The 72,089-nt window shown below is 39.4% G+C and overlaps 2 protein-coding genes and 1 pseudogene across 2 annotated transcripts; 1 reads left to right on the forward strand and 2 right to left on the reverse strand.

The window, feature by feature from the left end:
* Window positions 1-20,716: 20,716 nt before the first annotated feature.
* Window positions 20,717-21,854, reverse strand: LOC139182993 (olfactory receptor 6C4-like). The gene has a single exon (XM_070788715.1). The coding sequence runs from the start codon at window positions 21,706-21,708 to the stop codon at window positions 20,785-20,787; it is 924 nt and encodes a 307-aa protein (XP_070644816.1). The 5' UTR covers window positions 21,709-21,854; the 3' UTR covers window positions 20,717-20,784.
* Window positions 21,855-32,536: 10,682 nt separating this feature from the next.
* On the reverse strand, window positions 32,537-33,480 carry LOC109558421 (olfactory receptor 2AP1). The gene is given in 2 exon segments (XM_019959847.2): window positions 32,537-32,667; window positions 32,670-33,480. Coding segments are annotated over 2 exon segments (942 nt in total).
* A 30,163-nt stretch (window positions 33,481-63,643) lies between these two features.
* LOC109558731 (olfactory receptor 6C2-like) lies at window positions 63,644-64,976 on the forward strand (annotated as a pseudogene).
* Window positions 64,977-72,089: the final 7,113 nt, after the last annotated feature.

Genomic DNA, 72,089 nt, shown 5'->3' on the forward strand with positions numbered 1-72,089 from the left:
TAAATTGCTGCTGAGAATGTGAATTGGTGCAACCACTCTGGAAAATGGTTTTGGGGTTCCTCAAAAGACTAAAAATAGAACTGTCATATGATCTAGCAGTTCCACTCCTGGGTACTTATCTGAAGAAAATTAAAACATTAATTTGAAAAGATACTTGCATGCCAATATTTATGGAACATTATTTACAACTGCCAAGATATGGATGCAACCTAAGTGTTTATCAACAGATGAAAAGATAAAGAAGATGTTGTACATATATGCATATAATAGACTAGTATTCAACCATAAAATAAAGAGATGTTGTTTTTGAAATACTAGCATTCCTATACAATCTAGAAAATGAAAACAAAAGATATTCTAATCCCTTTTCTCTGAACAAATTTTAATGTCCAAGAGGAAGGGATGAGGGTGGAAGGAGGTGGTAATGAGTTACACTATTCTTGTTTAGGTTTTATTTTTTCCAGCTTTATTGAGATATAACTGACATATACAATTTTATAAATTAAGTTGTACAATATGTTGATTTCACACTTGTATATTGCAAAACGATTACCACCATAGAATGAACTAACAACACCATCACATTACATAGTTACCGTTTCCTTTTTTGAGGTGAAATCATATAAGATCTACTTTCTTAGCAACTTTCTTGTATATAATACAGTATTATTAACTATAATCACAATGCTATACATTACATCCTCAGAATTTATTTGTTTTATTACTGAAAGTTTGTACTCTTTGACCCAACATCTGCTTATCTTTGCAAGAACATATAATGGAGAAAAGACAGTCTCTCCAATAAGTGGTTCTGGGAAAACTGGACATATACATCCAAAAGAATGAAATTAGAACACTCCTTAACACCATACCATGATCAAAATGGACTGAAGACCTAGATGTAAGGTCAGACACTATGAAACTCTTAGAGGAAATCAGAAGCAGAACACTCTTTGATATATATCACAGCAAGATCTTTTTTGACCCATCTCCTCGAATAGTACAAGTTACAATAAAGCAAAAATAAATAAACGGGATCTAATGAAACTTAAAATCCTTTACACAACAATGGAAACCATAAACAAAACAAAAAGACAAAACTCAGAAATGGAGAAAATATTTGGAAACAAAGCAACTGAAAAGGAATTAATCCCCAAAATATACAAGTAGTGCATGCAGCACCTTACCAGAAAAACAAAACAAAACAAAACAAACAAAAAACAAGAACAAACATCCCAGTCAAAAAATGGCCAAAAGAACTAAATAGACATTTCTTCAATGAAGAGATACAGAAGGCCAACAAACACATGAAAATATGCTCACCATCACTTAAGTATTCAGTTCAGTTCATTCACTCAGTCGTGTCTGACTCTTTGCTACCCCATGAACCACAGCAGGCCAGGCCTCTCTGTCCATCACCAACTCCCAGAGTTCACCCAGACCCATGTTCATTGAGTTGGTGATGCCATCCAACCATCTCATCTTCTGTCATCCCCTTCTCCTCCTGCCCCCAATCCCTCCCAGCATCAGGGTCTTTTCCAATGAGTCAACTCTTTGCATGAAGTGGCCAAAGTACTGGAGTTTCAGCTTCAGCATCTGTCCTACCAATGAACACCCAGGACTGATCTCTTTTAAGATGAACTGGGTTGGATCTCTTTGCAGTCCAAGGGACTCTCAAGAGTCTTCTCCAATACTGCAGTTCAAAAGTATCAATTCTTTGGCTCTCAGCTTTCTTTATAGTCCAACTTTCACATCCATACATGACCACTGGAAAAACCATAGCCTTGACTAGATGGACCTTTTTTGACAAAGTAATGTCTCTGCTTTTTAATATGCTGTCTAGGTTGGTCATAACTTTCCTTCCAAGGAGTAAGCGTCTTTTAATTTCATGGCTGCAGTCACCATCTGCAGTGATTTTGGAGCCCAGAAAAATAAAGTCAGCCACTGTTTCCCCATCTATTTCCCATGAAGTGATGGGACCAGATGCCATGATCTTAGTTTTCTGAATGTTGAGCTCTAAACCAACTTTTTCACTCTCCTTTTTCACTTTCATCAAGAGGCTCTTTAGTTCTTCTTCACTTTCTGCCATAAGGGTGGTGTCATCTGCATATCTGAGGTTTTTGATATTTCTCCTGGCAATCTTGATTCCAGCTTGTGTTTCCTCAAGCCCAGCATTTCCCATGATGTACTCTGCATATAAGTTAAATAGGCAGGGTGACAATATATAGCCTTGACATACACCTTTTCCTATTTGGAACCAGTCTGTTTTATTAGAGAAATGCAAACAAAACTACAGTGAGGTATCACCTCATGCCAGTTAGAATGCCCACAATAAAAACATTCTACAAACCTTATATGCTGGAGAGAGTGTGGAGAAAACAGAATGCTCCTACACTATTGGTGGGAATGTAAATTGATACAGTCACTATGGAGAACAATATGAAGTTTTCTCAAAAAACTAAAAATAAAACTAACATATGGCCCAGCATTCCCACTCCTGGGGATATACTTGGAGAAAATAATAATTAAAGAAGATATGTGCACTTGAATGTTCATTGCAGCACTATTTACAATAACCAGGGCATGGAAGTAACCCAAATGTCCATCCAGAGAGGAATGGAAAAAGAAGATTTGGTATATATATACAATGGAATATCAGCCCAAAAAGGAAAGAAACAGTGCCATTTGCAAAGACATAGATGGACCTAGAGACTGTTATATAAAGTGAAGTATGTCAGAAAGAGAAAAACCAATATCATTTAATATCACTTACATGTGGAATCTAGAAAATATTACAGATGAACTTATTCTCAAAGCAAAAATAGAGACACAGATGTAGAACACAAATGTATAGTCCTACCATGGGGTGGGGGAAGGTATGATGAGTGAATTAAGATATTGGGATCAACATGTATACACATTATGTATAATATAGATGAGTAATGAGTACCTAGTGTATAGCACAGGAAAACTCTATTCAATGACAGGAGTATGGTGTTAAAAGATGAGTAACACTTATTCTTAAATATGAACTAATATTGATAACAAAAAGAAAGCATTACCATTCAACATAAGACACTGTCAATAGTATCCTTCAATTTAGTTCAAAACAAGAAAAAGAAAGTAAAAAATCAGTTTGAGTTAGAGCTTTGTTTGGAACTATTCTCTGGATGTCAATTACTTGTGGACATGAAAAGAAAAACCAATATTGAATATGTGTGTTAACCTATTATGGGTAATGCACAGCAATAAAAATGTACTTAATACTCCTTTAAATAAGCTGAGATAGTAAATTTTATTTTATATGCATTTAGTCAAAATTATAAAAAAAATAAAATGAGAAAGCATAAAAAAACCCAAATATATATTGAGGGTAATCACAGAATAAAAAAAAATACAGGTCAATTCTCTTCACAAGATGTCAAAAAGAATGAGCAATTTTGAAAACCATGAAAATTAAAAATAAAATATTTAACTGTAAAAGTGAGGTCGCTCAGTTGTGTCTGACTCTTTGTGACCCCATGGGCTGTAGCCTGCCAGGCTCCTCCGTCCATGGGATTTTTCAGGCAAGAGTACTGGAGTGAGTGGGTTGCCACTTCCTTTTCCAGAGGATCTTCCGGACACAGGGATTGACGCTGGGTCTACCTGCATTATAGACAGACGCTTTACCATCTGAGCCACCAGGCAAGATCACTACTTAATTGTACTACTAAACAAATATAGATTGTAAAATATAATATCATCTCATTTAAAAGTATAAAGTATGAAAAATGTCATAATAAGAAAAATATGAATTCTTTATGAAATGTAACTTGAGATTATATTTCAGGAAAATCCACAAACAAGCTGAAGACGAGTAAAAAACTGGGGGAAATAGTCACAACCCACATAACAGTCAATATGTCAATATACTCAGAAATAATAACAATAATGCTCACTTTTTTTGTGGCATCTTTGTCTGGTATCAGGGTGACGGTGGGCTCATAGAATGAGTTTGGGTGTTTACCTTCCTCTGCAATTTTCTGGAAAAGTTTGAGGAAGATAGCTGTTAGTTATTCTCTAAATTTTTGGTAGAATTTACCTGTGAAGCCATCTGGTCCTGGACTTTTGTTTGTTGGAAGATTTTTAAAATTATGACCTCGATTTCCATGTTTGTGATGAGTCTGTTAAGACTTTCTATTTCTTCCGGGTTCAGTTTTAGAAGGTTATATTTTTCTAAGAATTTTTCCATTTCTTCTAAGTTTTCCATTTTATTGACATATAATTGCTCATAGTCTCTTTTGTATTTCTGTGTTGTCTGTTGTGATTTCTCCATTTTCATTTCTAATTTGATTGATTTGATTCTTCCTTTTTATTCTTGATGAGTCTGGCTAACAGTTTATCCATTTATCTTCTCAATGAGCTTTTAGCTTGGTTGATCTTTGCTATAGTCACCCTTGTTTCTTTTTCATTTATTTCTGCTCTGATTTTTATGATTTCTTTCCTTCTACTAACTTTGGGGTTCTTCTGTTCTTCTTCTAGTTACTTTAGGTGTAAAGTTAGGTGGTTTGTTTGATGTTTCTCTTATTTTTTGAGGTAGGCTTGTATTGCTATGAGTTAACAAGGCCCAGGGATGGGGGAGCCTAGTGGGATGCTGTCTATGGGGTCACACCAGAGTTGGACACTACTGAAGTGACTTAGCAGCAGCAGCAGCAGAAGCAGCAGGAGATGGGAGAAAGGGAAGGACTTTCAAAGCTTGGTATAAACAATGGATAGGAGGCACAGCGAGGATTTGTAGTTCTGGAGGGAAATAGGTCAAATATTAGAAGGTAATGATTTATAAAATCTATATGATGGAAGGATTGAAGATATTGGTAAAGACAAGGTCTAGCTTAAAGCCAGGCCAGTGAGAGCTCAAATAGTTAGAAGTTATACCCAATGGAATATTACTCAGCTATTAAAAAAAAAAACAAAAAAACAAAGACATTTGAGTCAGTGTTAATGGGGTGGATGAAATTGGAACCGATTACACAGAGTGGAGTAAGTCAGAAAGAAACACCAATATGGTATATTAACTCGTATATATGAGACTTAGAAAGATGGTAATGATGATCCTATGTGCAAGGCAGCAAAAGAGACACATGTAAAGAACAGACACTTGGACTGTGGGAGAAGGCGAGGATGGGATGATTTGAGAGAATAGCATTGAGACATGTATATTACCATATGAAAAATAGATGACCAGTGCAAGTTTGATGAATGAAGCAGGGCACACAAAGTTGGTGCTCTGGGGTAATCCAGAGGGATGGAGTCGGGAGGGAGAAGGGATGGTGGTTCATGATTGAGGTATATGTGTGGACCTGTGGCTGATTCATGTCGATGTATGGCAATAATGTTGGTGGGTCTTATGCTGTAAAGAGTAATACTGCATAGGCACCTGAAACGCTAGGTCCATGAATCAAGGCAAATTGGAGGTGGTCAAACAGGAGACGGCAAGAGTGAACATCAACGTTTTAGTAATCAATGAACTAAAATGGACTGGAATGTGTGAATTTAACTCATTTGACCATTATATCTACTACTGTGGGCCAGAATTCCTTAGAAGAAATGGAGTAGCCATCATAGTCAACAAAAGAGTCTGAAATGCAGTGCTTGGATGCAATCTCAAAAACGACAGAATGATCTCTGTTCGTTTTCAAGGCAACCTGTTCAACATCACAGTAATCCAAATCTATGCCCCCACCAGTAATGCTGAAAAAGCTGAAGTTGAATGGTTCTATGAAGACCTATGAGACCTTCTAGAACTAATACACAAAAAAGATGTCCTTTTCATTATAGGGGACTGGAATGCAAAAGTAGGAAGCCAAGAGATACTTGGAGTAACAGGCAAATTTGGCCTTGGAGTACAAAATGAAGCAGGGCAAAGGCTGACAGAGCTTTGCCAAGAGAACGCACTCATCAAAGCAAATGCCCTCTTCCAACAACACAAGAAAAGACTCTACATATGGACAATACCAGATGGTCAAGTATGAAGTCAGATTGATTACATTCTTTGCAGCCAACGATGGAAAAGCTCTATACAGTCAGCAAAAACAAAACCAGAAGCTGACTGTGGCTCAGATCATAAGCTCCTTATTGCCAAATTAAGACTGAAATTGAAGAAAGTAGGGTAAACAACCAAACCATTCAGATATGACCTAAATCAAATCCCGTACAATTATACAGTAGAAGGGACAAATAGATTCAAGGGATTAGATCTGATAGAGTGCCTAAATAACTATGGATAGAGGTTTAGGACATTGTACAGGAGGCAGAGATCAAGACCATCCCCAAGAAAAAGAAATGTAAAAAGGCAAAATGGTTACCATAGGAGGCTCTACAAATAGCTGAGAAAAGAGAAGCAAAGGTCAAAGGTGAAAAGGAAAGGTATACCCGTTTGAATGGAGAGTTCCAAAGAATAGCAAGGAGAGATAAGAAAGCCTTCCTCAGTGATCAATACAAAGAAATAGAGGAAAACAATAGAATGGGAAAGACTAGAGATCTCTTCAAGAAAATTAGAAATACCAAGGGAACATCCATACAAAGATGGGCACAATAAAGGACAGAAATGGTACAGACCTAACAGAAGCAGAAGATATTAAGAAGAGGTGGTAAGAATACACAGAACTATACAAAAAGATCTTCATGACCCAGAAAACGATAATGGTGTGATCACTCACCTAGAGCCAGACATCCTAGAATGTGAAGTCAAGTGGGCCTTAGGAAGAATCACTATGAACAAAGCTAGTAAAAGTGACAGAATTCCAGTTGAGCTCTTTCAAATCCTAAAGATGATGCTGTGAAAATGCTGCACTCAATATGCCAACCAATTTGGAAAACTCAGCAGTGGCCACAGGACTGGAAAAGGTCAGTTTTCATTCCAATCCCACAGAAAGTCAATGCCAAAGAATGTTCAAACTACTGCACAATTGCACACATGTCACACACTAGTAAAGTAATGCTCAAAATTCTCCAAGCCAGGCTTCAACAGTATGTGAACCATGAACTTCCAGATGTTCAAGCTGGATTTAGAAAAGGCAGAGGAACCAGAGATCAAATTGCCAACATCCATTGGATCATCAAAAAAGCAAGAGAGTTCAGAAAAACATCTATTTCTGTTGTATTGAGTGTGTGGACCACAGCAAACTGTGGAAAATTCTGAAAGAGATGGGAATACCACACCACCTGACCTGCCTCCTGAGAAATCTGTATGCAGGTCAAGAAGCAACAGTTAGAACTGGACATGGAACAACAGACTGGTTCCAAATTGGGAAAGGAGTATGTCAAGGCTGTATATTACCCTGCTTACTTAACTTATATGTAGTATACATCATGTGAAATGAAGCACAAGCTGGAATCAAGATTGCTGGGAGAACTATCGATAACCTCAGATATTCAGACTACATCACCCTTATGGTAGAAAGCAAAGAACTAAAGAGCCTCTTGATGAAAGTGAAAGAGGAGTGTGAAAAAACTGGCTTAAAACTCAACATTCAGAAAACTATGATCATGGCATCCCATCTCATCACTTCATGGCAAATAGATGGTGACAAAATGGAAACAGTGAGAGAATTTATCTTTTTGGGGTCCAAAATCACTGCAGATAGTAATTGCAGCCATGAAATTAAAAGACACCTACTCCTTGGAAGAAAAGCGGTAACCAACCTAGATCAGTTGGTCAATCTAATACCTAGATCAATTTAATATCTCAGCATATTAAAAAGCAGAGATATTACTTTGCCAACAAATGTCCATGTAGTCAAAGCTATGGTTTTTCCAGTAGTCATGTATGGATGTGAGAGTTGGAGTATAAAGAAAACGGAGTGCTAAAGAATTGATGCTTTTGAACTGTGGTGTTGGAGAAAACTCTTGAGAGTCCCTTGGACTGCAAGGAAATCCAACCAGTCAAACCTAAAGTAAATCATTCCTAAATATTCATTGGAAGGACTGATGTTGAAGTTGAGGCTCCAATACTTTGGCCACCTGATGCGAAGAACTGACTCACTTGAAGAGACCCTAATGCTGGGAAAGATTGAAGATGGGAGAAGAAGGGGATGACAGAGGATGAGATGGTTGGATGGCTTTACCGACTCAATGGACATGAGTCTGAGTAAGCTCTGGGAGTTGGTGATGGACAGGGAAGCCTAGTAAGACATGAGTGAGCAACTGAACTGACTGAACAGAACTATAGGGAGGGCTTCCCTGGTAGCTCAGCTGGTAAAAATCAGCCTGCAATGCAGGAATTCACAGTTTAAATTCTTGGGTTGGGAAGATCCCCTGCAGAAGAAATAGGCCTACCCATTCCTCCTTCATTCTTTGTGGATTTGTTTTCTCCGCTGATCTCCCATAGCCTATTGGGGACCTACCGATCTGGGGAGTTCATCTTTCAGTGTCCTATCTTTTTGCCTTTTCATAATGTTCATGCAGTTCTCATGGCAAGAATACTGAAGTGGTTTGCCATTCCCTTTTCCAGTGGACCACATTTTGTCAGAACTCTCCACTATGACCCGTCCGTCTTGGCTGGCCCTACACAGCATGGCTCATAGTTTCACTGAGTTAGACAAGGCTGTGGTCCATGTGATCAGACTGGTTAGTTTTCTGTGATTGTGGTTTTCATTCTGTCTGCCCTCTGATGGAGAAGGATAAGAGGCTTATGGAATTTTCCTGATGGGAGAGATTGACTGAGGGGGAAACTGGGTCTTGGTTTGATGGGCAGGCCATGCTCAATAAATCTCGAATCCAATTTTCTGTTGATGGGCAGGGCTGTGTTCCCTCCCTGTTGTTTGACCTGAGACCAAACTATGGTGGAGGTAATGAAGATAATGGTGATCTCCTTCAAAAGGTCCCATGCGTGCACTCCTGCACTCAGTGTCCCTGACCCTGCAGCAGGCCTCGACTGATGCATGCCTCTGCTGAAGACTGATGGACACTCACGGGCAAGTCTGGGTCAGTCTCTTTTGGCTCACTGCTCCTTTCTTCTGGGTCCTGGCTCACACAAGATTTTGTTTGAGCTCTCCACGAGTCTGTTTCCCTAGTCCTGTGTATGTTTTGGCAGCTCTATGTAGGGTTAATGGCGGCCTCCTCCAAGAGGGCTTATGCCATACCCAGGTCTTCTGCACCCAGAGCCCATGCCCTGAGGCAGACCACTGCTGACCCTTACCTCCACAGGAGACATTCAAACACAGTTCTGGCTCAGTCTCTGTGGGGGCTCTGGGTCTTGGTGTGTCCAAGGTTTGTTTGCGCCCTCCGAGCATCTCTGGCGGGTATGGCATTTGATTCTAAATGCTATTTTGCCCCTTCTACCATCTTGCTTGGGCTTTTCCTTTGCCTTTCTATGTGGGTATCTATTTTTGGTAGGATCCTACACTGTCCTATTGAAGGTTGTTCAGCGGCAAGTTTTAATTTTGAAGTTCTCACAGGAGATGAGCACGAGAGATGATTATTTTATGGCCCTATAGTTATTAAAGTCAAAAATTACAAAAGTGTAATTGTGGGAAACTGGAGAAATAAAAGTTAAAATATGTAAAATATTGCCAGTTGGAAAAATGTGGATAAATGAAAGTCAAAGTAAGTATACTATTGCTATCAAGTGGCATAAATAGGATTCTAAACTATTTTTATTGATTCAAAATGGAACTCTTTGTCTAAGTAAGTGTGTCTGCAGACGCACCAATAGTATTTCAAGGAATAACCCAAGGAATACCACCTGGTTTTAAAATTGAGCAAGATATATGTCATATACAAAGTACAAAAATAAAAGCAAAATATAATTCATTATAAACATATATATACATATAAACATGGTATTGATAAATGTTATCAATTATAATTTTATAAAATACTAAAAATATGAAATTAAATAAAAAATTAGTGTACTGATATATGAAATAAAGAGGAAGCAAAAATTTAAAAAGAAGTACAAGCAATAGATCTTCAATCTCATTGAGAAAAGCCTGCCTACAGGCACTCTTCTTGTTACTAATCATCTTGTTTTGATGTATGTCAAAGAGGACTGCCTATATTTTCCTCTAAGAGCTTTATAGTTTCTGGCCTTACATTTAAATCTTTACTCCATTTTGAGTTTATTTTTGTGTATTTGGTTAGAAAGTGTTCTTGTTTCATTCTTTTACATGTTGCTATCTAGTTTTCCCAGCACCACTTATTGAAGAAGCTGTCTTTTCTCCATTGTATATACTTGCCTGCTTTGTCAAAAATATGTGCCTATAGGTGCATTGTTGGGAGCCATGTTAGGCATTACTGACAAAATGGAAGCATGGCCCCAACCCCCTGTCCTCATTCCGCAGGCACGGCCCCGGAATGAAGGAGTTAGGTCTTGTGATTCTGACTTGTTCTTTCCTTTCTTCAGTTGAGTTGGCTGGAAAGACAATTAAGGTGCTTATTGTTCTTGGGAGAAGCATGAGAACGCACAAAGCCTTCTGCAGTTGTGCTCAGAAAATAATCTATAAAGTAACCATTGACATTTGTTCAAGGATCTTTACAAAGAATGTTTCCAGGATGAGCATGTGGGCAGAAGCTTGAGGCTATGGGAAGGATTGTTATCAGAGACCTGTTTGTGAGGGGAATGTTTATGGCAAAAAAAATTTGCTGAGCTTCAGTTCAGTTCAGTTGCTCAGTTGTGTCCGACTCTTTGAGACCCCATGAATCACAGCACGCCAGGCCTCCCTGTCCATCACCAACTCCCAGAGTTCACTCAGACTCACGTCCATTGAGTCCGTGATGCCATCCAGCCATCTCATCCTCTGTTGTCCCCTTCTCCTCCTGCCCCCTATCCCTCCCAGCATCAGAGTCTTTTCCAATGAGTCAATTCTTTGCATGAGGGGGCCAAAGTACTGGAGTTTCAGCTTTAGCATCATTCCTTCCAAAGTAATCCCAGGGCTGATCTGCTTCAGAATGGACTTGTTGGATTTCCTTGCAGACCAAGGGACTCTCAAGAGTCTTCTCCAACACCACAGTTCAAAGGCATCAATTCTTAGGCGCTTAGACTTCTTCACAGTCCAACTCTCACATCCATACATGACCACAGGAAAAACCATAGCCTTGACTAGACGGACCTTTGTTGGCAAAGTAATGTCTCTGGTTTTGAATATGCTATCTAGGTTGGACATAACTTTCCTTCCAAGGAGTAAGCATCTTTTAATTTCATGTCTGCAGTCACCATCTGCAGTGATTTTCGAGCCCAGAAAAATAAAGTCTGACACTGTTTCCACTGTTTCCCCATCTTTTCCCCATGAAGTGATGGGACCAGATGCCATGATCTTAGTTTTCTGAATGTTGAGCGTTAAGGCAACTTTTTCACTCTTCACTTTCACTTTCATCAAGAGGATTTTTAGTTCCTCTTCACTTTCTTCCATAAGGGTGGTGTCATCTGCATATCTGAGGTTATTGATATTTCTCCCAACAATCTTGATTCCAGCTTGTGTTTCTTCCAGTCCAGCGTTTCTCATGATGTACTCTGCATATAAGTTAAATAAACAGGGTGACAATATACAGCCTTGACGTACTCCTTTTCCTATTTGGAACCAGTCTGTTGTTCCATGTCCATTTCTAGCTGTTGCTTCCTGACCTGCATATAGATTTCTCAAGAACCAGGTCAGGTGGTCTGGTATTCCCATCTCTTGAAGAATTTTCCACAGTTTATTGTGATCCACACAGTCAAAGGCTTTGGCATATTCAATAAAGCAGAAACAGATGTTTTTCTGGAACTCTCTTGCTTTTTCCATGATCCAGCGGATGTTGGCAATTTGATATCTGGTTTCTCTGCCTTTTTGAAAACCAGCTTGAACATCAGGAAGTTCACGGTTCACATATTGCTGAAGCCTGGCTTGGAGAATTTTGAGCATTACTTTACTAGCGTGTGAGATGAGTGCAATTTTGCGATAATTTGAGCATTCTTTGGCATTGCCTTTCTTTGGGATTGGAAGGCAAACTGACCTCTTCCAGTCCTGTAGCCACTGCTGAGTTTTCCAAATTTTCTGGCATATTGAGTGCAGCACTTGCACCGCATCATCTTTCAGGACTTGAAATAGCTCAACTGGAATTCCATCACCTCCTCTAGCTTTGTTGTAGTGATACTTTCTCAGGTGCACTTGACTTCACATTTCAGGATGTCTGGCTCTAGGTGAGTGATCACACCATCGTCATTATCTGGGTCATGAAGATCTTTTTTGTACAGTTCTTCTGGGTATTCTTTCCACCTCTTCTTAATATCTTCTGCTTCTGTTAGGTCCATACCATTTCTGTCCTTTATCGAGCCCATCTTTGCATGAAAGGTTCCCTTGGTATCTCTAATTTTCTTGAAGAGATCCCTAGTCTTTCCCATTCTGTTGTTTTCCTCTATTTCTTTGCATTGATCACTGAAGAAGTCTTTCTTATCTCTTCTTGCTATTCTTTGGAACTCTGCATTCAGATGCTTATATCTTTCCTTTTCTCCTTTGCTTTTCGCTTCTCTTCTTTTCACAGCTATTTGTAAGGCCTCCCCAGACAGCCATTTTGCTTTTTTGCATTTCTTTTCCACGGGATGGTCTTGATCCCTGTCTCCTGTACAATGTCATGAATCTCATTCCATAGTTCATCAGGCACTCTATCTATCAGATCTAGGCCCTTAAATCTATTTCTCACTTCCACTGTATAATCATAAAGGGATTTGATTTAGGACATATCTGAATGGTCTAGTGGTTTTCCCTACTTTCTTCAATTTCAGTTTGAATTTGGCAATAAGGAGTTCATGATCTGAGCCACAGTCAGCTCCCGGTCTTGTTTTTGCTGACTGTGTAGAGCTTCTCCATCCTTGGCTGCAAAGAATATAATCAATCTGATTTTGGTGTTGACCATCTGGTGATGTCCATGTGTAGAGTCTTCTCTTGCGTTGTTGGAAGAGGGTATTTGTTATGATCAGTGCATTTTCTTGGCAAAACTCTATTAGTCTTTGCCCTGCTTCATTCTGTATCCAAGGCCAAATTTGCCTGTTACTCCAGGTGTTTCTTGACTTCCTACTTTTGCTTTCTAGTCCCCCATAATGAAAAGGGCATCTTTTTTGGGTGTTAGTTCTAAAAGGTCTTGTAGGTCTTCATAGAACCATTCAACTTCAGCTTCTTCAGCGTTACTGGTTGGGGCATAGACTTGGATTACTGTGATATTGAATGGTTTGCCTTGGAAACGAACAGTGATCATTCTGTCGTTTTTGAGGTTGCATCCAAGTACTGCATTTCAGACTCTTTTTTTGACCATGATGGCTATTCCATTTCTTCTGAGGGATTCCTGCCCGCAGTAGTAGATATAATGGTCATCTGAGTTAAATTCACCCATTCCAGTCCATTTCAGTTCGCTAATTCCTAGACTGTTGACATTCACTCTTGCCATCTCTTGCTTGACCACTTCCAATTTGCCTTGATTCATGGACCTGACATTCCAGGTTCCTATGCAATATTGGTGTTTACAGCATTGGACATTACTTCTATCACCAGTCACATCCACAGCTGGGTATTGTTTTTGCTTTGGCTCCATCCCTTCACTCGTTCTGGAGTTATTTCTCCACTGATCTCCAGTAGCATATTGGGCACCTACTGACCTGGGGAGTTCCTTTTTCAGTATCCTATCATTTTGCCTTTTTGTACTGTTCATGGGGTTCTCAAGGCAAGAATACTGAAGTGGTTTGCCATTCCCTTCTCCAGTGGACAACATTCTGTCAGATCTCTCCACCATGACCCGCCCATCTTGGGTAGCCCCACGGGCATTGCTTAGTTTCATTGAGTTAGACGAGGCTGTGGTCCTAGTTCTGAAGGAGATCAGCCCTGGGATTTCTTTGGAAGGAATGATGCTAAAGCTGAAACTCCAGTACTTTGGCCACCTCATGCAAAGAGTTGACTCATTGGAAAAGAGTCTGACACTGGGAGGGATTGGGGGCAAGTGGAGAAGGGGACAACAGAGGATGAGATGGCTGGATGGCATCACTGACTCGATGGACGTGAGTCTGAGTGAACTCTGGGAGTTGGTGATGGACAGGGAGGCCTGGCGTGCTGTGATTCATGGGGTCACAAAGAGTCGGACACGACTGAGCGACTGATCTGATCTGTGGTCCTAGTGAGATTAGATTGACTAGTTTTCTGTGAGTATGGTTTCATTGTGTCTGCCCTCTGATGCCCTCTTGTAACATCTACTGTCTTACTTGGGTTTCTCTTACCTTGGGCATGGGATATCTCTTCACGCCTACTCCAGCAAAGCCTAGCCGCTGCTCATTATCTTGGACGAGGGATATCTCCTCACCACCACCCTTCCTGACCTTCAACTTGGGATAGCTCCTCTAGGGCCTCCTGCGCCCATGCAGCCATGGCTCCTTGGACGTGGGGTGGCTCCTCCCGGCCACTGCCCCTGGCCTGGGTGTGGGGGCGTGCGGTACCTCCTCCTGGCCGCTGCCCCTGACCTCGGACGCGGGGTAACTCCTCTAGTTGCCGCCCCTGACCTCGGACACAGGGTAGCTCCTCTTGGCCATTCCTGCGCTGTTGCAGCCTGGCACTCTCGGCTGCTGCCCCTGAGCTCGGACGTGGGGTAGCTCCTCTCGGCCATGCTTAGTGTGCTTAGTGCACTGGTCGTGGCAGCCGCCTGTGCTTAGTGCGCCGGTCGTTGCGGCCACCTGCGTTTAGTGTGCTTGGGTCCTTACTTCTGCACAATCTGCCTATAATACTGAGGGAAGTAAGATCTGAGAAGATGATAAAATGTTTTATAATAGTTGTTTAGAAAAGCAAAACAATGAATTTTATATGTACCTTCTTTTACTCAGTAATGAGCATTTTAAACTAATTCATGCTGTTAGCTCTTTTGATGTATCACTTGATAGGTTAGAAAGTTGGCTTTCAAATATTTCTGATCAAAAAATATGGTGAGATATACATTTTATCTTGTAGTTCACTGTACATGCACACACATGCATACACAAATATATATATTTTCATGTATTTACAAGAATTTCAATAATAACTAACTCTTAGCTGCCCTGCTTTTTGTTGTTTTCTATATAGTATATAAAAATATTCATCACAATGCTGGATATGTAAAGTTAACATAATGCTGTAAATCAACTATACTTCAATTTTTAAAATAAATACAAATGTGATCATCTCAGTTTTATAATCTGCCTAATGGTCATAACCTGTATTAAAAAAAATTCATGTTTTAGGGATTCTTTAAATAACATTATCCAAGTAATATGCCCTTTTCATAACTTTTAAAAATATACACTATTCTGTTAATTTATACTTTGGAATAGATTTTTTTTTCATAGCACTCTTGTACCCTAGGAGCATTAATGTCATGAACTTTGGGATATTTCTTTTCCTAAGAACTTTTCCCATATCAATAACTGAAAATTTGCATAGTTTAATTATCTGCTTGAAGGTTTTTGTCCCTGGATAAGTTGAGAAAAGTTGAGGACGCTGTTCCATTGCCATGAGTGAATCTATACTTACTCTACAAAAGACAGTTCCTGTATTAAAAATTCCTTTCCCAGGTCTTGCCCATGACTTTCTGCAATTGTTTATGCCTTTACATGGCTGTCACTGATTTCCCACTGTGGTGAAAAACATAGAGAGCATTTGACGTTTATGGAATTCACTATGTGAAAGAATGTTTTATAACAGCTGAAGAATATTATTTTTGTGTGCTCAGTCACAAAGTAGTGTCTGACTCTGTGACTGCCTGGACTGTAGTCCACTAGGCTCCCCTGTCCATGGAATTTTACAGGCAAGAATACTGGAGTGGGTTGCCATTTCCTACTCCGGGGTATCTCCCTGACCCAGGGGTCAAACCTGTGTCTCTTGTGTCTCCTGCATTGGCATGTAGATTCTTTACCACCAAGCCACCTGGGAAGTCTTGTTTATCTTTCAATCTGATATGTATTTGTATGATACAATCTGACACTTTTTTAGCAAGTCATTGATGTTATAGTCAGCTCTATAAGTATGAAATGTTTTCTCCAGTCTGACTTCTATCCTTAGCTTCTAATAATTGTCTCTAGCTCCAGACTTCCAACATAATCCACAACTACTTCTGGGGCATTTAACATTGTCCCGGAGGTCTCTGAGATTGTCCTCATTTCTTTTAATTCATTTTTCTTTTTTCCTCTCTGATTCATTTGTTTCTACTATTATATCTTCTACTTCACTAATCCTATCTTCTGCCTCCATTATTCTACTATTTGTTCCCTCCAGAGTGTTTTTGATCTCATTTATTGCATTATTCATTATATATTGACTCTTTTTTATTTCTTCTAGGCCCTTGTTAAACCTTTCTTGCATCTTCTCAATCCTTGTCTCCAGGCTATTTATCTATAACTCCATTTTGCTTTCATCATTTTGGATCATTTTCACTATCATTATTCAGAATTCTTTATCAGGTAGATTCCCTATCTCTCCCTGTTTTGTTTGGTTTGGTGGGTATTTATCCTGTTCCTTTACCTGCTGGGTATTCCTGTGTCTCTTCATCCTGTTTATATTGCTGTGTTTTGGGTGGCCTTTCTGTATTCTGGCAGTTTGTGGAGTTCTCTTTATTGTGGAGTTTCCTCACTGTGGGTGGGGTTGTACTGGTAGTTTGTCAAGGTTTCTTGGTTAGGGAAGTTTGTGTTGGTGTTCTGGTAGGTGGAGCTGGATTTCTTCTCTCTGGAGTGCAATGAAGTGTCCAGTAATGAGTTATAAGATGTCAATGGGTTTGGAGTGACTTTGGGCAGCCTGTATATTGAAGCTCAGGGCTGTGTTCCTTTGTTGCTGGAGAATTTTCATGGTATGTCTTGCTCTGGAACTTGTTGGCCCTTGGGTGGTGCTTGGTTTCAGGGAAGGTATGGAGGCATTTGATGAGCTCCTGTTGATTAATGTTCCCTGGAATCAGGAGTTCTCTGGTGTTCTCAGGATTTGGACTTAAGCCTCCTTCTTCTGGTTTTCAGTCTTACTTTTACAGTAGTCTCAAGACTTCTCCTTCTATTCAGCACCATTGATAAAACATCTAGGTTAAAGATGAAAAGTTTCTCCACAGAGAGGGACACCCAGAGAGGTTCACAGAGTTACATGGAGAAGAGAAGAGGGAGGAGGGAGTTAGAGGTGACCCGAATGAGAGGAGGTGGAATCAAAAGAGGAGAGAGCAAGCTAGCCAGTAATCATTTCCTTATGTGCAGTCCACAGTCTGGACTGCTCAGAGATGTTCACGGAGTTATACAGAGAAAAGAAGAGGGAGGAAGGAGACAGAGGTGGCCAGGAGGACAAAGCCGGGGGTGGGGTGGGGGGAATCAAAAGGAGAGAGACAGATCCAGCCAGTAATCAGTTCCCTGAGTGTTCTCCACCGTGTGGAACACACAATGAGATTCACAGAGTTGGGTAGAGAAGAGACAGGGGAGGGAGGAGATAGAGGTGACCTGGTGGAGAAAAAGGAGAGTCCAACGGGGGAGAGAGCAGTCAAGCCAGTAATCTTGCTCCCAAGTAAAAATGGGTACTGATTTTGGATTCTTAAAGGTACAAAATTGGTAACAAATACCAAAAAGCAAAGATTAAAAATCTAGAGTAGAGGTTGGATTTTCAAAAAAACAATATTAAAGAAAAGAAAAAAAGGGGAAAAAAAAAAACAAAGCCACAAAAATTACAAAAAATATATATATGAAGTTTGATTTAAAAAATAGGGTTTCTCTCTCTTTTTTTTGCAAAATAATAGTAGGTTTTAAAAATAAAAATTAAAGGAGTAATAGAGGACTTAAAATTTTAAAAAAAATGATAGTAAAAATATATCTAGGACTTTCTCTGGTGTTGTGGGCAGTGTGGGGTCAGTTCATTTCCGGATAGTTCCTTGGTCCGGCTTATATTTCTCAAGATCTATAGGCCCCTTCCTATGTAGTCGGTATTAACTACAGGGTTTTAATCTATTGCACCTGTCACATCCAAGACGGTTCCCTTTGTTTTAGCTTCTTCTGTTTGCTGGTCTCTTCAGTGTCTGATTTCCGCCCTGACACAAGGGGGTGGTGGTGGACGGTTTTTCAGGCTTACTTGTTCAGTCGTGCTGTGGGGAGGGAGGGACGCTGCAAACAAATAACCCTGGAGTGTGCTTGCAGTGTCCCAGCCACACTGGGCCTGCCCCCACTCACAGTGCATGTGCCCTCCCTGCCCACAGTGCTCAGGCTCTAGGTTGCTCCGCCAGGAACCATCCGAGGCCGGCCCTGGGCTGCACGCACCTCCCAGGTCTAAGCCACTCAGGTTCAGGCACTTGGGTAGTCCTCAGAGGTGCAGATTCGGTTGGGCCTGCGTTTTGTGCCCTTCCCAGGTCCAAGCAGCTCAGGTGATGAGGTGTTTGGCGAACGCAGTCACTGCGACTTATCGCCTCCCTCATCCCTGACACTCGATTTTCTGGGTGTACAACCGGCGCGCCTTCTCAGGCGGATGTTGACCGTCCAGAACACTCAGAAGCCTTAGTTGGCAAAGAAGCCAGCTTGCAGTTAGGTGGATAATGTCTCTCTGGGGCTGCAATTGCCCCCTTCCGGCTCTGGCTGCCTGTCACGGGAGGGGGATGGTCTGCAGCTGGCTAGCTCTGTTCAGTTCTTTGTTCTGTGAGCAGGCCTGATGGTGTCTTAGGTTAGGCCTTTTGACGTGGTAGCTATCCCACAGTCTGGTTTGCTAGCCCAAGTTAGTTCCCTCAGATTGCACTCAGTGCATTCAGGCTCTGTCCTTACTCTAAGCAATGTAGCCTGCGCCTCCCTGCCCAGCCCCCATTGCTAGTGGCAGGTGCAGGCGTCTGCGCTGCTTCTCCGCTGGGGGAGTTACTGTTGGACACGTAATCTGTGGGTTTTAATTATTTACTTATTTTTCCTTCCAGTTATGTTGCCCTTTGTGGTTCCAAGGCTCGCCACAGACTCGGAAGTGAGAGTGTTTCCTGGTGTTTGGAAACTTCTCTCTTTTTAAGACTCCCTTCCCAGGATGGACCTCTATCCTTACCTCTTTTGTCTCTTTTTTGTCTTTTATATTTTTTCCTACCTCCTTTTGAAGACAATGGGCTGCTTTTCTGTGTGCCTGATGTCCTCTGCCGGCATTCAGAAGTTGTTTTGTGGAATTTACTCAATGTTTAAATGTTCTTTTGATGAATTTGTGGGGGAGAAAGTGGTCTCCCCGTCCTATTCCTCTGCCATCTTAGGACGGCCTCTCTCAACTACTCCTGATATGGTGTCTGAAGATACCACTCTACTAAAATGACATTTGACAATTTTAGCTGTTGTTTCTGTAAGTTTCAATGAAATGTGGCCCATTTTGCTTGCACTTTTTGTTGTATCTGGCACTGTCAATCACTCCCTCTTCTTATGTTGTTCTAGACACATTGTTTGTACAATATCTAGACTCCTGGTTTTTGTTCTGCCCTTCTTGTTTCTGCTTCATTAGAATTTCTTCTCCTATTCATCTATGATAACACTGATATTTCTCACTTCACCTGTACATCATCTTCTCTGCTTATTTTGCATTTTCTTTGGAAATTGATAAAACCATGATGTCAATTTATCATTTAAAATTTGATAATTATCCAAAATTGTATATTTGATATGATCTCTTTCAAGTTTAAATATTTTCACCTGATAATTTCACACTCCCTGAAAGCACACACGTTCGCAATGGAATGCCTCCTCAACCTTGCTTTACTTCCTGTTTGCTGTACTAAAACAAAAATCCAACATAGATTGCCCTATATTAGTAACTGAGATCAAGCTAGAGTTTTCTCAGAAAAACACTAACTTGAAACTCTTTGACTCTGCAGGTATTTTCACTTAATTCTGCTGTTTCCCTGAATCAAACACAGGAAGTTCTGTTTGTTTGGCAGCTTTCAGTGATGGAGAGTGACTCTAGAAACACACCATAGTGAGAGTCAGGTATTGTTGTCATCTTATGTAGACTACCTGTTTGGAAAGTGGTTTTATCTAACCATTTATGGTTTCCCCCTCCTCATGACTCCATCTGTTTGCTCCTTCTGACCTATATCTGGCATTTAGTGACTTGTTCCTCTGTTTTCTGTTCAGGTTCTTTCAAGGAATCTCCCAACCTCTCAAACCACAGTAAGACCTAGGTGTTTGATGCATGCTATGCTTACACTCTGATGAACTATGGAATGAGGTTCGTGACAATGTACAGGAGACAGGGATCAAGACCATCCCCATGGAAAAGAAACGCAAAAAAGCAAAATGGCTGTCTGGGGAGGCCTTACAAATAGCTGTGAAAAGAAGAGAAGTGAAAAGAAAAGGAGAAAAAGATAAAAGGAGAAGGCGGCGGTAGAAGATGAGATCATTTAGATAGCATCACTGAATCAGTGGACCTGAATTTGAGCAAACACTGGGAGATAGTGGAGGACAGAGAAGTCTGGCATGCTGCAGTCCATGGGCTCACAAAGAGTTGGCCATGACTTAGCGACTGAACAACAACTAAAATACTTTACTGAGATGTGGCAGTTCAGATGGGTACCCCTGCATGATGTGATTGTGGTATGTTGTTAATACAGAATCAGGAACCTCAGAGTCTAGTTCTAGTTCGAGTCTCAGTTGTGGCATGTGAGAAGTAGTTCCCTGACCAGAAATTGAACCCAAGCCCCCTGCTTTGGGAGTGTGGAGTCTTAGCCGGTGGACCACCAGGGAAGTCCCTTGAGATACTGCTTTAATAAGAAGAGGGTTGAAGAAGTTATCCTTGAGAAGAACTTCATAAATATTATTCAGATTCTGTTTTAAGTTTGAGGTCTTTACATTCACTAAAGACTCACAATCTTTCTGGCCACATTTTTGAAGGCTTGTTTTACTTGTTCATTCCTCAGAGTATAAATGAATGGGTTCAATAAAGGGGCGATTGAGGTATTGAGCACAGCCACTCCCTTATTGAAGGCAACTCCATCTTTTGCTGAGGGTTTTATGTACATGAAGATGCAGCTGCCATAAGAGAGGGAGATGACAATCATGTGGGATGAGCATGTGGAAAAGGCTTTCTTCCTTTGCTGAACAGAGGGGATCTTCAGAACAGTCTGGATGGTGTTTGTGTAGGACAGAATCAGCAGCATCAGGGTGAGCACCAATGTCACAACTGCTAAGATGAAGTCAACCAGCTCCAGGAGTCTTGTGTCTGAGCAAGATATTTCTATGAGGTGTCCATAGTCACAATAATTCAGCATGTTGGAGGCACAGAAGTCCAGTTGACTGGTCAGGATGATTGGGGATAAAATGATGAGAAATCCACCTAGCCAGGAGCAGAGGATTAGCTGGATGCAGACGTTGCTGTTCATGATGGTCGTGTAATGTAGGGGTTTGCATATGGCCACATAGCAGTCATAGGACATGGCAGCCAGAAGGTAAAACTCTGTGGCCCCCAGGAATATGGCAAAGAAATACTGAGTGAAGCAGCCAGCAAAGCTGATGCTCTTGTTTCCAGTTGATATGCTGAACAGTAGTCTAGGAGTAAAAGTGGTTGTAAAGGAAATTTCTAAGAGGGAGAAGTTCCAGAGGAAGAAATACATGGGCGTGTGGAGGTGGGAGTCCAGTAGTGTGAGGGTGATGATCGTCAGGTTTCCAATAATGCTGAATACATAGGTGAGGAAGAGAAGTGTGAAGATTACAGATTGAAGCTCTGGGATGTCTGTTAGTCCCAGCAGAATGAATTCTGTTATATAAGTTTGGTTTTTCATTGCTACCCTTTGCTGCCTACAAAGGAAAGAAATCAGTGATGAGAATGGAAGAGGAGCTCAGAAACCTTTGGGAGAGCCTAAGCTTTTCTTGTTGAATTGGCTCAAACGCCTTTTTTTTTTTTTTTCTTTTCTGTCATTTTGACTTAAATGAATTTTTCTATTGGACAGAAGTTGACTCTTCACAAGAATTCCTGTTTTTAAAAAATCAATTTATTGGTTTTTGTTTTGTTTTGTTTTACTTTGCTGTTGAGTTGTGTGAGTTCCTTATGGTTTATTAACTCTTTGATGCATGGTTTCCAAATATTATCTACCATTCTGGTTGGTTGCCTTTCATTTCATTCATGGTTTCTTGAATGAAAGCTGGGGATAAGCTTTTAATTTTAACTAATTTATTAACTTATTAATTAATAATAGTTCCCTAATGAAGGATGGAACCCTTGCCCCCTGCAGTAGATGTGCAGAGTCTTAACCACTGGACTGCCAGGGAAGTCCCAAGGATTATTTTCTTAAATTTCCATGTATGAGGGTTTTCTCCATGGTCCTTTTCAACGTGTCATGTACTTCCCTAGCCTACCTTCTAAACCAATGCCTAAGTTATCGTTTTCTGTATTTCCTATTTTATTTTCATTTTCAGTGTTAACTTTACTTTTGATCTTTCTTTATTTCTGCTAATTTGGCAGTGAAATTTCACTTCCATAACTTTCTTGGTCTCAGTGTGAGAAGAAATGCTAACTTGTTAGCTATAGTTGAGGAGTCTTTAGAATAGAATCAGCAATGCCCTTATAACTATGGTAAACCAAGATGCTCCAACTTTTCTTTGATGTTTTAAATTTGTGGACCATTGTAACTAATGTCACCAGTCTCACAATCTTTGCTGCTGGTGTCAGCTTTCCCTCAGGTCCCAGTTATCCTATTTTAGGTGGTGTTAGCAGAGGAGCAGATGGTATCTCTCCAATCAGATACCTGCTATCATTTCCTTCCATATCCATGTTTATTAATAAGCATGTAATTTTACTCTGGCTAGAAAAATATATCTGAAATAAAAAGTTGTGAACCTTATTGAGAAATATGATTTTTTTCTTCTAGTATCTTTATTTTATTTTTTTAAATTTCTGCCTTTAACTAGTGGTTTCTCCCTAATTTTTCCTCCTTTCTTCAGACACTAATGATGTCTCTCTCACTTTGGCACTTCTTTCTCCCAAACACACATTCAGGTGGTTAGCTTGCTTTAGTTTCCACATGAGTGAAATGGTACTGTCTTATGCCTGTCTCATGCTACCCCTCAAGTGGATATTTGTAGGCCTGAATTGTTACTTCATTTTCATCTCCATATCATTAGCTTTAACATATTTCTTTTAGATATTCTCCCCTCTAACTAAACTTAATATGTTAAAATTATATCAGCATATTTCTACCTTGTGATTAAAATTTCTTTAAATTTCCAAGCTCTTTGATAGAGTTTTTTTTTGGTTTGGTGTTTTAAGATATTTACTTTAGAAATAAGTGTTGGTTCTCTTGCCTTTCCTCTGCTCTTAAGGAACTTACATTCAGTGTTTGGAGAGATGTAATGTACACATGAAATAGATAATGGTTGGGACTTCTCTGGTGGTCCAGGGGTTAAGCATCCACCTACCAGTGTGAGGGACACAGGTTTGATCCCTGATCCAGGAGGATTCCACATGCCGTAGGGCGACTAGGCCTGTAGGCCGCAACCACTGAGCTTGTGTGCCCAAGAGCCTGTGATCTGCAACAAGAGAAGTCATTACAATGAGAAGCCTGTGCACTGCAACTAGAGAGAAGCCTCTGCTTGCTGAAACTAGAGAAAACCCATGCATAGCAATGAAGATCCAATGCAGCCAAAAACAAAAATAAATTAAAAAAATAGAAAATGGTTAATGACTGAATAGAATACATTAATTCCTATCTTAAAAATATTATTTTATACAAAGTGGCAGTTTTATAACTTCATGTTTTCTGTTAGAAGTCAGTTGAGAAAACTGTGTTTATAGACCACTGTTGTTTAGTAGCTAAGTCGTGTCCGACTCTTTGCAACCCCATGGACTGTAGCCTGCCAGGCTCCTCTGTCCATGGGATTTCCCAGGCAAGGATACTGGAGTGGGTTGCCACTTCTTTCCCCAGGATAAACCACTGACCTAAGTTTAATTTTCTGATTATGTAGCCACTCACATTCAAAAGGAAAATTAGTCCTTGCATTGACCCTGGCAATATATGGCTTAAGCAAATAGTTTCTCTGTGTTTCTGTAGCCATAAGGCTATAGAAGTTATAGGCCTCTGTGAGAGCTGGCCTCTTCCTTCTCTTCCAGTAGATCTCCTGTGCAAATGGGTAGGAAAATCAGTGAGTTAAGTCCAGTTGCTAAGTACGTTATCTGACTAAGATAGTCTGTGAAAAGTGTAATTAGCATTTGTGAGATGTTTTATGGAATTTTAGAAAATTGTGGTCAAAAACACAATATAAAATTTACCATCTTAACCATTTTTTTCTTTTTTAAAAATATATTCATTTTTTAATTGAAGGATAATTGCTTTACAGAATTTTGTTGCTTTCTGCCAAGCATCAACACGAATCAGCCAAAGTGTGGAGTTCGATGTTAAACATATCCACATTGTTGTGCAACAGATCTCCAGAACGTTTTCATTTTGTAAAGCTGAAATGCTATGCCTGTTGAACAACTCTCCCTAATCCTGCTCAACTGCTGCTCCTGGCAGCCACCATTCTACTTTCTATTTTTTTGATTTTGACTACTTTAGACATCTCATGTAAGTGGAATCATACACTGTGTATGTATGTATGTATTTTTGTGACTGGTTTATTTCACTTAGTGTAATGTTCTCAAGGTTAATAATCCATGTGACAGGATTTCCTTCCTTTTAAAGATTGAATAATATTCCATTGTATGTATATGTCACATTTTATCTATCCATTCATCTGCTGATGGGTTGCTTCCATTTCTTGATTATTATGAATAAAGCTGCTATAATCATGGGTGTCCAAATATATCTTCAAGATTCTAGTTTCATTTCTTTTGGATATATATCCAGAAGATATTTTGCTGGATCATATTATAATTCTATTTTTAGTTTTGTTAGAAATAACCATACTGCTTTCCATGGGGACCACATTCTATGTGGAAATTTTGTATCAAAATGAATATCTGAATGTCTGTGGCACAGGATAAATACAGAGAGCTGTCTGATTCTAAGATAAGAATTAACATAAATGATGCATTCTATTTGGGCATTATCCATTCTCTGTTTTATGGGTATATGTCACCTTTCCAAAAACAGATTGTAAGTTCCTTAAGAGCAGAGGAAGAACAGGAGAACCAACACTTATTGAATGATTGTAGTGTTGGTATTAAAGTAGGCTCTTTCATAAATAATATTCTTCTTCTTTTTTGGTATTCTTTTACCCCCCAATAACACTGGCTAAAGCACACAGCATAATAAATACATAATTGTTAAATAAATGAAAAAAAATAGTGCCTTTTCTCTCTACTCTTTATTTTGCTCTTCATTTAGCCTTTTATCTTTGGCAATTTGCTATATAAATGGTAAATTTTTCCTAGCTTTTTTTAATCTAACAACAAATAGGAGAATTTAAGAGTCAGTCTAAGGTAAAGTCTCTTGAGCCTATAAATGGACTTTACTGTTTCCTGTCTCTCTTTCACTGATGAAAGCCAAGGAGTCATGTGTGTTATCTGGTCTTTGCTCTAAGAGCTGAGAGCCCAGCCTTTATCAGCAAGGTTGTATTTTGAAATTTTCCTTGTTCACACTTGGTGCTTTTTCTACCACCAAATAATAAAAAATCTATATTTCTCTTATTTGTTATTGTGGGTGAGGGGAGTATAATAATTTTAAAATGTATATAAGGACTTCCCAGGTGACATAGTGGTAAAGAATCCACCTGCCAATGCAGGAGACACAGAGGCACTCTGTTTCAATCCCTGGGTTGGGAAGATCCCCTGGAGTAGAAAATGGCAACCCACTCCAGTATTCTTGTCTGGGAGATACCATGGACAGAGAAGCCTGGGGGCTACAGTCCATGGGGTCACAGAGTCAGACCTGACTTAGCAACAATAACAAATGTATATATAGTTCGTTTGGACTCTCTCTCTTGCTTAGTTTTCATAATACTGAGTTGTCAGCGATGGAAAGGCAAATCTCAGACACCAAATAACTTCAGGAGGGGCTTTCAGGAACTAATTAAATTCTTACCATCAACACTTGGTGGTGGTGGTTTAGTCACTAAATCATGTCCGACTCTTGTGACTCCATGTACTGTAATTCACCAGGCTCCTCTGACAACTGACACTAAGGGAGTGGTGTTCCTTTGCACTCAGACTCTTCCATCCTACGCCCTCTAAGCCTCCTAGATGGGCTGAGTCACTTCATTTGGAATACGGGTATAGCTTTAACACAGAACCAGGAAAGGGACTACCAGATTATTTGGTCATAATATACTTTTACAAAAGCTCAGCATTTGTCCTAAGAAAGAAGCCTCAAATTTCTAGAATCCTTTAGGCATCTTCCTGTTCTGATCTTTTAAGGTCCCTGAAACAGAGAAATCCTAAGCCCACCTCCCTATATCCCTGGCCTCTCTGGATCACCAGGGAGCCATCTCTGCCATTGTCCCTAAGAATATCCTAATCACAAGGATGTATGGAACATGGCCACGTCATCCAGTGCCTGAACGTTCAGGCTCTTGAACTTCCTGGTCATTAATTTTTGGTCTTTGGTGAACAAACTGTGTGTTATCATTCAAATCTTTATATTCATATTCCACACAAATTCTATAATAATTCTGCTTCCATAATTTTACAAAGCTATTCATTACAACCTTGTCTGTAAACATAAAAACTTGGAAACAATGAAAATTTCCATCAATAGGAAAGTGACTAAGTAATTTTGGTGCCTCCAAACTATAAAATGCATTAAATAAAGAAAATAAATAGCAAAGATTTATGTGAACTCACTTGGAAGGACATATCTGGTATATTGTTACATGAATAAAGGAAGCTGTTGAATAATTGTGTATTATATTATTCCATTTGGTCAAAAAATATATATCTTCTGCTCTAAAATTATATTTTTATGTGCATGGTCATACAGATCTGGAAAAATTGCTATCAGTATTATTTTTATGGAGTTAGATGAAGAAGTGGGGACATAATGGGAGCTGTGTCTTTTTATTTTATACTTATCTACATTATATGAATGCAACAAAGCAAGCATAAGTTGCTTTTTAATTAAAAAAAATCACAGTAATATGATTTCATGCTCTATAGTCACAAACAAGGAACATGGATATAAGTATAAGCTGAGAATATACTTACACTTGACTTTCAGGGTGGTCCTGTAGGATTTTACCCATACATGTCCATGCGATGAATCACAATTTAGAAGTCAGATGTAGAGGAAAGGTAGAATAAAACTGAACTTGTTTCACTTCCCACAACTACTTATTCACCTAATTATTCACAAAAATTCACACACCTATGAAAATTTCATAGGAAAAATGCTATTTCTTTTCTATATATCAGTTTAGCTGTCATTCACTACTTTTTATTTCCACATTAGTTTAAAATGCACCCTGGCCGGCAAGTAATCCTTTGAGATGTGATTTATTTAAGTAAACACATTTATCGTAGTGATAGTAGAAAGCACCCTCCTTTCAAAGTCTGATTTCCTCTGTTCTGACCCTTCTGAGCCTGAATATGTGCTGTCTCTGACTTTATACTAGATAGAAGCATATTTTAAATGTTCTATTCAGGGGAGGCCTCAGAACAATCAGTTGAAGAAAGAAAAGTTCCCAGGAGGCCCACATTCAGAGAATGCTAATGAACCCTGTTTTTTGAGAACTCTGGAACTGAGCTTTTAATAAGGGATTGGGGAAGAAGCCCAAAGAGACCGAGGAACATGTTTTTTGAGCCATTTACCACATGCTGGGCATAATTCTAAACATATCTTCATTACATTATGCATAATGCTAGACAATATACCTTAATAACTTGCTTAATGTTCATAACACCATGTCATATATCTCCTGAGGAACAAAATGGTAGCAGAGCACCTGCCTTCTGTTGTTGTGGTGATCTTACCTTTGTCAAGTAACATGAATCCTGTGCAGGGCTTAGCGTTTTCCCCATTAGTTTCTTTCCCTTCCCTTCAGTCTTCTGTGTCCTGAAAACTATTCTCAGAAGGAAGACTGGAGGCCCTGTGTCCTTCTTCTCTTTCTTCTATAGGGCTTGAAAACCCCTCCTCCACGTATTTACTGACGCTCTCAATTTTTAAACCTTTACACAGATATGATAATTGTCATGTGGCTCCCTAAGGGCTTAAAATTCAAATTTCCTTTATAAAAGGATTTTCAGATTGGATTGGTCAAAGGAATAAGATCAACAATTTGCTTTGGCCAAAATCTGCTATATAATATTAATTTTCCACTTGTGCTCAGTGTGAGGAATGTTTCTCACTGGGGTTGCTCCTTGACAGATGAAAGTTACCTTAGCTACTTGTGGGAGCAACTTCTCCCCCTGTTCCCAGTTTGGCTTTTGATGGAGAGATGGAATGGGTGAGTGTGGCATATATGTATTTCTGAGAATGCTAATGAGATACAGCATTACAGCAAGTAGAGCTCTTTAGGAAAGACAAACATAGGCCTCAGAGACTATCAGAGGGCAATAACCATAACAGTAGGTATATAAGGAAAAGGCAAAAGAGGTGGAGTAGCAGAACCTTAACATTAAGATTTGCAGAAGGGATTAACGCAATCTAGCCTAGAACTTCAAGGGAAAGGACATTTATTTGTGGATAATCCGTGATGTCACAGACTAGACAAAGAGATAATTTTATGATAGTTATGATAGACTTTATTTTTCTCCCAGTCCACACCTCCTTTTGAGAGAACTTGGCCAGAGGAGAATGACCTAGGTATAGACATGAGCTAATTACATTCTCCTTTTTGAAATTTGGAGTTAGGTACAGAGACTATGTTGATAAATTATGGGTGATCAAGCTAGAAGGTAATACATATAAATAAATAAATATTTCTTCTTAAAAAATTTTTTTTTATTTTTAAAATTTTTATTGGCATACAGTTAATTTATACAATGTTGTGTTAGTTTCAGGTGTACAGCAAAGTGAATCAGTTACACACATATTGACTCTTTTTTTGATCCTTTTCCCATATAGGCCATTGCAGAGTATTGAATAGAATTCCCTGTGCTATATAGTAGGTCCTTATTACTTATCTATTTTATATAGAGTAGTGTGTATATATCAATCCCTTCTCTATGTTTATAAGAGACATCATGGGATAACATTATGGTAAATAAAACACATAATTTGGATGGATGAAAATGCTGAACTGGGAAAAGAAATTCATATCCTGAATGAAATTTTATTCTAGTGAAGACAACTGCTGCTCCCCACTGTAACAGAATAGATCCTGTACAATTATCTGACTAGTGAGTGGTTGATGGCATATGGTGCCATGCCACAGGAGATTAGATGCAGCACAGACAGTGGTCAGATCAGTCTTGGTGAGGAAAGGCTCGTGCATAATTCACAGTGTGTAAAGTAATTAGCCTCCAATTAAAATAAATATATTAATTTTTAAAAAGAAGGAAAAAAAAGTCATGTTTATTTAAAGTAGAATTTACATTCAGTAAAACTCCAAAACTTGGCAAATGCAGTCATCATCATAGTCAAAGTGTAGAACAGTTCTTCGATTGCTCCACCCCGAAACCCTGTGCAACAAACTCTTCCCCAATTCTTAAGAAACCACTGATCTGTTTTCTATCAAGGGGGTCAAATTTAGTCATTAAATGCTCTAGTATAGAAAAAATTGCAAGCATAAAACCCCCAATTTTTAAAAAATTTTATTTTATTTTTAAACTTTACAATATTGTATTAGTTTTGCCAAATATCGAAATGAATCTGCCACAGGTATACCTGTGTTCCCCATCCTGAACCCTCCTCCCTCCTCCCTTCCCATACCCTCCCTCTAGGTCGCCCTAGTACAGCATACTTTGAAACATACATTTAGAATATTCTTTTGAATATTCTTTTAGAATGAGATTTGAAAATAACTTTTGTCAATTAAAGTAGCTGACAAGTTGTCTTAAGATAGTTGTAGAAAAGCTAGTTTAGTTACTGGGGCTGGGGCTAGTTGATAGAAAACCCATTTTAAATAATGGAATTGAATTCTTTCTTTTCCCAAACTTTATTTTATTTTATTTTGTATTGGGGTATAGCAAACTGGAATGGAATTCTAAAGAAGTTCTCTAAAAGCAGATATATGTGCTTTTTTGTTTGTTTGTTTTTAGCTATGCCATGTGGCTTGCACAATCTTCATTCCCCAAACAGGGATTGAACCCTGGGCTATGGCAGTGAGATTGTCAAGCCCTAACCTCTGGACCATCATGGAATTCCTGAGATAGCTGTTCTTACAGATATCAGTATTTGATATCTTTTTGTAAGTTCACTCCTGCTACCATCATGAAAGGCACAAAGACAGCAAAACCTCTATTTTGTATATATCAATTGTCACATGTTCAAATACACCTTATTTCCATGAAAAGCTGCTTTCAAGCACCACAATTCTGTCTTTTAAACATCAGCTCTGAAGTTTTTCAGCATCTTGAACTGAACTGAGTTGCACTCTGGATGAAAAGCTGATCCCTCTTAAAGAGGATAATAGAAGATTCATGTTGTTCAGAAGAGATATGGATGTGGAAAGGAGAAGCTTCTTTAGAGAGGTCAGGAGCCATAGGTGGGATAATATAGGCTTTTGCAAGCTTTCAACTTCCTAAAGAGATTCACCTCCTAAAGGCTTATAATGAAAGCTTGTTGAAAGCTTGGAGAAAGCCGAAATTCAAGGCTACTTAAAATACTTAGAAACACTTAGAAGAGTGGACTTTAGTTAGAGTGGGTGGAAGGTTGTACTACTCAGAAGTTCAGCAAGTGTACTCTGGCATCAGACATATTTAGTATTTAATTCTAATGCAGGCACTCAGCTGTGTGACCCTGCACAACTTATTTCACCTCTTTTCTCTTCCATTCCCTCATTTGTAAAATAGGAATTTCCAGGCAGATCTAAGTCATCCATATGAGGCATGCCTTGCTAATTCATTGCTCTCAGTACATAAATTCTCAAAGGTTGGAGGTTCTTCACTGAAAAAGATTCAGTTCTGGGCTCCCTCATTCATTTGTTCACTCAGCCACCCATCTACTCATCCATTATTCATTTATCCATTCAACAATGAATTACTGAACACCTATCACTGGTCGATATTGTAGATGGAACTGTGATCAAAGATATTAGCTTTGAATTTGCAATCTTACAGACAAGAAGAGAACATAGTTTCATATAACCATTTTTATGATATATACTGTGATATACTGTGTACTGTGAAAGCATAGATACTAGTAGTGAGAAATGATAGGGAACACAACTTGGAGGTTGTTTTATTTTCATTTCTCCATTCTTGACATTCCATTTTACAATTCCTAAATTTTTAGCTTTTACCCACCAGTATCCCACAACAGTCAGACTTCTTCCTGTCCCATCCTCAAATTCTGCGTTTTTGAAGATGGTTATGATCAATAAGAACACCCTAATTGTCATAATGTCTTTCTTCATATTAATTGGTTTCTGCAGCATTTCACATTGCCAACTATCTATTTTTCTTGAAACATTCTCTTCCCATGAATTCCACAGATATATTGACTTCTTTTTTTTATTTAAAAATTTTATTTTTGGCTGTGCTGGGTCCTTGTTGCTGCTCAGGCTTTTTCTAGTTGCTGAAAGCGGGGCTACCCTTCATTGTGGTGGCTTCTTCTGTTGCAGAGCACTGGCTCTAGGCAAGTGGGCTCAGTAGTTGCGGTACATGGGTTTAGTTGCTCAGTGGCATGTGGGATATTCCTGGCCCAGGGGTTGAAACTTTGTCCCCTGCATTGGCAGGTGGATTCTTAACCACTGGACCACCAGGGAACTCCTCTATTGACTTCTTAGCACCTTCTCTGCCTCTTCTGCTCACCCTCTTTTATTCATGACACCCTCAATTTTCACATCAATTTCTATTTCAATAGCTATGGATTGCTAAACCCATAAAAAATAGAAGTAAAAGTGTTAGTCTCTTAGTCATGTACAACTCTTTGTGATCCCATGGACTATAACCTGCCAGGTTCCTCTGTTCATGGAATTCTTCAGGCAAGAATACTGGAGTGGGTAGCTCTTCCCTTCCCCAGGGGATCTTCCTGACCCAGGGAAGATCTTCCTGAACTCCTGTCTCCCACATTGCAGTGAATACTTTACCATCTGAGCGAAAATCTTGTCCCAAATCCAAATGACTTGACATTATGAGCACTTAATTTATTTAAAATGGGATTTAACTTAATTCAAAACTGAAATATATTATTTCCTCAACTCTCTCCTTCTCCTTTTTATTTCACTGAAATGAATGACAACGTTTACTCAATCTTGTAGGACTTAAATTTGGTATTCATACCAGCAATATTCTTTCTACTCAAGTTTCTTCCTCTTGTTTTTACTTGCTTGACCTATTCCTACTTGTTAAGACTGAGTTCAAAATGGCACTCCCTCTGAAAACATTTATCGACTCACTAATTCAGGTGGAACTGCTTTTTCATTGATAAAGCCTAATCGTTTCTTTATATGAACACTTACAGGTTATAATTTATTTATTTTCCAGTCTTTCTCACTGGCCTGAAGTTTAACTGTATATTGGAAGCCTAGTAATTGGCAGAGAGTTTGGTACATAGTAAGGACTCATCCATTAAGGCTTTAATTCTGAAATTCTTTAAGATTCACGAGCTTCTGGACTGTATCCTTGAAGGCTTGTTTTACCTGTTGATTCCTTAGGGTGTAAATGAAGGGGTTCAGCAAAGATGCAGCTGAGGTACTGAGCAGAGCTCAGTATTGTTGAATGTGTCCACTTCTTTTGCTGTGGGCTTAACATAAATGAAGAAGCAGCTTCCATAAGAGAGAGAAATGACAACCAAGTGGGAAGAACAGGTGGAAAAGGCTTTTGTCCTTTGATGGGCAGAGGGGAGTTTCAGAATAGTCCTGATAATGGACGTGTAGGAGAGAATGACTAGCACCAGCATGACCACCAGGGTCACCGACGCCACAAGAAAGGCCACCTTCTGTATGAGGTTTGTGTCTGAACAGGAGAGCTCTCGAAGGGGCTCATAGTCACAGAAATAATGATTCAGCCAATTGGATTCACAGAAGTCCTGCTGACTCATCAGAGTGATTTGTGGTATAATAACCATTAGCCCAGCCAGCCAAGAGCAGAGAACAAGTTGGGTGCAGACTTTGCTGCTCATGGTGGTTGTGTAATGCAAGGGTTTGCATACAGCCACATAGCGGTCATAGGACATGGCAGCCAGAAGGTAAAACTCTGTGGCCCCCAGGAATATGGCAAAGAAATACTGAGCAAAGCAGCCAGCAAAGCTGATAATCTTGTTCCCTGTTGTGATGCTGATCAGGACCCTGGGAATGAAGATACTTGTGAAGGGAATTTCTAAGAAGGAGAAGTTTCAGAGAAAGAAATACATGGGGGTCTGAAGATGAGAGTCCAGCAAGGTGAGGATGAGGATTGTCAGATTTCCAATGATGCTGAGTAAATAGATGAGGAACAGAAAGATGAAAACCATCACCTGGAGTTCAGGGACATCTGTTAGACCTAGCAGGATGAACTCAGTCAACACGGTTTTATTTTTCATTGCTGAAAAAGTTTATCTCAAGGTAGAATAGTGATAGTGATGAAAGTTGATAAAGGAAGAGGAGCTCTGAAATGGACAGATGGAATCTGAAAAAAACAAAAGGAGATGAACTTTTCCTCTGATAATATGACCCAGCCCAGTGGCCCAGCTGAATGGTGTTGGGTCCTTGCCAGTCTCTTTTGCCCTGCATAGAAAAGTTGTCATTATTTTCCCACATGGTACTCTCCCCAGTGCCAATATGAAATAAATACATGCCTCATAGACGATGTTTAAATAGCTTTTGGAATGAGTTATTAAAGGAATGCTTCCAGCAGCTGCCTCCTTCTAGAATAGTTCGTAATTTTCTTTCTTCTATATTCTCTTTTCTTTCTTTCTACTGATTCCATTTATTGCTCTATGTGTTTGTCTAACTTTTCTCAGACTAGCTGTTTTTCTTACTCTCCCCTGCCATTTTTGCTTTTATTTTTCATGTGACTATAGCAGTCTCTCATTTTCCTTCTTGTTCAACTCCCTTGGATTCCCTTGGTGTCAAAAAGTACCAGCTCCTCACTTCTTTCCAGTGGACCCTCCATGCTTCTCTCCTTGCCTGTCCACTAGAATTCAAAGTTCTCTATATTAGGATTATGTCATTCTATTCTCTGAACCATTCCATATACTTGTCTGCTGCTGCTGCTGCTAAGTTGCTTCAGTTGTGTCTGACTCTGTGCGACCCCAGAGAGGGCAGCCCACCAGGCTCCCCCGTCCCTGGGATTCTCCAGGCAAGAACACTGGAGTGGGTTGCCATTTACTTCTCCAATGTATGAAAGTGAAAAGTGAAAGTGAAGTCACTTAGTCGCGTCCGACCCTCAGCGACCCCATGGACTGCAGCCTATCAGGCTCCTCCGTCCATGGGATTTTCCAGGCAAGAGTGCTGGAGTGGGTTGCCATAGCCTTCTCCGATATGCCTGTCTCAGATTTAGTAAATATTCAGTCCAGTCCAGTTCAGTCGCTCAGTTGTGTCCTACTCTTTGCGACCCCATGAACCTCAGCATGCCAGGCTTCCCTGTCCATCACCAACTCCCGGAGTTTACCCAAACTCATGTCCATTGAGTCAGTGTTAGATTAGAATAAAAATTTGCATTTACTTACATAAGCACATTCAGAATATATAGATCTAGAGTTTTGCTTCCCCATAAGGACAAGGAGATTTTATTATTTTCTAAGGAAAATTTAGGAGCTTAAAAATATTTTAAGTAGGATTTCTAAACAATTCTAGATTGAATTTGCCATGTCTATGAATCCACTAAATCATGTATAAAGCATTTTTGATTTGTGAGTATGGACATTTTATGGGGAAAGTATATAAAAACTGTGATCCAAGGTTTTCTAGGAGATTTCATGTTTAAGCACTTCAAAAGCATTTCAAATCTCTACTGTTATTAAAGAATCACATTATTTGAGAATGTCCTTATTGATTTACAATTTTTTTCCTATATGTTGTTTTATACAGCAGCCATTTGCAAGCATTTTTTGAGTATTCTACATTTTAGTAATTTTCTGGTAAGCACATCTATATCTAACATAAATAAAAGTTTTATAGAACACTCCTTCCTTACTGCATGTGATACAACCAGGTATTCTTAATTTTATTTTATTCTATTAATTTTTTTCAAATACTGATTGCAACCCATGAAATTGATTCCATAAACCGCTAGTGGGTTGCAGTTCACAGTAGGCATCAGAGATCAAGTAAAGTTACACAATGCTCTGGATGCCCCTGCCCTCTAGATTACCAACCTGAAATCTTAGGGAAAGGTTGAATAGTCAATCACTTTCAGGCTTCCCAATCACAGAGACGTGAAGTCAATGTAGTGGTGAACAAAGAATATTCTTCCTCACTTGGCTATCCAAATGGCTTATAGTGGGATTTTAGTCCTAGATATTCTTAGAGGTGCATGAAAATTGTAAGGCTGTGCCATTACAAAATGATATAAAATGTATTGCATTTTCTACATTATCAGCCACCAAGTCCTATCCTGCATTTCACAGGAATAATAAAAACTTATTCTCTTAGTAAGAAATGGTCTTTTCCTGTCCCTTATCAGGTTAACGGGGACTTGCCCATTTCTGTTTTCCCACTAATTCAGATTGGAGCTGAGTCAGATTTTTTGGATGTCCTCTTGAAAGTGAAGTGGATATAGCAGGTTAAAAGAAGGACTTTGAGGAGCAGAGTAGTCCTGGGTTTTTCTGTCCATTTCATCAAAAATGAGGTTGATGATCTCAGAAGACAGAATATAAACTCCACCTCCCAATCCAGGTTATACTTAACCCAAAGTGACACAGGTTATATTTGTTCTATGGAGAGCAGGCACTGGGGAATCAATTGAGTGAAGAGGCATAAGTTGCCCTGGGGATTCTTGTTGGAGCAGTCTAAAGACTGCCCTCTGTCCACAACTCTGGGAACAAATTTTAAACATATGGCTGTTGGATGAGGGTCCAGAGAGACTAGCTTGGAGGTGAGGTGGGTGTGGGGGTTCCATAGCATAAGAGCATCAGGGAAGAGGGAAGAGGGAGGCTATGGAGTCATGGCATTTGACTTTCCTAGTGGTGGGCATAGCTGGACTTGGCCATGGACAAACAGCCTAGTTGGAACCATTTGCAGGTCATGAATGTCCTGAAAACTCACACTTTCTAAGCACCATCAGCCTGGTTGTAATTAACCTAGTTATAGACACTACTGGATAAAGACAATAAGCAGTAATTTTCAGTTTTTGGAGTGTATGCATAAACCAAATGTAAAACAGATAAAAATGGAGTGCTCAGACTGAGGGAGAGCAGAGCCCACATTGACCTGTGGGTTGCTTCTGAGAATACACTTGCAAATGTCCAGTTTAAGGAGAGGAACTTTGGAAAATATATATATATTACCTGGGAGGGCTAAACCTTTGCCACCCAAAGACACCTTCAAGCAGTTAATTCATCAGATGAATCACTTATTAATATCAGTATACAAATAGGGAGGCCTGGCGTGCTGCGATTCATGGGGTCGCAAAGAGTCAGACACGACTGAGTGACTGAACTGAACTGAAGTGAACAAACACCAGAAAAAACAAAGCTAGCCTTGGGAACAAAATGCCAGAATTAGGGACAAGTTACCCATTACACATATGTCTTACACATGGCTGCTCGTATTGGGTTGTGTATAATTCTCAGAAAACTGTGGGGACAAGGGAAGGAATGTGGTCTCACCAACTCTAACACAATAATCAACTCGATCTTGATTATTAATAATCAACATAAGAAACTTCATTCTCTGATTCTCACTTTCCTCTACTATAAAATGGGGATCATAAAACCTATTAAATAGGATGATCACTGTTAAGTGTCTGTTACATAGTATTTGTTCAGTCCCTAAGTTGTGTCTGACTCTTTGCAACCCCATGGACTGCAGCATGCCAGGTTTCCTCATCCTTCACTATCTCCCAGAGTCTGCTCAAACTCATGTCCATTGAGTCTGTGATGCTATCCAACCATATTACATAGTATGTCTCACATATGGCCTTCCCTAGTAGCTCAGATGGTAAAGCATCCGCCTGCAATGCAAGAGACCTTGGTTCAATCCCTGGGTGGAGAAGTTCCCCTGGAGAAGGAAATGGCAACCCACTCCAGTAGTCTTGCCTAGAGAATCCCATGGACAGAGGAGCCTGGTGGCTCACAGTCCATGGGGTCGCAAAGAGTCGGAGTGACAAAACACACACACACATGTCTCATGAATATTTCCCATTTACTTTTCTCTGATGAGGGAATTACTATATAACTCTATTTGGCAACAGTTCAGTTGCTTCTTTCAAATGTGTTTAAAGAGAAGAAATCCAAAGTTATCACTGGAAACTCATTGGACCTGACAGATTTCAAATACTCTTAGATCAGAGGGAATCTCTTTCCTAGGGGAGTTTAGGGGAGAATGGATACATGTACATGTATGGCTGAGTCCCTTCTGCTGTTCACCTGAAACTGTTGCCACATTGTTAACTGGCTATACTCCAATACAAAATAAAAAGTTAAAAAAAATAAGAAAGGAATCTCTTCCCTAGATATTCATTCTTAGCTAGAAAGCAGAGGGAGTGGAAGTTAAGCTGAGGGACAGGTTCTAGCTCATCGATGTGTCAGTCTAGGTTGCAGATTGTGCAGGCTTGGGATTTGAGAATCAGCATAAAGTAAGACAAGGAGAGCAAGAGGTGGAAATCTACTTGGGAAGTGATCCATGGAGGGAATTATTCGATAATGAATTATTTGGAAAGGTTACACTTCTTTCTTAAGTTTAAGAAAGAAGTGTGATAGATTGTGTGATAAAGAAGTGATTGAGGTAAATGTTACTGATGGAAGACAGTTATTTTGGAAATGGTAACTCTTTTTTTCAGGAAGCATTTTATTTATTTATTTTTTAAAATTTATTTATTTTAATTAGAGGCTAATTACTTCACAATATTGTATTGGTTTTGCCATACATCAACATGAATCCGCCACGGGTGTACATGTGTTCCCAATCCTGAACTCCCCTCCCACCCCACTCCCTATACCATCCCTCTGGGTCATCCCAGTGCACCCGCCCCAAACATCCTGTATCCTGCATCAAACCTGGACTGGCAGTTCGTTTCTTATATGATATTATACATGTTTCAATGCCATTCTCCCAAATGTCAGAAGTTTCTGTTTGCATGAGAAGCTGTAAGAAGAATCAAAACATTTGGTCATTTCTAACTTGATGTTGGAATATTTTAGTTCATAGTGTAACTAAGCATTTAAAGCACTTGAACTTAAAGTGATTAGTGCCTTGTATCTTAAAGAACAGATCTCAATAGATAATAAGCTAACCCTTTTATTAATTCAACAAATATGTATTGAGTACTTACCATGTCAGTTAGTTCAGTTGCTCAGTTGTGTCTGACTTTTTGTGATCCCATGGACTGAACCATGCCAGGCTTCCCTGTTCATCACCAACTCCCTGAGCTTGCTCAAACTCATGTCCATCAAGTCGATGATGCCATCCAACCATTTCATCCTCTGTCGTCCCCTTCTCCTCCTGCCTTCAGTCTTTCCCAGCATCAGGGTCTTTTCCAATGAGTCAGTTCTTCGCATCAGGTGGAAAAAGTATTGGAGCTGCAGCTTCAATACCATGTGCAACTAACATTTTAGGCACTGGATGTACAGCTATCATGGAGAAGGAAATCACAACCCACTCCAGTATTCTTGCCTGGGAAATTCCATGGACAGAGGAGCCTAGTAGGCTATAATCCTTGGGATCACAAAGAGTCAGACATGATTTAGCTACTAAACAACAACGACAACATACAGCTATCAACAAAGCCACTGAAGTCCCTGCCTAGATGTAGCATAGGGACAATAAATGAATCCACAGGTAAATATAAAATAAGTGAAAGTGAAAGTGAAAGTCACTCAGTCATGTCCGACTCTTTGCAATCCCATGGACTGTAGCCCACCAGGTTCCTCTGTCTATGGAATTCCCCAGGCCAGAACACTGGAGTGGGTAGCCTTTCCCTTCTCCAGTGGATCTTCCGAACCCAAGGATTGAACCCAGGTCTTCTGCATTGCAGGCAGATTCTTTACCATATGAGCCACCAGGACGCCCATAAAATAAGTGAGATGATGATAAATGCAATAATAAATAAAGCGAGGTGGATTGGTGGATTGATGCTTTTATCATTATGTAATTTCCCTTTACTTCCCATTTGCAATTTTATTTGCTTATACTTTACTTAATATTAATATAGCCATGCCAGTTTTTTCTTGATTTTTTCATGATATATTTTTCTTTATCATTTACTTTCAATCTATGCATATTGTTGAGTTTCTAATAACATTATGTATTTGGGTAATTTTTAGGAATAAATCCACTCTGTCAATTTCTTCCTTTCAGGTGATGTATTTAAACCATTTATATTTAAGATAATTATGTATTCAGATTTATCTGTCTTTTATTTGTTTCTGTTTATTTCCTTTGCTTCTTGTTTGTCTTTTTCTGCACTTATGTAGATTGTTTGAACACATTTTAAGATTCCATTTTGACTAATTCAAGATTTTTGATCATATCATTTTGTATAATTTTCTCAGTGGTTACTTTGGGTATTACAATACACATATGTTACTTATGACAATCTACTGATATCAAGGGCTTCCCTGGTGGCTCAATGGTAAAAGAATCTGCCTGCCAGTATCAGGTCTTACATTTAGGTCTTTAATTCATTTTGAATTTACTTTTGTGCATGGTATTAGGGAGTGTTTCAATATCATTCTTCTACATGTACCTGTCTGGTTTCCCCAGCACCATTTATTGAAGAGACTGTCTTTTCTCCATGGAATTCTTATTTTTATTCTTGAACTGAGTTTGTTACTATTATATTATGCTTTTCTCTCTACAGAAATTATCCTCATTGGTGCTTAGCTTGGGATGTTTTTTTGGCAGAGTAAGTTATATTTTAAATTCACTCGAGTGAATTCACTAGTGCATTGAGTCAGGGCCTCTAAGGACTTTTTTATTTAGTTGTTTTATGCACTCCTGTTGCTGATGAAGGAAATAAAAGAGTAACCTGTTTGTCCAGTGACAATCAGAGTGCCCATTTTTGCAGAGCAAGAGAGGCTTCTTAACTCTGCCTTGCTCTTTGAACTTTAGCATCCTTTCAGCTACCTACAATGCACAGAAATATATCCAAGTTTTAAAATAGGATGGTATTTCTTTATAACTTTAGAAAGATGTGTACATACAGTGAGTATAGGTTCTGGGGGTAAAGGGACTAGGAATGCATTTAGATGACCCTACTAGTATGTTTTTGTTAAACCATGAAGTTCACAAATATCATTTGTGGCATAGCTTTCTGGTGAAATAATGAAGAATATCAAAGTTAAGTACTGGGATGTTTTCAAGCCAGGCATGTTTCCATGGGTAATTTATAGAGAAGATGCTTGTGATTATTTATATAGTAAAAAAAAAAGTAATTACTAGCTTCAGTATTTGTTTCTGATACTTTATTAAGAGAACTAGTTATTTCTGGGATTATCTATAGAATTCATGAACTTTTCCCAATTGAAAATGTGGGCAGGATTCATTTATGCTTCATTGAGTTGGTGCAATCCCATGTACAATGATTTGATTGACACATGGGGAAAACTTCCTAATTTCTCTCTCTCTACCTCTCCTTCTCTCTCTTTGTCTGTCTCCCATTTATCTATATGTTCAAATGTGTCTATCTATATGTTTAAATCATTTATCTCAATTACCAGTGGTAAACATTCCATTAAAAAAATATCTTCCCTCTTCCAGTGCCTGTATCACCTATCTTCACGATTTGCTTCATAAATCCAGGTTAATGTTCTTTTTCCCTGTTATGATACCTGGCAATGCATGCCAGCAAATATGTATTTGGTGAGAGTTGATACTATTCACTTCACAAAGACTAAAAAGAGCTTCATTTTCTCAGACTCAGGGAGCATACGCTTCAAACATAGTTGAGGGTTTTATTGAAAAGAGAGTGAAAGATATTTACAAAACAAATTAATTTGTCTCATGAGTAGTTCCTTTTTTTTTTTTTACAATTCCCCAATGTGAAAAAAATTGAAAACCTAAAACAATACAGTGCAACAAAAATTTATGTGAGCCACATTTGTAATTTAAAAATTTCTGGTTGTACCATTAAGAATATAAAAACAGACAGGTGAGCTTAATTTTTATAATGTATTTTATTTAACTCAATATATCAAAAATATTAACATTTAAACATGCATTCAGTATAAAATAGAAGGAGTATATTTTACCTATTTGTCTTCTAAGTCTTGAAATCTGATGTGCATTTTACAGCTATGGCACAACTCAGTTTGGACTAACCACATCACAAGTGGTCAATGGCCATACATAGCTGGTGGCTACTCTATTGGGTAGTGGAGGCCTGGAACATTAAATGAAGATGAATAGCTGAATAGACGAATATAACTAATTAGGTTATTTCAAGAACAACTATTTAGTATGGCTATTTCCCAGACCCTGAGTGGCCATGTAATATTTGGGCATTGGTCTTAATATTACATTGAAAGAAAAGTTGAGTAAAAATAGAAATGGTATTAATAAAAGAGGGTAAATTATCTGCTTGGCAGATATGATATTTTATTTTTAAATGTGTAGAATTACATGTTTCTTAAAGTCAAAACTATATAAAGTGTATACTGATGGAAGTGGCACTCCTTAATAATACTTTTACTCTTTTCTAAAATATACGAGAATACAGGAAATGTTTTTATGCTCATGAAATAAATCTAGAAAAATGGATGAAACTGATGATGCAGAGAGGGTGTGTGTGTGTGAGAGAGCTAGAGATGCTTCTTGTAGAGCAATGTGCCTTCTTGAGATGAGAGAGATTCAGAAATAAAAAAAATGTCAAATATATGTATAACATTAATTATATGAAAATTACAATTATAATATAATAATAATATTATAAAATTATAATATTAATTAGAGCAAACTATTAATTATACAAATATATGTATAATATTAATTATGTGAAAAAGTTAAATTAATTGTCAGTCAGTCATGTCTGACTCTTTGTGACCCCGTGGACTGTAGCTTGCCAGGCTCCTCTGTCCTTGGGATTACCCAGGTGAGGATACTGGAGTAGGCTTCCACTTCCTTCTCCAGGGATTCTCCAAACCCAGGCATTGAACTAGGATTGTCTACATTGCAGACAAATTCTTTACCCTCTGAACCACCAGGGAAGCCCATTTATGTGCTAAGTGCTATTGTAAACATGTTGCATAGTTTATCTCATTTAACCTTACAGTAGGGATTTCCTCGTAGCTCAGTTGGTAAAGAATCTGCCTGCCATAGAGGAGATCCGAGTTTGATTCCTGGGTTGGGAACATTACCTGGAGAAGAAAACAGCAATTCCCTCCAGTATTCTTGACTGGGAAATCCCATGGACAGAGGAGACTGCCCATGGGGTCGCAAGAGTCGGACATGACTTAGCAACTAAAAGCAGCCTTACAGTATCCCTATGATGTAGTAATTTCTGTTGACTCTACTTTAGAAGTTAGTTTAGTTAATAATTTTTGTTGCACTGTCTTCATTGCTACATTTGATCTTTCTGTAGTTGCAGTGAGGGCTACCCTTAGTTGTGGTGTGTGGGCTTCTAGTTGTGATGGCTACTTTTGTTGTAGAGCAGAGGCTCTAGAGCACATGGGGTCCGTAATTGTGCTGCAGGAGCTTAGTTGCCTGGTAGCAAGTGGATCTTCCCAGACCATGGATGGAACCCTGTCCCCTGCTTTGCCAGGCAGATTCTTAACCACTGGACCACCAGGGAGATGTTATTTTACACATTAGGAAACAGGAAGTACAGAGAAATTAAATGACTTGCTCAAGGTCACTCAGCTAGTAGATGAGAGAGCTATGACTTGATGCCAGACAAGCTGTTCCAAGGTCCAGACACTTATGCCCTGGGCATTACTAAAACATGTATCACATTCTGTTGTCATGAATGGGGGAAAACAAAGTGTGTCTTCATATCCTTCAGTTATTTAAACTTTTACTCCATGTTTTTCCAATTATATTAAAATAATCATATATTAAAGACTTATCTCCTGAGAAAAGAAATGGAAAATAAGGGAAGAATAGAGGAAGTCAGGAGAAATGAATGACAATTTTCTGGTAGAAATCTAACTTGATCTCTAAAGAGTAAATGCTTAATTCACTGGAGGAGGGATGTGGAGAGATTATGCACCTATGGCATAATCACCATCCCTTATGTATTTGCATTTTATCATGGACCACAACTTTAAGCACAGGAATTTTAGAATTTAACCTTTCAGGACAGGTGTTTTGGAATAAGGAGAATCTATGATGCATCAATCGGAGAAGGCAATGGCACCCCACTCTAGTACTCTTGCTTGAAAAATCCCATGGATGGAAGAGCCTGGTAGGCTGCAGTCCATGGGGTCACTAAGAGTCGGACACGACTGAGCGACCTCACTTTCACACATTGGAGAAGGAAATAGCAACCCACTCCAGTGTTCTTGCCTGGAGAATCCTAGGGCCAGGGCAGCTTGGTGGGCTGCCATCTGTGGGGTCGCACAGAATCGGACACGACTGAAGTGTCTTAGCAGCAGTAGCAGCAGCATGATGCATCAATAAATTCTCCTTATTCCAAAACACCTGTATGGAAAAGTTAAATTCTAAAATTTCTGTGCTTAAAGTTGTGGTCCATGACACATCAAGGAGAAAGCAATGGCAACCCACTCCAGTACTCCTGCCTGGAAAATCCCATGGATGGAGGAGCCTGGTAGGCTGTAGTCCGTGGGGTCGCTAAGAGTCGGATATGACTGAGTGACTTCACTTTCACTTTCCACTTTCATGCTTTGGAGAAGGAAATGGCAACCCACTCCAATGTTCTTGCCTGGAGAATCCCAGGGACTGGGGAGCCTGGTGGGCTGCCATCTCTGGGGTTGCATAGAGTTGGACATGACTGAAGCGACTTAGCAGCAGTGGCAGCAGTGTGACGCGTCAAAGTATAGCTCAAAAGTGGCCAAATCCTGATCCAATAGGAGTAATCCCAACTACAGAATAGACTTGAAAAAAAGTGAATTGAAAACAGTTACAAGACCTTCTAGAACTAACACTAAAATAAGATGTCCTTTTCATCATAGGGGACTGGAATGCAAAAGTAGGAAGCCAAGAGAAACCTGGAGTAACAGGCTAGTTTGGCTTTAGAGTACAAAATGAAACAGGACAAAGGCTAACAGAGTTTTGCCAAGAAAATGCACTGGTCGTAGCAAACAGCCTTGTTCAACAACACAAGAGATGACTATACACATGGATATCACCAGATGGTAAATACTGAAATCAGGTTGATTATATTCTTTGCAGCTGAAGATGGAGAAGTTCTATACAGTCAGCAAAAAGAAGATGGGGAGCTGACGGTTGCTCAGATCATGAACTCCTTATTGCAAAATTCAGAGTTAAATTGAAGAAAGTAGGGAAAACCACTAGACCATTCAGGTATGACCTAAATTGAATCCCTTATGATTATACAGTGGAAGTCAAAAATAGATTCAAGAGATTCGATCTGATAGACAGAGTGCCTGAAGAACTATGGATGGAGGTTCATAGCTTTGTATAGGAGGCTGTGATCAAAACCATCTCCAAGAAAAAGAAATGCAAAGAGGCAAAATGGTTGTCTGAGGAGGTCTTACAAATAGCTGAGAAAAGAAGAGAAGTGAAAGGCAAAGGAGAAAAGGAAAGATACCCATTTGAATGCAGAGTTCCAAAGAATAGTTAGGCGAGTTAAGAAAGCCTTCCTCAGTGATCAATGCAAAGAAATAGAGGAAAACAATAGAATGGGAAAGATTAGAGATCTCTTCAAAAAAATTAGAGATACCAAGGGAACATTTTATGCAAAAATGGGTTCGATACAGGACAGAAATGTTATGGACCTAACAGAAGCAGAAGATATTAAGAAGAGGAGGCAAGAATACATAGAAGATCTTAATACAAAAAAGATCTTCATGACCCAGATAACCACGATGGTGTGATCACTCACCTAAAGCCAGACATCTTGGAGTGCAAAGTCAAGTGGGTCTTAAGAAGCATCACCATGAACAAAGCTAGTGGAGGTGATGGAATTCCAGTTGAGCTATTTCAAATCCTGGAAGATGATGGTATAAAAGTGCTGCACTCAATATGCCAGCAAATTTGGAAAACTCAGCAGTGGCCACAGGACTGGAAAAGGTCAGTTTTCATTCCAATCCCAAAGAAAGGCAATGCCAAAGATGCTCAAACTACTGCTCAATGTACTCATCTGACACGCTAGCAAAATAATGCTCTAAATTCTCCTAGCAAGGTTCAACAGTATGTGAACTGAGAATTTCCAAATGTTCAAGGTGGAACCAGAGATCAAATTGCCAACATGCGTTGGATCATAGAAAAAGCAATAGAATTCCAGAAAAACATCTACAGCTTTACTAACTATGTTAAAGCCTTTGTGTGGATCACGACAAAACTGTGGAAAGTTCTTCGAGAGATGAGAATAATAGGCTGCCTTATCTGCCTCCTGAGAAATCTATACACGGGTCAAGGGGCAACATTTAGATTTGGATTGGAACAGCAGACTGGTTCAAAATTGGAAAAGAAGTATGTCAAGGATGTATATTGTTTCCTTGGTTATTTAACTTATGTGCAGAGTACATCATGCGAAATGCTGGGCTGGATGAAACACAAGCAGGAATCAAGATTGCTGGGAGAAATATCAATAACCTCAGTTATGCAGATGACATCACCCTAATGGCAGAAAGCAAAGAGCCTCTTCTTGATGAAGGTGAAAGAACAGAGTAAAAAAGCTGGCTTAAAACTCAGTATTCAAAAAACTAATATCATGGTATCTGGTCCCATCACTTTATGGCAAATAGATGGGGAAAAAGTTGAAATGATGACAGACTTAATTTTCTTGGGCTCTAAAATCACTGTAGACAGTGACTACAGACATGAAATTTAAAGACACTTGCTCCTCGGAATTATGACAAACTTAAACAGTATATTAAAAAGCAGAGACATCACTTTGCCGACAAAGGTCTGTCTAGTTAAAGTTAAGGTTTTTCCAGTAGTCATGTATGGATGTGAGAGTTGGACCCAGAAGAAAGCTGAGCACAGTCTTTTGGACTCTGTGGGAGAGGGAGAGGGTGGGATGATTTGGGAGAATGGCATTGAAATATGTATAATATCATATATGAAACGAGTCACCAGTCCAGGTTTGATGCATGATACTGGATGCTTGGGGCTGGTGCAGTGGGACGATCCAGAGGGATGGTATGGGGAGGGAGGAAGGAGGAGGGTTCAGGACGGGGAACACATGTTTTATTCTTTTTAATTAAAAAGAAAAAGAAAAAGAAAAAAAAAAAAGAAAGCTGAGCACAGAAGAATCGATGCTTTTGAACTGTGGTGCTGAATAAGTCTCTTGAGAGTCCCTTGGACTGCAGGGAGACCAAACTAGTCATTCCTAAAGGAAGTCAACCCTGAATATTCATTGAAAGGACTGTTGCTGAAGTTGAAACTCCAATACTTTGGCCACCTGATGTGAAGAGCTGACTCATTTGAAAAGACCCTGATGCTGGGAAAGATTGAAGGCAGGAAGAGAAGGGGACAATAGAGGATGAGATGGTTGGATGGCATCATTAACTCAATGGACATGAGTTTGAGCAAGCTCCAGGAGAGATGAAGGACAGGAAAGCCTGGTGTGCTACAGTTCATGGGGTTGCAAAGTGTTGGACACAACTGAGCGACTGAAAAACAGCAGCAACAAAACCGTCTTGGTTCCTCTTCCAGTGATATACATGACAATGTGACATACATCTTTGAGTTTTTCTGCATCAACTAAGCCCCTCCCCTCATCCATCTCAGGGGAGATCATGTCTACCTGCTGAGCACAAGTGTGTGGACCCCAGACTGGCTGGAACTAGGAGTTTGAGGATCAAGATTCTGAAACATTAGCATGTTACCTCACCAAAAATAGTCAGAAGAAAGTCCATGAACTTCAGTCCTCACTCCTATGTGGCCTTTAAGAGTCTTTCACTGAAGTCATTCTTGCCTTGAGAACCCCATGAACAGTATGAAAAAGCAAAATGATAGGATACTGAAAGAGGAACTCCCCAGGTCAGTAGGTGCCCAAATTGCTACTGGAGATCAGTGGAGAAATAACTCCAGAAACAATGAAGGGATGGAGCCAAAGCAAAAACAATACCCAGTTGTGGATGTGACTGGTGATAGAAGCAAATTCCGATGCTGTAAAGACCAATATTGCATAGGAACCTGGAATGTCAGGTCCATGAATCAAGGCAAATTGGCAGTGGTCAAACAGGAGATGGCAAGAGTGAACGTCGACATTTTAGGAATCAGCAAACTAAAATGGACTGGAATGGGTGAATTTAACTCACATGGCCATTATATCTACTGCTGTGGGCAGGTATCCCTCAGAAGAAATGGAGTAGCCATCATGGTCAACAAAAGAGTCCAAAATGCAGTACTTGGATGCAATCTAAAAAAAAATCAGAATGATCTCTATTTGTTTCCAAGGCAAACCATTCAATATCACAGTAATCCAAGTCTATGCCCCAACCAGTAATGCTGAAGAAGCTGAAGTTGAACGGTTCTATGACGACCTACGAGACCTTTTAGAACTAACACCCCCAAAAGATGTCCTTTTCATTATAGGGGACTGGAATGAAAAAGTAGGAAGTCAAGAAACACCTGGGGTAACAGACAAACTTGGCTTTGGAATATGGAATGAAGCAGGACAAAGGCTAATAGTTTTGCCAAGAGAACGCACTGGTCACAGCAAACACCCTCTTCAAACAACATAGGAGAAGACTCTACATATGGCCATCACCAGATGGTCAACACCAAAATCAGATTGATTATATTCTTTGCAGCCAAAGATGGAGAAGCTCTATACAGTCAGCAGAAACAAGACCAGGAGCTGACTGTGGCTCAGATCATGAACTCCTTATTGCCAAATTTAGACTTAAATTGAAGTAAGTATGGAAAACCACTAGACCATTCAGCTATGACCTAAATCAAATTCCTTATGATTATACAGTGGAAGTGAGAAATAGATTTAAGGGACTAGATCTGATAGACAGAGTGCCCGATGAACTATGGACAGAGGTTCGTGACACTGTATACGAGACAGGGATCAAGACCATCCCCATGGAAAAGAAATGCAAAAAAGCAAAATGGCTGTCTGGGGAGGCCTTACAAATAGCTGTGAAAAGAAGAGAAGTGAAAAGCAAAGGAGAAAAGGAAAGATATACTTATCTGAATGCATAGCTCCAAAGAATAGAAATTAGAGATAAGAAAGCCTTCCTCAGCCATCAATGCAAAGAAATAGAGGAAAACAACAGAATGGGAAAGACTAGAGATCTCTTCAAGAAAATTAGAGATACCAAGGGAACATTTCATGCAAAGATGGGCTCGATAAAGGACAGAAATGGTATGGACCTACCAGAAGCAGAAGATATTAAGAAGAGGAGGCAAGAATACACAGAAGTCTGTACAAAAAAGATCTTCAAGACCAAGGTAATCACGATGGTGTGATCACTGACCTAGAGCCAGACATCCTGGAATGTGAAGTCAAGTGGGCCTTAGAAAGCATCACTACGAACAAAGCTAGTGGAGGTGATGGAATTCCAGTTGAGCTATTTCAAATCCTGGAAGATGATGGTATAAAAGTGCTGCACTCAATATGCCAGCAAATTTGGAAAACTCAGCAGTGGCCACAGGACTGGAAAAGGTCAGTTTTCATTCCAATCCCAAAGAAAGGCAATGCCAAAGAATGCTCAAACTACTGCACAATTGCACTCATCTCAGTTCAGTTCAGTCATTCAGTCATGTCCAACTCTTTGCCGCCCCACGAATCGCAGCACACCAGGCCTCCCTGTCCATCACCAACTCCCGGAGTTCACTCAGACTCACGTCCATCGAGTCAGTGATGCCATCCAGCCATCTCATCCTCTGTCATCCCCTTCTCCTCCAACCCCCAATCCCTCCCAGCACCAGAGTCTTTTCCAATGAGTCAACTCTTTAAAAGAGGTGGCCAAAGTACTGGAGTTTCAGCTTTAGCATCATTCCTTTCAAAGAAATCCCAGGGCTGATCTCCTTCAGAATGGACTGGTTGGATCTCCTTACACTCCAAGGGACTCTCAAGAGTCTTCTCCAACAACACAGTTCAAAAGCATCAATTCTTAGGTGCTCAGCTTTCTTCACAGTCCAACTCTCATATCCATACATGACCACTGGAAAAACCATAGTCTCACACACTTGTAAAGTAATGCTCAAAATTCTCCAAGCCAGGCCTCAGCAATACATGAACCGTGAACTTCCAGGTGTTCAAGCTGGTTTTAGAAAAGGCAGAGGAACCAGAGATCAAATTGCCAACATTTGCTGAATCATCAAGAAAGCAAGAGAGTTCCAGAAAAACATCTATTTCTGCTTTATTGACTATGCCAAAGGCTTTGACTGTGTGGATCACAGTAAACTGTGGAAAATTCTGAAAGAGATGGGAATACCAGACCACCTGAACTGCCTCTTGAGAAACCTGTATGCAGATCAGGAAGCAACAGTTAGAACTGGACATGGAACAACAGAATGGTTCCAAATAGGAAAAGGAGTACATCAAGGCTGTATATTGTCACCCTGCTTATTTAACTTATATGCAGAGTATATCATGAGAAATGCTGGGCTGGAAGAAGCACAAGCTGGAATCAAGATTGCTGAGAGAAATGTCAATAACCTCAGATATGCAGATGACGCCACCTTATGGCGGAAAGTGAAGAGCAACAAAAAAGCCTCTTGATGAAAGTGAAAGAGGAGAGTGAAAAAGTTGGCTTAGAGCTCAACTTTCAGAAAACGAAGATCATGGCATCTGGTCCCATCACTTCATGGGGAATAGACGAGGAAACAGTGGAAACTGTCAGACTTCATTTTCTTGTGCTCCAAAACCAGTTCAAATGGTGATTACAGCCATGAAATAAAAGACACTTACTCCTTGGAAGGAAAGTTATGACCAACCTAGATAGCATTTCAAAAGCAGAGACATTACTTTGCCTACTAAGGTCCGTCTAGTCAAGGCTATGGTTTTTCCAGTTGTCATGGATGCGAGAGTTGGACTGTGATGAAAGCTGAGCACTGAAGAATTGAATCTTTTGACCTGTGGTGTTGAAGAAGACTCTTGAGAGTCCCTTGAACTGCAAGGAAATCCATCCAGTTCATTCTGAAGGAGATCAGTCCTGGGTGTTCATTGGAAGGACTGAGGCTAAAGCTGAAACTCCAATACTTTGGCTACCTCATGCGAAGAGTTGACTCACTGGAAAAGACCCCTGATGCTGGGAGGGATTGGGGGCAGGAGGAGAAGGGGACGACAGAGGATGAGATGGCTGGATGGCATCAGCGACTCGATGGACATGGGTTTGGGTGAACTGCGGGAGTTGGTGATGGACAGGGAGGCCTGGTATGCTGCAATTCATGGGGTTACAAAGATTCAGCCACGATTGAGTGACTGAACTGAACTGTTGTCATCCAGGAGTTCAAGTCTTCAGAGCATGAACTGCCTGTTTTTGTTGCTTGGCCTTGCACTAACACTGTAGTCTCCTTCACCGCAAGCTTGTGTCAGTAAACTGACTTTGCTGTGTGACAGGCCAGGGGTCCCAGTCTTGTTTTGGTAACAGAACCACCTGCTTGATCCTAGTCAACCTCTAGAGCCAGAAATAGTAACAATCTGATGTTCTAAGACACTAAGATATGGGCTGATTTGTTGCATAGCAATTGATGAGTTGGGATTCCCTGGTGGCTCAGACGGTAAAGCGTCTGCCCGCAATGTGGGAGACCGGGGTTTGATCCCTGGGTTGGGAAGAACCCCTGGAGAAGAAAATGGCAACCCACTCCAGTACTCTTGCCTAGAAAATTCCATGGATGGAGGAGCCTGGTGGGCTACAGTCTATGCAGTCGCAAAGAGTTGGACCCGACTAAACAACTTCACTTCACTTCAACTGATGACTGAAATGAGTGCAGAGAAAGAATCAGAATTTAGAAAATGCAGAGAAAGAACCACCAAAAATTAGAATTTAGAGAGTGCAGAGAAAGAACCACCAAAAATTAGAATTTTGGTGGTTTCCAGGGCTCAGGAAACCTATTGGACTCTGAGGAGCCTGAATCCCATGCAAATTCTTTAAGCTGTATACTCTCGACTTTGCTCCTTTTAGAACATATATTTAATCTTGAAAAACACCAAAATTTAGATATATAAATATTGGAGAGAAAAATGAACCCAGTCCCATTGAAAATATATTTCATTTTCAAAGAACATGTTAAAATGATTGGAGCCCGTAGGGAATATCTATTATGGTGAGATTCTAAAGTGGTTTTGAAGCTATTTGTTTCAGTCAGACCATTAGGAGTTTGCCATCTTGTATATTATTATGAATCCTTAAAATTACATTGTATGTGATAATTTTAAAATCCCATTTAAAGTGTAAAGAAAATGAGGCTCATGGAATTAACAAGTTTTATGAGTGACAGATCAATGGATGGACTCCACTTTTATGCAACACCAAAGCAGTATTAATTACAGTATGTGGTGGTAGCTCAGAGAAACACATTTCCTTCAGCAGATGATACAGTGAAGAGCTCACCTATTGAAAGCTACACTAATCGCAACAAACAGAGTAGAAATCATGACAATGTCACAACATTTCAGAGCACTTTTCCATGGAGAAGTCCAGGACGTTCATCCACCCACACCTGCTCTGTGGTTTGGTCTTGGCCTCTATAGCTCCTGTGGTCCTGGGAGAGGTGGGTGAAGGGCAAGGAGGCACAGGAGGCACAGCTGCCTTGGTTTGGGGCTTATGTGTTTCCCCTACCCGAAAAGCTAGAGCAGGCGAATCCCTGTAGGACAGGAGGAGGAGCAAAATCTCCACAAGGAAAAACTCGGGAACACATGTATACCTGTGGTGGATTCATTTTGATATTTGGCAAAACTAATACAATTATGTAAAGTTTAAAAATAAAATAAAATTAAAAAAAAAAGAAAAAGAAAAAAAAAAAGAAAATGAAGGAGAGCTGAAAGCAGGGAAAGACTGAAGATGAAGGAAAGTCAGATGAGGCAGCTGAGGAAGGGAAACCAGTACATGAGGGGGGGAGCAGGGTGAGGGGAAGGCAGTTGGTGAGGGGCAGCCAGATGAGGGAAAGTAAGGAAAGCACGGAGGATCTGAAGGTGAGGGAACTTCACCAAGTGAGGGCTGGTGGGAATCTGAGGCCAGCAGGGACCCAGTGTGGGCTGCCAGATGGCAGCAGGCTGAGAGTTGTGTGGCAGGAGAGCAAACAAAAAAACAGGCAGGAAAATGGGGAGTGGAGGATTCTTTAGAGCTCTCTTTAGGACTTCCAGGGGAGGCCTTTGTGCACTGAAGAGATGGTGAGAGAATATGGAGCCATGTCAAAGATTCAGGAAGAGCTAAGGACCTTCTGTTTCTGTTTTGCATATAGGGTCAATTGTATGGCTTTATTTTTATTTATTTATTTATTTTTTTAGATTTTATATATGAGTGATATCACATGAAATTTGTCTTTCTCGGTCTGGCTTACTTCACTTAGTATGATGATCTCTAGGTCCATCCATGTTGCTATAAATGGCAGTATTTCATTCTTTTTTTTGTGGCTGAGTAACATTCCATTGGTCTTCCCCAGTGGCTCATCGGTAAGGAATCCACCTGCAGTTCAGGAGCTGCAGGTTGGATACCTGGATCTCAAAGATCCCCTGGAGGAGGGCATGGCAACCCACAACAGTATTCTTGCCTGGAGAATCAATGGGGAGAGAAGCCTAGTGGGCTACAGTCCATAGGGACACACAGGGTCAGACATGAGTGAAGCAGCTTAGTGTGCATGCATGCGTATATATACAAATAACTTTGCTATACTCCTGAAACAACATTTTAAATCAACTACACTTGAAAAAATAAAAAACCTAAGGAAAACAGTTTTTGTTGAATAGAGAGAGATATACAAGCTCCATTCTGCTCAATGGGCTGATGGATGTCAGGGGAGTGAGGGGTAGAGGTGGGGCCAAAGGGGTTTCAGTTCTGATTTCTCTGGTGAGAATACTGCTGACTCTGCTTTCCCTGGTAGCCAATTGCTGGGCCCTGTGCTCTAATCTAAGCAGATACTTTGCTTTATATGTCGCTGTTGTTACCAGCGTAGTACACAGTTAACTTCTTCCACTGGGTGGGAGTGTCAGTATCTGGAAAACAGCTCAAGGATATCCTTTAAAATGTTATCTATAGTCCTTGAGGAGGAACTAAAAGTCCTTGACTTTTTAAATGGCTGAAATATTATTTTGCCTTGCTTGACTGTTTTCCTTTGTTTCTGCATTTTCTCTCTTCTCTAGTTAAATTTGCTCTTGGAACTTGGGGAAGGCCGAGGAGGCTATAGTTTTTCTACAAAGAAGAGGCAAGCAGAGGACATGGAGGGGTGTGTGTGTGTGTGTGTGTGTGTGATGTGTCCCAGAAAGGTCCCATAGGGTCTTGCTTGGTTACAATACTGCTAAATGTATTGTGGGACTACAAATTTTAAGTACATGGGATATTTCTCCTGACTGTAAGGAATATTCCAATACAGAATTAGCAAAAATAGGACAATGATAGTGGGTCACATGTACAAATGCATGTCCACAGGCTTCCCCAGTCCAGTTATGTAGTTGTCATAAAGCAGTGCAGAACATGAAGTATGAAAGTAATTACTAAACTGATTAGTAAGCTGGCAAAAGCAGTGGTGAACAAGAAAACCACCTGAAAGACTGTACAGTTAATTCTAACGAGACCGGCAGCTGATACAGTCTTTGGTTCACACACTCTTGGTAAGTTTTGGTTATAATCAATCAATATCCTTGGTGGCTTCCTATCTATCCTACTTTTAGGACCAGTATAGTCCATTAACCATTACCATATATCCGGCAGATCAGGTACTCTTTTGAGCATTACTTTCTCTTCTGGTCTTGTTTCCAGTCACAATAATTATGTAACCTTATGTCTGTGACACTGAAGTTCCACCATCTGGTGTCTGTTGTATTGGAATCCTATTGTCTCTATTGTCAACGGGGAGCCCAGTTCTAAAATGGCCTCTACTACTCCTTCATGAGAGTAGAGGACTCTCATGAACAGCCAACATTGAGTATTTCCGTGATGCCAATTCTCCTCTCATCAATGCATGATTTAGTGCTCTAAAGAATGTAGGATCCTTTTGGGAAATAGTCAGTTGATGCCTTCCCTAGTTTTGGATAATAAATTCTTTTATTTCTGCATCCCATCTTTTGGTTTCCTTGAATCTTTATTCCTTATTCTGACATGGCAGTTTCAGCATCTCTACCTTTAAAACCTAAGTTCATTATTTTACACATTCAGAGAGTCATGCCAGCAATATCTTAACATGTCCAGGTGTCAAAGTCAAAATATTAGATCCTGAATTCCTCTTCGATATCAAAAAAGTTATCCTTATGCAGCCTTAAAATGTGCACTTCTCTCCAAATTCAACATTGTCAAGATTCATTCTCAGTTCTATCAGTCCAGGTTCTGAAATCTGTTCATTTTCGGAGATTAAATCCATTTCTTTCATAACAGAAAACTACTATGAAAAATGTGGATATTAACATAGATGGAATTCTTAGAATTTAACAAGAGGATATCATGGAAAACATCATCTCAATATGTTTGCATACTTAGAGAGTGGATAAATTCTTTGAATTAGTTATCTGTAATGTGTAACAAATTACGCCAAACATAGCAGTTTAAAACAACAGATACCTCACAGTTTCTGTTATGTCAGGAGTCTAGGCAGAGCTTAACTGGGGCCGGGGACTCACACGGCTCTTCTAGGGATGCAATCAAAGTATTATCCAGGACTGTCTCAGCTCGAGGGTTGATTGTGAAAGGATCTGCTTCCAACTGTACTTATATGGCTATTGTGCATGTGTGTGTGTGTGTGTGTGTGCATGTGTGTATGCTCACGGCCAGTCATGTCTGCCTCTTTGGGACCCTATGGACTGTAGCCCGCCAGGCTCTTCTGTCCATGGGATTTTCCTTGCAAGAATACTGGGGTAAGTTGCTATTTCCTCCTCCAGGGGATCTTCCTGACCCAGAGATTGAACCTGCATCTCTTGCATCGCCTTTATTGCAGGCAGGTTCTTTATCACTGAGCCACCAGGAAAGCCTCATATAACTGTTGGCAGCCCACAAGTCTTCATTGGAAAAGACCTCAATGCTGGGAAGATTGAGGGCAAAAGGAGAAGGGGGTGACAGAGGATGAGACAGTTGGGTGGCATCACTGACTCAATGGACAGGAGTCTGAGTAAACTCTGGGAGACAGTGAAGGACAGGGGATCCTGATGTGCTGCAGTTCATGGGGTTGCAAAGAGTCAGACATGACTTAGGGACTGAACAGCAACAACAGCAACAATGACAACAACAAAGTCTTCACTTGCTGTTGGCCAGAGATATCAGTCCCGTGCCATGTGGACCTCTCTACAGGATACTCACAGCATGGAAGCTGTTATCACCCAAAGTGGGGGCTTTGACAGAAAATGAAATGAGAAGAAAGCCACATACTTTTTATAACCTAATGTCAGAAGTGATATTTTCTGTTTTGTTGCAAGTCACTGTGTTTAACTCACACTTAATGAAAGGGTATTGCTTGAGTAACAGGAATTAGAGATGATAGGGAGGTATTTTAGGGGCTACCTAAGAGTGCTTACCTCAGTCTTAGCACTGATCTCAAAATAGAAAAATTGTCATAATCTATAAGGGGATGAATATGGTCAAGAAATTTCATAAGACATCCCAGGCGGTTGGTTGAAATAGCAAGTTATAACAATCATTAAGGAAACTGATAACTTACAACCTTTCCAGAGAAGAGGAGATGTATCCTCAAGTCATTGTAGCATTAGGTCAATAGCTAAACCTGATAAGGGCTGTCAAGAATAGAAAATGATAGTGATCTCTCTCTCTTAAACATACTTGCAGAAATCCTGAAAGAAGTATTAATAAATGGAGCCAGTAATACACTAAAAGTATAGTGTAGTTCAAGCAAGATGAATTCATCCCAGAGATGCAAGTTTGGTTTAATATTTGAATAATCAAAACCTAAAATGAAATGATGATATTCATAGATGTAGAAAAGACATATGGTAAAATTCTGTGTCTGTTCAACAATTTTTAAAATATCTAAGCAAACCAAGAGCAGATATGCACTTTCTTGATTTCTTTAAATCAGAACCTACAGCAAATATCATAGTGAAGTATAAAATTGTAGTTTACATCTCTTTTTAACTAAATGGGAAGAAATATGTTTATCATTACTGTTAACAAATAATAAAGAATAGATTCTGATTTATAAATAGTATCTTAGTTTCTATGCTTGGATCGAATTTGTTATTATTGCATCTTATTCTCTCGAAGGACATTAACCCCATTGGTGCTGGATTGAGATTCTTTTGACAAAATGAATTATATTAGATAGATTAGAGACTTTTGAATCAGGTCTTTCAAGGACCTTCACTCCACCCCTTTTTTCCCCCTGGGAATCTGTTGCAGATGGAGGTTATAAAGGAGGTCTTTAATGTAAAAATCTGTGTGCTTGAAAGCATCTCAATTTCTCTTTGTTTTGAATTTTTTATCTTTCAGTTCCTCAGTGTGCAGAGAAATGTTTCTTAATTTAAAAATAAGATAGTCTATGTTGTATTTTAGAAGCCAATATATACTAGCAATAAGTGTGTATGTGTTTCTAACAGCAAGGGGTTAGTAATGCATTTAGATGCTCCTGCTGCTGCAGCTAAGTCGCTTCAGTTGTGTCCGACTCTGTGCGACCCCATAGACGGCAGCCCACCAGGCTCCTCCATCCATGGGATTCTCCAGGCAAGAGTACTGGAGTGGGGTGCCATTGCCTTCTCCTACTGGAATGTATTTTTTCAAATAGAGATTCACTTCTGTCATCAGATGTACAGCTTCCAGACAAAACAATGAAGAATGTGAAAGGTAAGAACTGAGTATTTTATTAGTTGAGTAACTTTCCATTCGTAACTGATGAAGAAGATATTTATGTTTTATTTATATAAAACATTTTACTCTGTATGTTTTACTGTAGAAAAGGAAAAAAATTTGTACTAGTTTCAAAATTTGTCTTTGATATTTCACTAAGAAAACCACTAATTTCTGAGATTATTTCTAGAGTGATGAACTTTCATTAGCTTGAAAATATGGGTAATTTTCACTTATGCATCATTAACTTGGCAGAGTCCCAGGTACAGGGACTAATATATTATTTAGGGCTTCTTCTCATTTTTTGATTGGGTAATATTTTTTTGGATATTGACCTCCCATGAACTGGTTACATATTTTGGAGATTAATCTCTTGCCAGTTGCTTCATTTTCAAATATTTTCTCCCATCCTGAGATTGTCTTTTCATCTAGTTTATGGATTCTTTTGCTGTGCAAAAAAAATTTAAGTTTAATTAGGTCCTATCTGTTCAATTTTGTTTTTATTTTCATTACTCTAGAAGATGGATCAAAAAAGGTCTTGTGCAGTTTATGTCACAGAGAGTTCTGCCTATGCTTCCCTCTAACAGTTTTGTAGTATCCAGCCTTGTGACTGATTCCTTTGATAAAAGTCTATTTGATTGGGACAGTATGGTAGAGGCAAGACTGATGAAGAAAGACTAGTGAAATGGAGAGTCACTATTTGATGGGTATGGTTTCAGTTATGCAAAAAGAATATAATCTAGAGATCTGTGTGCAATATACTGCCTAAAATGAGCAAGAAAGTGAAAGTGAAAGTGTTCATCGAATAGTTGTGTCTGATTCTTTGCAACCCCATGGGCTGTGGCTTGGCAGGCTCCTCTGTCCATGGGATTTTCCATGGCAAGAATACTGGAGTGGGTTGTCATTCCCTTCTCTGGGGATCTTCCCTACCCAAGGATCAAACCCAGATCTCCCGCATTGCAGGTGGATGCTTTACCATCTGAGACACTTAGAGACATGGTACACTTAAAAATGTAAGAGAGCAAATCTCATGTTAAGTGTACTTTGTTGCTGTTGTTCAGTAGCTCAGTTGTGTCTGACTCTTTGTGACCCCATGGACTGCAGCACGGCAGGTTTCCCTGTCCTTCACCATCTCCCAAGGCTTGCTCAAACTCATGTCCATTGAGTTCGTGATGCCATCCAACCATCTCATCCTCTGTCGTCCCGTTCTCCTCCTGCCTTCAATCCTTCCCAGCATCAGGGTCTTTTCTCATGAGTCAACTCTTTACATCAGCTGGCCAAAGATTGGAGCTTCAGCTTCAGCATCAGTCCTTCTGATGAATTTTTCTGCTGTATCCCTAGACACAATATTCATTTGTGGATGTGAGAGTTGAACCGTAAAGAAAGCTGAGGGCTGAAGAATTGATGCTTTTGAACTGTGGTGTTGGAGAAGACTCTTGAGAGTCCCTTAGACAGCAAGGAGATCCAGCCAGTCAATCCTAAAAGAAATCATTCCTGAATATTCATTGGAAGGACTGATACTGAAGCTGAAGCTCCAATACTTTGACCACCTGATGCAAAGAACTGACTCATTGGAAAAGACCTTGATGCTGGGAAAGATTGAAGGCAGGAGGAGAAGGGGACAGCAGTGGACGAGATGGTTGGATGGCATCACCAACTGGATGGACATGAATTTCAGCATGCTCCAGGAGTTGGTGATGGAGAGGGATGCCTGGTGTGCTACAGTCCATGGGGTCACAAAAAGTCAGACACAACTGAGTGACTGAACTAAACTGATCCTTAGCAATTCATTGTGTATGTCCAAAGAATTGAGATATTTACTTGGAAAACCACAGTATTGTTCAGTAAATTTAACACTAATAAAATAATTTTATCTAATTCATTATCCACATTTCCATTTGTCACTGACACAGTAATGTAATTTTCCCCTTCCTTTTGCCAAGTATCCAAATTGGATAAAATATTGCATTTATTTGTCATGATTCTTTATTCTCTTTTATTTGGAACATCATATATGTATTTTTTTTTAAGATAGGCATTTTTGCAGAATTCAGTCTCTCTTCATCATCTTTTTCCAATAGAATTTCCTCACTTTGATTTTCTCTGATGGTCCATCATGGTTAAGCTCAGGTTATTTATTCTCGGCAAGAGTATGAAACAGATGATATTATATTATTCTCACAGAGACAAGTCTGATCACTAGGTCTGATCATTATTCCATTTATCCAGTATATAATCATTCCAGTTTCCTTGGCTATTAAATGTCTCTGAGAATATACCTTAGGACCATGAAAGTATTCTGCTTCTTAACAAAAAACACCCCATGATTGTGCATTCTTGGCGTTTTTTGTTTGCCTGTTTCCATCTTTCAGTTCAGTTCAGTTCAGTAGCTCAGTCGTGTCTGACTCTTTGCGAGCCCATGAATCAAAGCACGCCAGGTGTCTCTGTCCATCACCAACTCCCGGAGTTCACTCAGACTCATGTCCATCGAGTCGGTGATGCCATCCAGCCATCTCATCCTCTGTCGTCCCCTTCTTCTCCTGCCCCCAATCCCTCCCAGCATCAGGGGTCTTTTCCAATGAGTCAGCTCTTCTCATGAGGTGGCCAAAGTATTGGAGTTTCAGCTTCAGCATCAGTCCTTCCAATGAACACCCAGGACTGGTCCCTTTTAGGATGGACTGGTTGGATCTCCTTGGAGTCCAAGGGACTCGCAAGAGTCTTCTCCAACACCACAGTTTAAAAGCATCAATTCTTTGGCGCTCAGCCTTCTTCACAGTCCAACTCTCACATCCATACATGACTACTGGAAAAACCATAGCCTTGACTAGACAGACCCTTGTTGGCAAAGTAATATCTCTGCTTTTTAATATGCTATCTATATTGGTCAGAATTTCCTTCCAAGGAGTAAGTGTCTTTTAATTTCATGGCTGCAATCACCATCTGCAGTGATTTTGGAGCCCCCAAAATTAAAGTCTGACACTGTTTCCACTGTTTCCCCATCTATCTGCCATGAAGTGATGGGACTGGATGCCATGATCTTAGTTTTCTGAATGTTGAGCTTTAAGCCAACTTTTTCACTCTTCTCTTTCACTCTCATCAAGAGGCTTCTTAGTTCCTCTTAACTTTCTGCCATAAAGGTGGTGTCATCTGTATATCTGAGGTTATTGATATTTCTCCCAGCAATCTTGATTCAAGCTTGTGTTTCCTCCAGTCCAGCATTTCTCATGATGTACTCTGCATATAAGTTAAATAAGCAGGGTGACAATATACAGCCTTGATGTACTCCTTTTCCTATTTGGAACCAGTCTGTTGTTCCATGTCCAGTTCTAACTGTTGCTTCCTGACCTGCATACAGATTTCTCAAGAAGGAGGTCAGGTGGTCTCGTATTCCCATCTCTTTCAGAATTTCCCACAGTTTATTGTGATCCACACAGTCAAAGGCTTTGGCATAGTCAATAAAGCAGAAATAGATATTTTTCTGGAACTCTCTTGCTTTTCCCATGATCCAGTGGATGTTGGCAATTTGATCTCTGGTTCCTCTGCCTTTTCTAAAACCAGCTTGAACATTTGGAAGTTCACGGTTCATGTATTGCTGAAGTCTGGCTTGGAGAATTTTGAGCATTACTTTACTAGCGTGTGAGATGAGTGCAACTGCATGGTAGTTAGAGCATTCTTTGGCATTGCCTTTCTTTGGGATTGGAATGAAAACTGACCTTTTCCAGTCCTGTGGCCACTGCTGAGTTTTCCAAATGTGCTGGCATATTGAGTGTAGCACTTTCACAGCATCATCTTTCAGGACTGAAATAGCTCAACTGGAATTCCATCACCTCAACTAGCTTTGTTCTTAATGATGTTTTCATCTTTAGTGATTGCAAAAGACTGTTCCAATGCCAGCCCTCTTTCTCATCTACCAGCTTGTCCTTGGCATTCTACTATAAGCAAGAGCTTTTCCTTTTCATCGACTTTTACTTGATCCATTTATTGTTCATTTGTACAGATTCATGCATTCCAAGTTTTCAGTGGGTTATAATTCATTGTTGTATTTAATAATCCTGATCCTCAAAAGGTCTCCCATTTTCTCAGACATGTTTAAGCTGACTTCTGTAGGCCTTGAGACAAGCTCCCATTTATTATCTAAGGATTTCCTTATCTTCTGGCATAATAAGATGTTACATGTTCACTTTTTACTTCCTCCACTCAGCCCTAGTTGGCCAAAGTTTTAAGGAGTCCTGGTTCATTTTAATGAGACACAAATATGGACTGTACATGAGCTCAGTGTACTGTGGTATCTTTCTTCTCAGCCATTTTAGTTGTCTGAAGAAATACATGGAAGCATGTACACATATACTATACTACAGCATAAAAATATCCCCAGATATAAGCATACAACAGCCTCTTGATGAAAATGAAAGAGGAGAGTGAAAAAGCTGGCTTAAAACTTAACATTTAAAAAACTAAGATCATGGCATCCAGTCCCATCACTTCATGGCAAATAGATGGGGAAACAATGGAAAGAGTGACAGACTTTATTTTCTTGGGCTCTAAAATCATTGTAGATGGTGACTGCAGCCATGAAATTAAGACATACTTGCTCCTTGGAAGAAAAGTTATGACCTACATAGACAACATATTAAAAAGCAGAGACACTACTTTGCTGACAAAGGTCCATCTAGTCAAAGCTATGGTTTTTCCAGTAGTCGTGTATGGATATGAGAGTTGGACCATGAAGAGAGCTGAGCACCAAAGAACTGATGGTTTTGAACTATGTGTTGAAGAAGACTCTTGAGAGTCCCTTGGATGGCAAGGAGATCAAATCAGTCAATCCTAAAGGAAATCAGTCTTGAATATTCATTGGAAGGACTGATGCTGAAGCTGAAACTCTGATGCTTTGGCCACCTGAAGTGAAAAACCGACTCATTAGAAAAGACCCTGATGCTGGGAAAGAGTGAAGGCAGGAGGAGAAGGGGCCAGAGGATGAAATGGTTGTATGGCATCACTGACTCCAATGGACCTGAGTTTGAGCAAGCTCTGGGAGTTGGTGATGGACAGGGAAATCTGACGTGCTGCAGTCCATGGGGTAGCAAAGAGTTGGACACAACTGAGGGACTGAATTGAACTGAACTGATGTTGGGTGCATAAATATCTACAAGGGTTATATCCTCTTGTTGGACTGACCTTTTTAACATCTTCTTTTTTTCTCATTCCAGGTTTTTTTTTTTTTCCTTAAGGTCTATTTGTCTGATGTAAGTATAGATACCCCTGCTTTCTTTTGGTTTCCACTTTCATGAAATATTGTTCTGCATCCATTCACTTTTGTGCTGTGTATGTCCATAACAGTGAAGTTAAATTTTTGTAGGCTTCACACAGTTGGGGCTTTTTTCTTTTTAAAGATGTATTCACCACTCTATTTTTAAACTTTAATAGAAGTACAGTTGATTTACCACTCTGTGCTTTTTGATTGGAGAAATGTCCATTTACACTTAAAGTAATTGTTGATAAGTATGGATCTACTATTGCCATTTTGTTAAATGCTTCTTTCTGTTTTGCAATTCTTTATTTTCTTTCTTCTTCTCTTCCTTTGTAATTGGGTGATTTTTCTGTAGTGATATACTTAGATTCCTTTATCTTTTGTGTATGTATTAGAGAGTTTTGCTTTGTTTTCCATGAGACTTATAAAAATAGCTTTGTAGCAATATTTTTAAGATGAATAACACTTAGGTTTAAATGCATAATGAAGATCTCCATTTTAGTCTTTCTGCCAAAAAAATATGTTCATAAATTTGGGTTAGGTCTTTTTTCTTTGTCATTGTATGGTTATACATCTTTTGAAGTAAAAATGGGTTGATTTTTTTTCAAACTGCTTTCAGTTTTTTGTTCTCCCACTCATCTTTCTTGATATAAATTGCTTTTATTTTTGGATATTCAGATTAATGTGTTTCTAAATGTCAAAACCATATCAAAGCTATAGGAAACATTAAAATTATGATAGAAATGTTACTCCCCAATGGGAAAGATTTAAAATATTATATGTGGAATACCAGAGAGAGTTTTATGCTGATGAAATTAATCTAGAGATGAGAAAGAAAATGAGAGAGGGAGAGATGCTACCTGAGAAACTAAATGTGTTAAAAAAAATTTTTTTTTGAGATTATGAGAGATTGGCATCAGAAAATAAGAAAATAACATTTATACAAAGATTATTGTCTCTTGTTTACTATTATAAGGATGTTATATGGCATATCTTATTTAACTCTCAGAATAACACTATGATGTAGTATTATCATTAAAGCCATCTTATTAAGGAAGACAGTGGGAGCACAGATCGGTTCAATGTCCTTCCCAAGGTTTCTCATGCAGTAGAGGACAGAGATATGATTAAGCCCACACAAAATGCTTTTATCTTCCCTGTGGTACATTCAGTGGCTTTTGAGGGCATCATTTCATGAAAGATGAATCATCAAGGTATAGAAGGAAATGCATGTAACTGATTTAATTGTCATTTAAAGGCATCCTTTGATCCTGTCTTATTTTGAAATTGTTCCTCAGATCCAATTTCTGTGACTTTCATGTGAAGATCAGACAATGCTACCAAGTCAGTGATGAGAAACCATTCAGCAATAACAGCATTCATCATACTGGGTTTGACAAATGATACACAACTAGAGATTTTGATTTTTGTCTTTTTGTTGGTCACATATATGTTAAGTGTAATTGGGAATCTGACCATAATTTCTCTCATCTTTGTGGATCCTCATTTAAAAACAGCTATATATTTTTTTCTTCAAAATTTCTCTTTCTTAGAAATCTCATTCACAGTGGCCTGTGTGCCCACATACCTCTACATCATATCAAGTGGGGAAAAAATGATCACCATTAATGCCTGCTTCAGCCAAATCTTTTTTATTGTCCTTTTTGGAGCTACAGAAATTTTCCTCTTGACTGTGATGTCTTATGACTGCTACTTGGCCATCTGCAAACCCCTTCACTACATGAGCATCATGAACAGCAGAGTCTGCAGGAGCCTCATTCTCTCTTTTTGGGTATCTGGCTTCTTGTTTATCCTTCCACCCCTTGGCCTGAGTGTCCACCTGGAATTCTGTGACTCTTTTATTGACCATTTTTTCTGTGATGCTTTTCCAATACTGAAGAATGCTTGTTCGGATACAGGGTTCATAGAGCAGCTGGTTATATTCTGTGCTGTGTTGACCTTTATAGCGACCCTTGTGTGCATAGTTCTGTCCTACATATACATTATTAGGACAGTTCTAAGATTACCCTCTGCTCAGGAAAGGAAAAAAGCCTTTTCCACGTGTTCTTCCCACATGATTGTGGTTTCCATCACCTATGGCAGCTGCATTTTATGTATGTGAAACCTTCAGCTAAGGATGAAGTGGCTAGTAATAAGGGAGTTTCTCTGCTGACTACATCTATTGCCCCTATGTTGAACCCTTTCGTTTATACCCTGAGGAATAAACAAGTAAAGTGGTCTTTCCATGACATTCTTAAAAGGTTAATATTTTATTCAAGAAAGTAGCAGAACATTACACCAGAAACTCTAAAGTAACATATGTGTCATTGGTATGTGGATGGCAATTTGTGCCATGAGAGTGAACAAATTTGGGCAAGCATTAAAGAAAACTGAGAACATCTAAGAAAGAATCCTGAAGGGACTAACATTATGTAGGTGAGCATTTTTCTAATCCTCTGAAACTGCTAACCCTTTCTATATCTGCCCAATCTGCAATTTAGCAATTCCACTTAACATTCTCAAATTCATTAGTTTTGCACATGTAACCTATTCTGGACATATCACTGCTTTTTCCTCTTTGCAATAAAATCTGTTTTGAAGTGCCTTTATTTTTCAAGAGAAGTACATAAATTTTCAGGAAGTGTAAGCAGCCTTAATTTTAACTTTAAGCCTGTCAATGTTGCTTTACAATAAATAATATGTTAATTTGTATAACTTAGAATATTTTAATATCCCTTCCTATTTGAATGTACTAAAATGAAGATAGAAACAACTGGCCACCCCCTTGGCAATATATAAAAATTGTGACTACATAGTCTTTAGAGTTTATGGGTATATTTCCTCCTCCTCTAGTAACTTGTGTAAGAACACTTAAAAAAGGCAGATACCAAGCAAAAATCATTGGCTTAAAGCATCAGATGGTGGTGAAACAGTAAGGATCTGAAAGTCCAGAAATTTGCAAAGGGCAGAACTGTTGAAGGGTGAGCTGAATGTATGCAGCTACTTTTGACCTTTAGAGGTATTTTCAGAGTCATGGCTGTGGTGGGTTAACGGTTGTTTCATATTCTTCAACCTCATTTCCTCCTCATGAGATGTAATTTACTTCCTCTTCCCTTTAACTTGCCTGGGTCTGTTTTTGATCATGAGAGTGTGGTAGAAATGAAGTTGTATGACTTAAGAGATAAGAAGCTTTGCAACTTCTACCTTCTTTTTTGGGAACACCCTCCCTGGGGGGGATCCAGGTGCCAAATGAAAAATCTGAAAACCTTAATCTTGCCAAGCAGTGAGGAAACCTAAGCTAGCCTCATGGAAAGACCATAAAAAATGCCTGGGCAGCCCATCTCTTCCAGGCCTCTCAGCTGTGGTGTCAGACACTTGAATGAAGATGCTATTTTAAATAAAGAGTCCACTGCAAGCCTCATGTCATTCCAACCCAACTTATTGTCTGATTACAGCTCAATGACAGACTCAGGTGAGATCTGAAACTGTGTCCCCCTAAAACTGAGTTCCCTTGCCAAGTTAATGATTCAACTTTCTATCCAAAACTTTATTTCCTTTCTTTTCTCACCCTTGTTCACTTTGGGATTGAAGAGTAGCAATGAAAAGGGGACAAGCAGGACCCCAAGGGGGAACTCCAGGGTCAAAGCCTTTCTGTGTTCCATGTTTCTTGTTTGTAGAAAAAGGCCTTGATCTCCTAGAGCTTCACTGAGCTCCAAAGAGCAGACTTGAGAAGTTACTAATTAGTGAGTGAGGGAATGGGGAAAGAGAAGTGTTTCAGGAAGGGGGATTATTTCCAGGGCCTTGTCTAACACTCGGAAATGAATTATCTGAGGAGACACATGTACTTGCAAAGCAAGAGACTTTACTGGGAAGGGTGCTCAGGTGGAGAGTAGGAGGGTAGAGGAACCCAGGAGGACTGCTCTTCCATGTGGCTTGCAGTCTCGAGTTTTATGGAGGTGGGATTAGTTTCTGGGTTATCTTTGGCCAATCATTCTGACTCAGGGTCCTTCCTGGTGGCACACTTATTGTTTAGCCAAGATGTATTCCAGCAAGGAGGATTCTGGGAGGTGGCAGGACACATGGTATCTCCTTTTGACCTTTCCTGAACTCTTCTGGTGTGTGGTGCCTTGTTAGTTCCGTGTTCCCTATTAGGACTCCTGTCATAAAATAACTCAAGCAAATGATTACTCAGCCATCTCCTCAGTGCACAAATGCTTCCTCTAGAAGTCCTAAAGATAGCTCTGGAGGATCCCCTCGCTCCCCATCTCCCTGACTGCTATTTTGTTTGCTTTCCTGCCACACAACTCTCAGCCCGCTGCCATCAGGCAGCCCATTCTCAGTCCCTGCTGGCCTCAGATTGCTACCAGCCCACACCTGGTGAAGTTCCTTCATCATCAGAGAAGATGATGAGAGAATATAGAGCCATATCAAAGGTTCAGGAACTGCTAAGGACCTTCTATTTCTGTTTTGTATATAAGTTCATTTGTATTTTTTTTTTTTCTTTGTAGATTCCACATGTAAGTGATACTACTTGAAATTTGTTTTTCTCTGTCTGGCTTACTTCACTTAGTATAATAATTTCTAGGTCCACCCATGTTGCTGCAAATAGCAGTATTTCATTCTTTTTTTAATGGCTGAGTTATATTCCATTTCATATATATATATATAATCTTCTTAGACCAAGTGTCTGTAGATGGACACTTGGGATGCTTCCTTTGTCTTAGCTGTTGTAAATAGTCATGCTCTGGACATCAGGGAACATGTGTCTTTTCAAATTATGGTCTTCTCTGCGTATATGTTGAGGAGTGGAATTGCAGGATCATATGATAACTCCATTTTATGTTTTCTGAAGAAATAATTCTTTTGGTTATTTCAGATGTATATATATGGGTTTCCTGTAAAGAACCTGCCTGCCAATGCAGGAGATGTCAGAGACATGGGTTGGATCCCTGGGTTGGGAAGATCCCCTGGAGGAGGGCATGGCAACCCACTCCAGTATTCTTGCCTGAAGAATCCCGTGGACAGAGGAGCCTGGCAGGCTTCAGTTGATGAGGTCACAAAGAGTCAGACACAACTTAGTGACTGAACGGCAGCAACAGCACCACCTGTCTGCATGTCATCTGTCTCAGAAACCCAGGTTAATGTCTCCTTGTTTTATTTTTCATGATTTGGCAAACTTGCTGTGTTGGGGGACTCCACCTGGTGGGATCTAAACACTTTACAGGAGAAAGGATAGCTTCATATCCTTGGTGTAGGGAACATACCCTTCAGGGATATTTGTGGGAATCATTAAAAGTAGAAAAGCTAATTAGGAAACAATGTAATCAGTTCCTGTGAGGTTTTAAAAACATCATCTAATAGAAAGGATTTGGAATTTCTAACAACTCTAGTCAATAGGAGTAAAATGGAGCCAAGTTCGGAATTTAAAGCTTTGTAGTAGTACTTACAAAAACTGAAATAAAATAAGAAAAGTGAATTTAAATTGCATATTTTGTTTATATCAGTATATTTAGCATAATACATTCATAATAATGTTAATAAATGATAATAAAACATGAAAAAGAATATATATATATATTCATAACTGAATCACTTTGCTGTGTACCTGAAACTAATATGATGTTGTAAATCAACTGTGTGCCAATTAGAAAATAAAGAAAAGAAACATCAGTTATCTGCTTGGAAGTTATGTCAGGGAGGATAAATCCAGAACATTTGATTATTTTTTCTCTTCATTAGCATGAATATGAAAACATTAATGTTCATCATCATTATTATTATTATAAAATATTATTTATAGATACTGGCAAAAAGCATCTCATGAGAGACTTTCCTTTGCCAAATAGCTCCTAAAAATATTCTTAGAGTTTCTGTTGTAATTTCCTTGCTTACATTATAATGTCTGTTTAAATGATTCTCTTTGTACAAGTATAAAAGTTGGTATTTCAGCAAAAGTTGTCATGCAAAGCTCTACGCCTGACACTGTCCTCAGAGATGGGTATAGGGGAAAGTGCAAGGTATTTGAGTTCCTTTCCCAAGTGGAACTTATAGTTGGTGGTAAGTGAGGGGAAGACAGATAATTTCAGAATTTGTTGATTATTAGGAAGAAGATGAAAAACAGCTGGCGCAAATTTTAGTAACTAAATGATGAGGGGCCTCACTAAATCTGATGATCAGGGGAGGACCTAGAAATAGGTGACCTTTGAGCCAAGCCTACAGTGACAAGAGGCATCCAGGAGCACTGCAGACAGGATAATCTAGACTGCAGACAAGAATAATCTAGAAAGATGGCTCAGTGTGTGCAATGGCTCAGAGCAGGGCTTCCTTGAGGATCAGAGAGAAAACCAGATGATTAGGGAGTAGTCAGACTGAAGCGACTTAGCAGCAGCAGCAGCAGAGAGAGAATGATTGGAGATGGTTAGGAAGTGATGGCTCATGAGTAATAAGAAGGTACTGTTGCATTTTAATATGGAGAGACATGGACTAACCTACCTTTTAAAAATGTCCCTCCAGCTTCCAGAAAGGAAAGTGTTTAGAGAGGGGATGAGAGGGTACACTGAAGATCAGTTGACAGAGAAGATGGGGATTTTGCACCCTGTGCTGGTACTGGTAAGCTGTGTTGGATTATAGATGTATTTTATTTTATTTTATTTTATTTTTTTATTTTTATTTTTTTTTTCTCTAATTTTATTTTATTTTTAAACTTTACATAATTGTATTAGTTTTGCCAAATATCAAAATGAATCCGCCACAGGTATACATGTGCTCCCCATCCCGAACCCTCCTCCCTCCTCCCTCCCCATACCATCCCTCTGGGCCGTCCCAGTGCACCAGCCCCCAGCATCCAGCATCATGCATCGAACCTGGACTGGCAACTCGTTTCCTACATGATATTTTACATGTTTCATTGCCATTCTCCCAAATCTTCCCACCCTCTCCCTCTCCCACAGAGTCCATAAGACTGTTCTATACATCAGTGTCTCTTTTGCTGTCTCGTACACCGGGTTATTGTTACCATCTTTCTAAATTCCATATATATGCGTTAGTATACTGTATTTATGTTTTTCCTTCTGGCTTACTTCACTCTGTATAATAGGCTCCAGTTTCATCCACCTCATTAGAACTGATTCAAATGTATTCTTTTTAATGGCTGAGTAATACTCCATTGTGTATATGTACCACAGCTTTCTTATCCATTCATCTGCTGATGGACATCTAGGTTGCTTCCATGTCTTGGCTATTATAAACAGTGCTGCGATGAACATTGGGGTACACGTGTCTCTTTCCCTTCTGGTTTCCTCAGTGTGTATGCCCAGCAGTGGGGTTGCTGGATCATAAGGCAGTTCTATTTCCAGTTTTTTAAGGAATCTCCACACTGTTCTCCATAGTGGCTGTACTAGTTTGCATTCCCACCAACAGTGTAAAAGGGTTCCCTTTTCTCCACACCCTCTCCAGCATTTATTATTTGTAGACTTTTGGATCGCAGCCATTCTGACTGGTGTGAAATGGTACCTCATAGTGGTTTTGATTTGCATTTCTCTGATAATGAGTGATGTTGAGCATCTTTTCATGTGTTTGTTAGCCATCTGTATGTCTTTTTTGGAGAAATGTCTATTTAGTTCTTTGGCCCATTTTTTGATTGGGTCGTTTATTTTACTGTCTTGATAACTGTGGCTTTGTAGTAGAGCCTGAAGTCAGGTAGGTTGATTCCTCCAGTTCCATTCTTCTTTCTCAAGATCGCTTTGGCTATTCGAGGTTTTTTGTATTTCCATACAAATTGTGAAATTATTTGTTCTAGCTCTGTGAAGAATACTGTTGGTAGCTTGATAGGGATTGCGTTGAATCTATAAATTGCTTTGGGTAGTATACTCATTTTCACTATATTGATTCTTCCAATCCATGAACATGGTATATTTCTCCATCTATTAGTGACCTCTTTGATTTCTTTCACCAGTGTTTTATAGTTTTCTATATATAGGTCTTTAGTTTCTTTAGGTAGATATATTCCTAAGTATTTTATTCTTTCCGTTGCAATGGTGAATGGAATTGTTTCCTTAATTTCTCTTTCTGTTTTCTCATTATTAGTGTATAGGAATGCAAGGGATTTCTGTGTGTTAATTTTATATCCTGCAACTTTACTGTAGTCATTGATTATTTCTAGTAATGTAGAAAATACAGTATTTGCTGATGTACTGGTGTGAGGAAGACGGAAAATAGGGAGCCAAATATATTTCTTAAGTTTTACATTGAATATCTTGTTGACAGTGTTGCTAAAACTGAGATCAAGGGGAGGAAAATGGGTGGGCAACTGAAGAATTTCATTTTGTGAATGTTAAAGGAGGCATTTGACATACAAATGGAATTCATATATATATTCTATCTATTGCATCACCATCATTATCATCACCTGAGCATCAATAAGAATTAGATGTCACTGAAATAATGTGATTAGTAAGGTCACCTTGGGACAGTATGTAATATAAACACAAGAGGGCAGTATGGTCCTTTATTTTTTGATAATTTGTATAAGGGAAGTGGTGGCTCCCCTGGTGGCTCAGAGGTTAAAGTGTCTGCCTGCAATGCAGGAGACCCAGGTTCAATCCCTAGGTTGGGAAGATCCCCTGGAGAAGGAAATGGCAACCCACTCCGCTGAGAAGGAGGGAGCACTGAGCTAAGGATTTCAAGGGTGTGGTAAGAAAGAAGCTAGGAGTAAAAAGAGTTTTTGAGAACCTGTTTAAGAGTAATTGAGTTTGAAATAAGTGAAGATTAATGAGTGGTTACTGCATTTGATATCAAGGAAGTGACTGTTTCTTTTGTTAAAAGAATATTTGATGGTATAAGACTGTGAAGGCAAGATTGATGTAGAAAGAATAGACCTGTGCTGTACAATATAGCATCTATAGTCAGCAATACTTAAAAATTTAAGGGAGCAGATCTCATCTTGTGTTCTTACCAGAATATAAAATCTAAATAGAGGAGTAGGAAACATTAATTTCTAAAAACTCCAAGTACTTCCTGTGAGAAAAAAAGAGCAGGTAGGCAGCAAAGAGATGAAAACAGACTGAAAATTCTTTGGAGGAAATTTGCTGTAAAATGGAGGAAAGAAAAATATGGAGCCTTTTATACAGAGTGAAGTAAGCCAGAAGGAAAAACACCAGTACAGTATAATAACGCATATATATGGAATTTAGAAAATGGTAACAATAACCCTGTGTACAAGACAGCAAAAGAGACACTGATGTATAGAATAGTCTTATGGACTCTATGGGAAAGAGAGAGGGTGGGAAGATTTGGGAGAATGGCACTGAAACATGTAAAATATCATGTATGAAACGAGATGCCAGTCCAGGTTTGATGCACCATACTGGATGCTTGGGGCTAGTGCACTGGGACGACCCAGAAGGATGGTATGGGGAGAGAGGAGGGAGGAGGGTTCAGGATGGGGAACACATGTATACCTGTGGCGGATTCATTTTGATAGTTGGCAAAACTAATACAATTATGTAAAGTTTAAAATAAAAAAAAAAGCTTCATTTAAATTAACATTTCATAAAAAAAATAAACCCACAAAAAAAAAAAAAAAAAGAAAAATATGGAGCGATAGATAGGCAGTAAGGTAGTATGAGGGTTTTTCTTTAACTTCTTACATGTAAATTATTTTAAATTTACAGAAAACTTACAAAATTGGCACTTATGTCAAGAATATGTGAATATCTAGGTGTACCCATTGTTAATATTTTCCCCATTTACTTTGCTA

Source organism: Bos indicus, chromosome 5 (genome assembly GCF_029378745.1).
Source record: "Bos indicus isolate NIAB-ARS_2022 breed Sahiwal x Tharparkar chromosome 5, NIAB-ARS_B.indTharparkar_mat_pri_1.0, whole genome shotgun sequence".
Classification (NCBI taxonomy): Eukaryota; Metazoa; Chordata; class Mammalia; order Artiodactyla; family Bovidae; genus Bos; species Bos indicus.

Excerpts from the sequence above, each read along its gene's own strand:
- LOC139182993 (XM_070788715.1), bottom strand. The coding sequence starts at position 21,708 with ATGAAAAACCAAACTTATATAACAGAATTCATTCTGCTGGGACTAACA.